The 72089-nt window shown below is 36.5% G+C and overlaps 2 protein-coding genes across 2 annotated transcripts; both read left to right on the top strand.

Moving 5' to 3' along the window:
* Positions 1-56958: 56958 nt before the first annotated feature.
* LOC101408420 (olfactory receptor 13H1-like) lies at positions 56959-57882 on the top strand. The gene has a single exon (XM_004437279.1). It carries the CDS (start codon positions 56959-56961, stop codon positions 57880-57882), a length of 924 nt encoding a protein of 307 aa, XP_004437336.1.
* Positions 57883-69277: 11395 nt separating this feature from the next.
* LOC101402550 (olfactory receptor 13H1-like) lies at positions 69278-70117 on the top strand. The gene has a single exon (XM_014792824.1). It carries the CDS (start codon positions 69278-69280, stop codon positions 70115-70117), a length of 840 nt encoding a protein of 279 aa, XP_014648310.1.
* The last annotated feature ends 1972 nt before the right edge of the window (positions 70118-72089 follow it).

The following is a 72089-nucleotide window of genomic DNA, read 5'->3' as shown; positions in this document are numbered from 1 at the left end:
TACATCTCTCTGATGATTTAGTTTTATTCCCAAAATACAAATCTGGAGAAGTGAATGTAATATATTTTATTTAAGCTATTATATATATCCTTTTCTTCCCCTCACAATTCAGCTTTAGATAAGATATAAGCAGCAAAAATTAAGACTGAACTTTTTTTTTTTTGTGAGGAAGATTGGCCCTGAGATAACATTTGTAGCCAATCTTCCTCTTTTTGCTTGAGGAAGATTGTCCCTGAGCTAGCATCTTGTGCGAATCTTACTCTATTTTGTATGTGGGATGCTGCCACAGCATGGCATGATAAGCGGTGTGCTGGCCTGTGCCCAGGATCCAAACCCACGAACACCAGACCACTGAAGCAGAGTGCACAAACCCAACCACTATGCCACCGGGCCGGCCCCAAGACTGTACTTTCTGATGACCAATTGAGGCAAAAATTTTTACTGAATATATTTACTAGATCTAATAATTTTTTGTGCATTCCTTAGTATTTGCTATATAAAAGATCATATCACCTGTGAATAGAGGTAATTTTACTTCTTTTCCAATCTGGATGCTGTTTTATTTTACTTTCTTCCTTAAATGCCCTGGCTAGAAGCTTCAATACAACATCAAATAGAAGCAGAGAGGACATATCCTTATCTTATTCCTGATCTTATAGGGAAAGCTTTCATTTTTTCACTATTAAGTATAATATTAGCTATGGGATTTTGTAATGCCCTTTATTGGGTTAAGAAAGTTCCCTTCTATTAATATTTTTTTTCCCAAATACTAATTACAACCCATCACCACACACATGTACCAAATTATCCCTTTCGCCCTCCTCCCTCCCCCTTTGCCCTCTGGTAACCACCAATCCAATCTCTGTCTCTATGTGTTTGTTTATTGTTGTTATTATCTACTACTTAATGAAGGAAATCATATGGTATTTGACCTTCTCTCTCTGACTTATTTCACTTTGCATAATACCCTCAATGTCCATCCATGTTGTCACAAATGGCTGGATTTCATGGTTTCTTATGGCTGAGTAGTATTCCATTGCATATATATACCACAGCTTCTTTATCCATTCGTCCCTTGATGGGCACTTAGGTTGCTTCCAAGTCTTGGCTATTGTGAATAACGCTGCAATGAACACAGGGGTGCATGTACCTTTACAAATTGGTGTTTTCAAGTTCTTTGGATAAATAGCCAGCAGTGGAATAGCTGGATCGTATGGTAGTTCTATCCTTGATTTTTTGAGGAATCTCCATACTGTTTTCCATAGTGGCTGCACCACTTTGCACTCCCACCAGCAGTGTATGAGATTTCCCTTCTCTCCACATCCTCTCCAACATATGTTGTTTCCTGTCTTGTTAATTATAGTCATTCTGACGGGCGTGAGGCGATATCTCATTGTAGTTTTGATTTGCATTTCCCTGATAGTTAATGATTTTGAACATCTTTTCATGTGTCTGTTGGCCATCTGTATATCTTCTTTGGAGAAATGTCTGTTCAGGTCTTTTGCCCATTTTTTAATTGGGTTGTTAGTTTTTTTGTTGTTGAGATGCATGAGTTCTTTATATATTTTTGAGATTAAGCCCTTATCAGATGTATGGTTGCACATATCTTCTCCCAATTGTTAGGTTGTCTTTTCCTTTTGTTGATGGTTTCCTTTGCTGTGCAGAAACTTCTATTAATATTTTGGTGATTGATTTTATCATGAAAGGATGTTGGATTTTGTCAAATACATTCTCTTTTTCTATCAAGATGATCTTGTGATTTTTGTCTTTTTTCTCTTAATATGGTGTGCTACTTTGATCTATTTTCATATGTTGAACCACTCTTGCATTCTTAGGATAAACTCCACTTAGCAATGTTGTATAATTCTTTTTATACATTGCCAAATTTGATTTGCTAGCATTATGTTGAAACTTTTTCTGTCTATATTCATAAGGGATATCGTTTGGTAGTTTTCTTTGTCTACTTTGACACCAGGGTAACACTGGCCTCAGAATGAGTTAGGTTGTGTTCCCTCCTCTTCTATTTCTTGCAGAATTTGTCAAGAATTGATGTTAATCCTACAAATGATTGGTAGAATTCACCTGTGAAGACTTTGGGCCTGGGATTTCTTTGTGGGAAGTTTATTAGTAACTAATTCAGTTTCTTTACTTGTGTTATAGGTTAGTTCAGGTTTTCTCTTTCTTCTTAAGTCAGTTTCAGTAGTCTATGCTTTTCTATGAATTTGTCCATTTCATCTATGTTATCTAATTTATTGGCTTACAATTTTTAATAGTATTCCCTTATAATCTTTTTCATTTTTGCAAGATTGATAGTAGTGCCAGCCCCTTCATTCATGATTTTAGAAATTTGAGTTTTCTCTCTTTTTTTCTTGGTCTGTAGATGACAAGTTTGTCAATTTTGTTGATATTTTCCGAGAATCAACTTTTGGTTTCATTGAACCTTCTCTCTTGTTTTTCTATTCTCTACTTCATTTATTTCTGTCTAATCTTTATTTCCTTCATCTACTTGTTGTGGGCTTAGTTTTCTCTTCTTTTTCTACTTTCTTAAGGTAGAAAGTTAGGCTGTTGATTTAAGATCTTTTTTTTCCCCAGCCTTACTAAGATATAATTGACATATAACATTGTGTAAATTTAAGGTGTACAATGTTATTATGTGATACTTGTATATATTGTGAAATGCATACCACAATAAGGTTAGTTAACACATCCTTCACCTCACATAATCACTATTTTGTTGTGGTCGTGGTGGTGGTGAGAACATTAAAGTCTACTCTCATAGCAACTTTCAAGTACAAAATATAATATTGTTAACTATAGTCACCATGCTGTACCTTATAACTTTAAAACTTATTTATCTTATAAGTGAAAGTTTGTACCTTTTGACCAGCATTTCCCCATTTCTGACACCCCTCACTCCTGAAACTACCATTCCACTCTCTGTTTCTATGAGTTCAATGTTTTTGGATTCCACATATAAGTGAGATCATACAGTATTTGTCTTTCTCTGTCTGACTTATTTTACTTAGCATAACACCCTTAAGGTCCATCCATGTTGTCGCAAATGGCAGCATCTTTCTTTCTATGGGTGAACAATGTTCCTTTATATATATAGCACGTTTACCATATCCATTCATCAAGGTTGATGGACCCTTAGGTTATTTCCATATCTTTGCTGTTGTGAATAATGCTGCAATGAACATGGGGGTGCATATATCTTTTTGAGTTAGTGTTTTCATTTTCTTCAGATAAATATTCAGAAATGGAATTGCTGGATCATACAGTAGTTCTATTTTTAATTTTTTGAGGAACTTTCATACTGGTTTCCATAATGGCTGTAGCAATTTATATTCCTACCAACAGAGTACCAGGGTTACCTTTTCTCCACATCCTCACCAACACTTATTATCTTTTGGTTTTTTGATAACAGCTATTCCAACAGGTGTGAGGTGATATCTCATTGTGGTTTTGATTTTCATTTCCCCGATAAATAGTGATGTTGAGCACTTTTTTATATATCAGTTGGCCATTTGTATGTCTTCTTTTTAGACATGTCTATTCAGGTCCTTTGCCCAGTTTTTAATAGTGTTATTATTATTAATTTTTTTGATATTGAGTTGTATGAGTTACTTACATAGTTTAGATATTAACCCTTTACTAGATATATGGTTTGCAAGTATTTTCTCCCATTCCCTATGTTTCCTTTTCACTCGGTTGTTTGTTTCCCTCACTGTGCAGAAGCTTTTTAGTTTGATGCAATCCCACTTGTCTATTTTGTTTTTGCTGCCTGTGCTTTTTGTGTCATATCCAAAAATACATTGCCCAGACCAATGTCAAAAAGCTTTTTCTGTATGTTTTCTTCTAATAGTGCTATGGTTTCAGGGTTTACATTTAAGTCTTTAATGCATTTTGAGTTGATTGTTGTATATGGTGTGAGTGAAGGATCCAATTTTATTCTTCTGCATGTAGATATCCAGTTTTCCCAACACCATTTATTGAAGAGAGTATTTTTTCCCCATTATGTGTTCTTGGCCCCCCTTGTTGAAGATCAGTTGACCATAGATGTGTGGATTTATTTCTGGGCTCTCTATTCTGTTCCATTGGTCTATATGTCTGTTTTAATGCCAGTGCCATACTCTTTTGGTTACTGTAGCTTTGTAATATATATTTTGAAATCAAGAAGTGTGATGCCTCTAGCTTTGTTCTTACTCAAGATTGCTTTGCCTCTTCAGGGTCTTTTACGGTTCCACATGAATTTTAGGATTTTTTTTCAATTTCTGTAAAGAATGCCATATGGATTTTTATAGGGATTGCATTGAATCAGTAGACCACTTTGGGTACTATGGACATTTTAATTACATTAATTCTTCCAATCCATGAACGTGGATGTCTTTTCATTTATCTGTAACTTTAATTTCTTTCATGTATGTTTTACAGTTTTTAGTGTATGAGCCTTTTACCTCTTTGGTCAAGTTTATTCCCAAGTATTTTACTATTTTTGTTACTAATGTGAATAAGATTGTTTTCTTAATTTCCTTTTTGGATAGATTGTTGTTCAAGTATAGAAATATGACTGATTTTTTGTATCTTAATTTTGTATCCTGCAACTTTAATGAATTTGTGTATTAGTTCTAACACATTTTTGTTGTTGAGTATTTACGATTTTCTACATATATGATTATGTCATCTGCAAATAGATATAATTTTACTTCTTCATTTCTTACCTGGATGCATTTTCTTCTTTTTGTCTTGTCTAATTGCTCTGGCTAGGACCTCCAATACTATATTGAATAGAAATGGAAAAAGTGAGTGTCCATGCCTTATACCAAATCTTAGAGGAAAAGTTTTCAGTTTTTCCCCATTGATTATGATGTTAGCTATGGATTTTCATATATGGCCTTTATTGTGTTGAGATAAGTCTTTTCTATATCTATTTTGTTGATAGTTTCACAGCACATATTTAGATCATTTTTTAATCTATTTTGCCAATTTCTGTCATTTTATTGTATAATTTAATCCATTTATGTTCAACATAATTACTGATAAAGTAGGAATTACATCTGTCATTTTACTTTTTGATTTTTCCATATCTTGTCTGTTTTGTTCCTCTGTTCTATCATTACTGTCTTCTTTTGTGCTAGTTATTATCTTAGGTACCATTTTAATTCCCTTATCATTTCTTTTAAGGTATATTTTTAGTTATTTTTTTAGTGGTTGCCCTGCAAATTACAATTAACACATTAACTTATAAAAATGTAGTTCACATTAATACCAACTTAAGTTTAATTGTATACAAAACCTTGCTTCTATAAATCTCTATTCTCTCCTACTGTCTCTGTATTATTGTCATAGGAATTACATCTTTATAGATTATAAGTCCATCAATACAGTTTTGTAATCCTTGCTTTATGCAATTGTCTTTTAAATCCAGTAGGAGAAGACAAGCACTATAAAATCACAATTATACTGTGTTTTGTATTTATCTATTTTTTCCTTTATTAGTGCTCTTTACTTTTTTGTGTATGGTTTTGAGTTGCTGTCTAGTGTCTTTCCCTTTCAGGCTGATGGACTCCCTTTAGCATTTCTAATACAGCAGGCTTGTGAGTGACACATTCTCTCAGTTTTCGTTTATGTGGAATATCTTAATTTCCCTTTCATTTTTTTTTTGTGTGTGTATGTGTGAGGAAGATCAGCCCAGTGCTAACATCTGCCAATCCTCCTCTTTTTTTGCTGAGGAAGACTGGCCCTGGGCTAACATCATTACCCATCTTCCTTCACTTTATATGGGACGCCGCCACAGCGTGGCTTGCCAAGCGGTGCGTCTATGCGCGCCCGGGATCCAAACCAGCGAACCCCAGGCCGCAGCAGTGGAGCGCACGCACTTAACCGCTTGCGCCACTGGGCCGGCCCCCTTAATTTCCCTTTCAGTCTTGAGCAATAATTTTGATGGATGTAGAATTCTTGGTTCACAATGAGTTTTCGTGTATGTATGTGTGTGTTCAGTACTTTGGACTTGTCATCCCACTCCTTTCTTGCCTTTACAGTTTCTGATGAGAAATCTGTTCTTACTCTTATTGAGGATTCCATGTACATGATGATCTGCTTCTCTCTTGCTGCTTTCATGATCCTCCCTTTGTCTTTGTGTTTTGACGTTTGGTTATGATGTGTCTAGACGTGGATCTCTTAATTTATCCTACTTGAAGTTCATTGAACTTGCTCAATGTGTAGATAATGTTTTCCTTTAAATGTGGAGATTTTTCAGCCATTAATTTTTCATATATTCTTTCTGCCCCTTTCTCTCTCTCTATTCTCCTTCTGGAACTCCCATTGTTTGTATATTGGTATGGTTGACGGTGTGCCACAAGTCTCTGTAGCTCTCTTCATTTTCCTTCTTTCTTCTTTCTGTTCTTCAGACTGTATAATTTCAATTGACCTATCTTCAGGTTCACTGATTCTTTCACCTGTTTGCTCAAATCTGCTGCTGAGTCTTTCTAGTTATTTTTTCATTTCAATTATTGTCCTTTTCAACTCTGCAATTTCAATCTGGTTCTTTTTAAAAAATAATTTCTCTCTCATCATTGATGTTCTCTACTTAGTGAGTCGTGATTCTCACACATTGCTTTAATTCTTTATACGTGGGTTCGTTAAATTCTTTGAACATACATGTAATAGCTGATTTAAAGCCTTTGTCTAGTATCCTATATCTAGGCTTCCTCAGGGATAATTTCTTATTGACTACCTTTTCTATTTCCTGTGCATGAGACACAATTTCCTGTTTCTGTGTGTCTCATAATTTTTGGCTGAAAACTGAATATTTAAAACAATATAATGTGGAAACTGGAAATCAGATTTCCCTTCTCCCCAGAGCCTGTTATTGTTGTTTGTTGTTGTTTTTGTTGTGTCTGCTGTTTATTTGTTAAAGTGACTTTTTTGAACTAATTCTATATATTTTCTATTCTTTTTCATGTGTGACCACCAAATTTTCTGGTCAGTTGACTTTGAATGGTCAGCTAGTGATTAGACAGAGATTTTCTTAAATGTTTGAGCCAATAAGTCTCTTGGACTTTGCAGGGAGGTGCAGTGTGTGTAGTGGGGTACTCGTTATATACTCTGTGAGACAGTTTACAACACTTCTTTGTCATTTACTTCCTGCTTGTGCAGAGCTTCAAGGTCAGCCAGAAGTCTGATATTAAGGCTTTCTCACGTCTTTCCTGTGCATAGACACAGTCCTGTGCACACATGTGAACTTCTGGAATTCCAGGAATATATTAGAGCTTTTAAAAGCCCTCTGTGGACACCTTGTTTCCTAGTTTTTTCTTTTGAGTTTTTTGGACAGCGTCTTTTTTGCCTACACTGATACAACCACCACAGGCAGCAGCACTGTTAAACAACTGGTAATGATTGTTTTCAACAAATGTCCTGGGTATAGGGACATTCACACAGAGGCTCTGAGTCAAGTCAAATAAAGAAAATCTTTGTGAGTGGGGCTTTTCAAGGATCTGCAAGACAATTCAAATTATGACATTTCCCCTAGGATGAGACTATTAGGGAGCCCCAAACCCTTTCTGTATCTCTGCAGTGACTTTTAGGCTGCTGATTTTCACAGCTACCATGATTGTGAGGCTATTGGTTTTCAAGGCCACTATGGAATTGGGGAAAAGGGAATGGGACTATGGTAATTTAAAATGCCACATACCTCACTGTTCTTACTGATATTCTGCCATTTTCTTCAATAAATGCTCCTCAGGTTGTTGTAAGCATTTGGTTAACTTCCGAGTTCTGAGAAAGTTGATTTTGATAATTTTTTGCCAGTATTCTTGTTTTTATGGAGAAGTGGATTTTCAGAGATCTGTAATCCACCATTTCAGAAGTGGCTCTGTCCAGTGGTTTTAAAATTTTGATTTTCTATTGAAATTTTCCTTTTAAAATGAAATTTCATACAGAAACATAGACACACACATACTGAGTTGCTCTGCTTGAAACAGAAAGGCTAACAGCTTATTCTTCTCTTTCATCATGTGGTAATTCCTTAGATGGACAATAATCCTCATTTCATGATGCAATTTGAGGACTTGAAGTTTGCAGTCCAGCGAGTAAGGAGCTTGGAAGTCAACACTCTCATCCTCCCAACAAGAAAAAAGATGAACAGACTAAAAATCAACAACTCTTCTTAGAGACATCATAAAATTGAGGTCACAGGGCAAACCAACGCCTTCAAACTTGGAGAATTAGACAGGCAAATACATGGAATCACAACTTAATGGAGCAGAAAACTGTGTGGGAACCAATATCAGGCAGGAAAATGTAAATTGTAATTGATGAATTGCTGGATGCTCAGTGTGGACAAATTTGGGATTTAAAATTCTAGCAGGGTCCAGTTTTAGATGGGTGGCCCACACTTTTGTGAGTTTTACTTCTAGAGGCCCTACTAAATACTCACAGTGAATATCTGAGAAAAATTCCCTTGTGCATCTGTCAGGGGGAGGGGAAAAGTAGCCATTTAAAAATACTTCCAGAGCATTCTGTACTTCTTAACAAGGCCAGTTCACAAAGAAAACTATTTTTTAATGTAATTTTTTTTGAGGAAGATTGGCCCTGAGCTAACATCTGTTGCCAATCTTCCTCCTTTTCCCCTTTTTCTCCCCAAAGCCCCAGTAGATAGTTGTATGTCATAGTTATACATTCTTCTAGTTGCTCTATGTGCAACGCTGCCCCAGCATGGCTTGATGAGTGATGCCTAAGTCTGCACCCAGGATCCGAACCGGCAAACCCCAGGCCACGAAAGTCGAGTATGTGAACTTAACCACTATGCCACCACACCAGTCCTTCAAAGAAAACTATTTTCCTAGATTGTAACCAACTGAAGTTTTACCAGAGGCTAACCAAACTTAGAGAAGGGAAATGTCCAACTCCAGCCCCATTTAGCCATTTTGTTTCACCTAAGAAAGGGGGAGAAAACTGAGAATCGATTTTGAAGGTCACATCCCAGAGGCATAGGCTCAGTAATAGACTGAGACCTAATCATAGAATTATACAAAGTCTTGCCTCCACCCACACCGCCTTACCACCACATCAATAGGGCTCCTGCATATTAACAGCGGAATACAACTAAAAGAATTGTACATCTCAGACCTTATGTAAGAAGTCTCTATGGAAACCCAAGAAGAGGAGGCAGAAAAATAGAGACATCAGAGAAAATTTTAGCCTCTGACACCTATAGCTCCAGCAAACAGTTAATCCAGCCTAACTTCTGGGGAGATAAACAGGAAAGCTCATACTAAAGGTGAATTTACCTCAGTTTCTTTACCCAGTACATCATATCCAGTTTTCAACAAAAACTTATTAGATATAGTAAGAGATAAAAAAAATATATAGGTTGAAGAAATGGAGCAGGCATCAGAACTAGATTCAGGTATGGCAGAGATGTTGGAATTATCAGACAGGGAATTTAAAACAACTACGATTAATAATCTAAGGACTATAATGAGAAAACCAGACAACATGCAAGAATTGATGGATAATGTAAGAAGAGAGATAGAAACTCTAAGAAAGAATCAAAAGGAAATACTAGAAATAAAAATACTATAACAGAAATAAAGAACATCTTTGATTGGTTCATCAATAGGATAGATATGGCCAAGGAAAGAATCAATGAGTTTGAAAAAATGATAATAGAAACTTCCAAAACTGCAATTCAAAGAGGATAAAAGAATGAAAAAGGCATAACAGATTATCCAAGAACTGTGGGATAATTACAAAACATGTGACACATGCATAATGGGAAAGAGCAGAAGGAGAATAGAGAGACAAAGGAGTAGAAGAATTATTTGGAGGAATAATAACTAAGAATTTCCCGAAATTAATGTTAGACACCAAATCACATCCATGAAGCTCAGAGAACACCAAGCATGATAAATACAAAAAAAACTGCATCTAGGCATATCATATTCAATCTTCAGAATATCAAAGGCAAAGAGAAAAACTTGAAAGAATCTAGAGAGAAATGGAAAACCGCCTTACCTATAGAGAAGCCAGGATAAAAATTACATTAGACTTCTTTTCAGAGACCATGCAAGCCAGAAGAGAGTGCAACAAAATATTTAAAGTTTTGAAATTAAAAAAAAAACCTAGAATTCTGTATACAGCAAAATTATCCTTCAAAAGTTAAAGAAAATAAATACTTTCTCAGACAAACAAAAACTGAGAGAATTTGTTGCCTGTATACTTGCTTTGCAAGAAATATTAAAGGAAATTCTTCAGAAATAAGGAAGATGATGTGCATCAGAAACGTGAATCTATGTAAAGAAAGAAAGAGTATTACGGAAGTAATAAGTGAATGTAAAATAATATTGATTATTTTTCTTCTTATTATTTGATCTAACAGTTTCTTCAAAATAATTATAGCAATAATGTATTCTGTGTTTATAGCTCACGGAAAGTGAAATAAATGACACCACTGTTATAAGGAATGGAAGGAACGAATCAAGACTATGTTATATGGTACTTACACTCTCTGTGAAGTGGTATAGTGTTATTGGAAAGAAGACATGGATTACTTGTAAAATGCATATTGCAAACTCAATAACAACTACTATATTTTTTTAAAAGAAGTACAATTGATGTCCTAGGAGATGAGAAAAAGTAGAATCATATAAAAAGCTCAATTAAAATCAGAGAAGGCTGAAAAAGAGAGGAAGACAAAAAAGAAGAAAAGAACAAGGGCAACCAACAGAAAACAGTAACAAATGTGATAGATGTTAATCCAACTATATCGATAATTACTTTAAACAACAACCATCTACATACACCATTTCAAAGACAGATATTGTCAGAGTGGATAAAACAAAAAGACCCAACTATATGTTGTCTACAGAAACCCATTTTACATTTTTTTCTCGGCTTTATTGCGATATTATTAACATACAAGATATATAAGTTTAAGGTGACCATGTGATGATTTAATACACATATATATTGCAAAATGATTACCACAATAAGGTAAGTTAACACTTTCATCCCCTCACATAATTACAATTTTTTTGTGTGTGGTAATAACATTTAAGTTTTACTCTTTTAACAACTTTCAAGCCTTGAATACAGTATAGTTAATTGTAGTCATCATGCTGTGCATTATCCCCAGAACTTATTTATCCTATATCTGAGAGTTTGTACTTTTTTGACCAACATCTTCCTATTTCCCCTACCCTCCAGCCCCTAGCAACCACCATTCTCCTCTCACTTTAAATATAAAGACACAAATGACTAAAAGTAAAGTGATAGAGAAACTTACCTTATGCTAACACTAATCAAAGAAAGCTAGAGTAGCTGTATTAATTTCAGACAAAGCAGACTTTAGAGCAAGAAAACTATCAGGGATAAAGAAGGTCATTACATAATGATAAAAGGTCAATTGTCCATGAAGACATAACAATCTTGAATGTGTATGAACCTAGCAACAGAGCATCAAAATACATGAGGCAAAAACTTATTGAGCTTCAAGGAGAAATAGATGAATCCACTATTATAGTTGGAGACCCCTGTATCAGTAATTGACAGATCCAGCAGGCAGAAAGTCAATAAGGACACAGTTGAACTCAACAACACCATCAATCAACTGGATATAATTGACACCAATAGAATATTTCACCCAGCAACACAGACTATACATACTTCTCAAGCTCAATGGGGACATTCACCAAGATAGAACACATTCTGGGACATAAAACACATCTCAACAAATTTAAAAGACTGGAAATCATGCAATGTATGGTATCAGACCACAATGGAATTAAAATAGAAATCAATAACAGAAAGATAGCTGGAAAACCCAATAATACGTGGAGGTGAAAAAAACACCCTTTTAAATAACACAAGTGTCAGAGAAGAAATCTCAAGAGAAATTTTTTAAATATTTTGAACTAGATGAAAATAAAAATATAACATCAAAATTTATGGGATGCAGCAAAAGCGGTGTTTAGAAATAAATTTATAGCATTAAATGCATATATTAGGAAAGAAGTAAGATCTAAAATCAATAATTTATGAAATTAAAGAAAGAAGAGCAAACTAAATCCAAAGTAAGCAGAATAAAATAAATAATAAAAATTAGAGCAGAAACCAATGAAACTGAAAAGAAGAAATAAACAGAGAAAATCAACAAAACCAAAAGCAGGTTATTTGAAAAAATCAATATTGATAAACTGCTATCCAGGTTAACTAAGAAAAAAGAGAGAAGGTACAAATCAGTAATATCAGAAATGAAAGAGGGACCATCACTACTAATCTCACAGACGTTAAAAAAAAATAAAGAAATATTATGAACAATTCTATGCCCACAAAGTTAATCACCTAGATAAAATGGACCAATTTCTTCAAAGCACAATCTACCAAAACTCACACAAAGAAAAATAGATAACATGAATAGATCTATATCCATTAAAGAAATTGAACCAATAATTAATAACCTTCCAAAACAGAAAGTACCAGTTACAGATGGGTTCACTAGTGAGTTCTAGCAAACCTTTAAGGAAGAAACTATACCAATTCTCTACAATCTCTTCCGGAAAATAAAAGCAGAAGGAATACTTCATAACTCATTCTATGAGGCTGGCATTACCCTAATATCAAGGTCAGACAAAGACATTACAGGAAAGGAAAACTACAGACCAATATCTCTCATGAACATAGATGCAAAAATCCTCAACAAAGTATTAACAAATTGAATACAATTATATATAAAATCTATTACACAACATGAGCAAGTGGAATTTATTCCACTCATGTAAGGTTGGTTCGACATTCAAAAATCAACTAATGTAATCCATCACAAAAACAGTAAAATCACATGATCATATCATATATATGAAATGATCATATCAACTGATGCAGAAAAAAGCTTTTCATAAAATCCAACACCAATTCATGAGAAAACTAGAAATAGAGGGGAACTTCCTCAACATGAAAAAACCCACAGCTAACATCAGACTTAGTGGTGAGAAACTAGATGCTTTGCCACTAATTATCAGGAACAAATCAAGGATGTTCCCTGTCACTACTCCTATTCATCATCATACTGGAATTCCTAGCTAATGTAATAAGACAAGAAAATGAAACAAAAGGTATACAGATTAGGAAACAAGAAATAAAACTCTCTTTGTTCACAGATGACATGATCATCTGTGCAGAAAATCCAAAAGAATTGACCAAAAAAACTCCTGGAACTAGTAAGTGATTATAGCAAAGTTGCAGGAGACAAGGTTAATATGCAAAAATCAATTGCTTTCCTATATACCAGCAATGAACAAGCGGAATTTGAAGTTAAAAACACAATACCATTTACATTAGTACCCCCAAAATTAAATAATTAGGTATAAATATAACATTATGTATAAGACCTATGTGAGGAAAATCACAAAACTCTGATGAAAGAAATCAAAGAAGAACTAAATTAATGGAAAGATATTCCATGTCCATGGATAGGAAGGCTCAATATTGTCAAGACATCAGTTACTCCCTACTTGATCTATAGATTCAGTGCAATCCCAATCAAAATCCCAGAAAGTTATTTTGTGGATATTGATTAACTCATTCTAAAGTTTATATGGAGAGGCAAAAAGCCCAGAATAGCCAGCACAATATTGAAAGAGAAGAACAAAGTTGGAGGACTGGCACTACCCAAGTTCAAGACTTAGTATAAAGCTACAGTAATTGAGAAAGTTTGATATTGGTGAAAGAATAAACAAATAGATCATGGAACAGAACATAGGGCCCATAAATAGACCCCCATAAGTATAGTCAACTGATCTTTGACAAAGGAACAAAGGCAATACAACAGAGCAAAGATAGTTTTTTCAACAAATGGAGCTTGAACAACTGGACGTCCACATGCAGAAAAAAATGCAACTCAACACAGACCTTAAACCTTTCACAAAATATTAACTCAAAATCTACCTAGATGTAAAACACAAAACTATAAAACTCCTAGAACATAGGGGTAAATCTAGGTGACCTTGGGTTTAGCAATGACTTTTCAGATACAACACCAAAAGCATGATCCGTGAAAGAAATAAATGATAAGCTGGACTTCATAAAAATTAAAAACTTCTGCTTTGTGAAAGGCAATGACAAGAGAATGAGAAGACAAGCCACGGAGAAAATATTTGCAAAAGACACTTCTGATAAATGCCTGCTTTCCAAAATATACAAAGAACTCTTAAAACCCAACAGTAAGAAAACAAACAACCTGATTAAAAACTGGGCCAAAGATCGTAACAGACATCTCACCAAAGAGGATATACAGATGGTAAATAAGCATTTGAAAAGATGCTCCACATCATATGTCATCAGGGAAATGCGAATTAAAACAACAATGACATACCACTACACTCCTATCAGAATGGCCAAAATCTGAACACCAAATGCTGGCGAGGATATGGAGCAACAAGAACACTTATTCATCACTGGCGGAAATGAAGCCACTTGGAAGACAGTTTGGCAGTTTCTTTCAAACTTAAATATACTCTTACTATACTATCCCGAAGTTGTACTCCTTAGTATTTATCCAAAGGAGACAAAAACTTATGTTCACACAAAAATCTGCACACAAACTTTTAAAACATCTTTATTAATAATCACCAAAACTGGAAGCAACCAAGATGCTTTTCAATAGGTAAATGGATAAAAAAATTGTAGTACATCAATACAATGGAATATTATTCAGCAATAGAAATTAATGAGCTATCAAGCCACTAAAGGACATGGAAGAACTTTAAATGCATATTGCTAAGTGAGAAACGTCAGTCTGAAAAGGCTATACACCATGATTCCAACTATATAACGTTCTGGTAATGGGAAAATGATGGAGACAGTAACGGGATCAGTGGTTGCCAAGGTTTGAGGTGAGGGAGGTAGAGAAGGATAAGTAGATGGAGTACGGGGGACTTCTAGTGCAATAAAACTATTCCGTATTATACTATAATTGTGGATACATGTCATTACACATTTGTCAAGACCTATAGAATGTACAACACTAAGAGTAAACCCTAATGTGAATTGTAGACTTTAGTTAATAATAATGTATTAATATTGGCTCATCAATTGGCTCATGAATGTACCATATGTTAATAATAGGGGAAATTGCGTCTAGGGGGATGATAGAGTATGTGGTAACTCTACTTTCTGCTCAATTTTTCTATAAACCTAAAACTTGTCTTTAAAATAGTGTATTAATTTAAAAACATTGCACAATTTGAAAACTACAGTTATAGAGTAGTTATTTTAGTGTGGAAAATTTATAAAGCAAGTGTTACTAATTACTACAGTCACAAAATTCTCAAAAAAGCAACTATTGAACATCCAGTTTAAAGCAAAAGCAAGGCAAGTAACTTCCTGGTGAATGTCTCGTTTTATATATCTATATCTATATCTATCTATCTATCTATCTATCTATCTATCTATCATCTATCTATCTATTATCTATCTATCTAGAAATATTTTTAAGTGCTCTCCAATGTAACTAAATACATGGTCGTGCTATATAAGGCTGTTATACATAAGACAATTAAATGCTGGAAGACTACTACTAAAAATAATGGTTTTGGTTTTGGGATAGATGATCTAAAGCCATTATCAGTGATTAGGTAGCAGGGCCAATGTCTATTGAAACTACTCTTAGTTTTCTGCAGCAAAACTAAATCATCTGTATATAGATGGGTGTTTATCCTTCTCTTTTTTACGATAGGGTCCATGAGTCCAAATTATCCAAAGTGATATCCTGTTATTAAGACATAATTTTAAAAAAGTGGATGGCCAAAACACACATCTCTTTATTCTGTTCAAAATCATTATGTGTCTGTCAAAAAACTGTTTTTGACTGATTTCTGACTTTCTCAATGGTACTACAGTAGAGATTCTATATGAGAATCACTAGACAGAGTTCTATACAGTGTTCATACACTTCAAGTCACATACAATTTCTTTCCATGTGTCAAATGGCAAATAATGATCAATAACAGATACAGATGACCTTATACTTTTCCCAGTTTATAATCCCACAAGGTGATTAGGAATATAAAATTTATCAACTGAGATCCTACCTACTCATCTTATAAAATATTTGCCTTAGAATCCCAAACTTGTATTTTGTCAAGAAGGAGACTGGCATTCATTGCTGATGGATTGTCAATAAGGTCTATTATTTGGGGGTGTAATGAAGCTGCTCTTTTAAAATAATTTAATAGTCTATATACTGAGTTCAAAAAATGAGACTCCAGTGGTACAATTATAAAAGTAAACAAATTTCAAGGATTTGAGACCATTATTCAGAGTAAAATTTAAATGGTTGGGAGTTAAGAATCTTCATTAGGTGCTTTATTTAATTAGAGCTATAAAATCATTTGTACAACATGATAGAGTATTATTGATACAGTGTAAATTAAGATGATTGGAGAATCTAAAATTAGGGGAAGGTTTGTGGCCATAGACCAGAGTGAATTAAATGGGCTGTGTGGAGTCTCTGTCCTCACTTTTCGAACCAACAGAGCTAAAAGTAGATGAGCAAACAACCAGCTGTATTTAATCATTCTTGAGGTGATGAGAACTTACATAGGACACTGTCCAGTGACCATTGTACCTCTTGGTTTCTTCAACTATAGATAGAGTTCATCATGGGTGTAAGTATGCTGTAAATGACAGATTCTACCTATTCCAAGATCACCTATAATAGGATCTGGGTCTTAAATATGTAAGTGCTCATTAAAAATAGTTGACAGGTGAAAATCATAATGGATAGGTAGAGAAGACTCTGTATTTCCCCTCTACTGAGTAAATCCTTAGGTTGACTACAATGATGAAAATTTTGGAGACCAGGACTGTGATCGGGAAGCTGAGCTGAAGATCAGAAACTCACAAATGTGCAGGGTAAAGCTAAAAGTAGGGGGATATCCCAGAAGATGCTGTTCACCACGCTGGACCTATAGAATAAGAGCCAAAATATGGCACTTGATGTTGGTATTAAAATAAACATTCCTTTATTGTAACAAGCAGTCAACAGTGATATTTTTTTAATTAATTAATGTGAATACTGGATAGAGAATGAGTTACAAATGACAGCAGAGCAATGGTAGTTCTAGGAGACCAAGAGCTAAAATTCTGCAGTCACAAAGACATTGAGAAACTGAGTTTTGATACATATCAAAGCAATGAGGTAACCTTAAGCTGAAACAGAATGTCCACTGTCCTCCCCAGGAAAGTTAGTGAGGAATAATAGGAGTCTAGCAAGAACAGGTAGGCAAGAAACAAGTACATGGTAGTATGGAGTTTATGGCTGATACTGATGAGAAAGACTAGGCTCAGAAAACACACATAGGAAGAGACAAACAGGAATTTCTACTGCTCAAATATGTCAGAAATTCCTGAAAGTATAAAAGCACCAAATTTCTGTTACTCTCTTCTATCAGATTAGGATTCACTGTCAAATAGAAAATAATCTGATTATCATCCTCACCAATAATAATGAAATGAGAATATAGGCACTTTTAAATCAGCCAAGAGAAGATCTAATTCCTAGCTTCTTGACATCCTAAGTGTGTCTGTGACTAAATTAAATAATCTCTCTAAGCCATAGCTGTCTCATTTAGAGAATGAGGTGGACAGGTTGAGATAGAATTTAATAAAATAATATATGTAATGTTCTTTGAATATTGTCTTGCACATAGTAGGTTCCCAATACGTGGTTGTTATAAAAAAGATCACATTAGCATTACTTTATTAGCACCATCCCCTTAATTAAAAAAAAAAGCACAGAAGCATTCTCTGAGCAAGGCTGGATCATGTAAAAAGGGTGCAAAACTGCTTTGCCTTCAAACAGATTCCAGGTTAAGATACTCGCACAATGATGCACAGAATCTAATACAGGACTGACATCAGAAATCACCATTAAGCAAAATTTTCCCGAGGATCCAGATTACAACACAGTGACCTCTGAAATGCCTTTAAACTGTGCCACTGGGTGGGGTTAACTACTTGGTGTTATCAGACCTTTAAGCCCTACTATAGCTATCTAAATGAGAGGCAAAAGTACACCTGCAACCAGGTACAAATGGAGGACTTAGGTAAATGCATTTAGAAACTAAGAGACAGTGAGAGAATACTTGATTGTAGGACTAACAAGAAACGGGACTAGTCCTAGCAGTTAACTCCTCCTTTGTGTCTATCCCATGCCACTGGCTGTTAATATCACTAGTCGATTTAATAAATACTTTCATAAAAGTTTGCTGATATCTGGAGTGTCTCTTTGTGGGAGTATAGCATCCCATCTCTCCTGCTTCTATTCATTTGCATTCATAATGCATTTATTGAATATCTATTTTTGTAAAGCACTTGCCTAGGCATTGTGGCAGATTATAGGAAGAACAAGGCACTGTTCCTGCCTTCAAGGACCTGAGACTTAATCAGAGGAAGTAAGACAGGAATGCAAAGCTCACTAAGGTAGAGTAGAGATGGGGGATATTCCAACAATGCTAAGGAAGTGCATGGTGAGTGGTGAGAAAAGACAAAAAATGCGTACAGAAGGCCTTGAAGGAAGTTAACGTTTGCATGTGTCATTGCTTGACAAGGGCATTTCAGACATAAACAAAAACGCAGAAGCAGCAAATTATGGGACATGCTTGAGGGAAAAAAAGGAAATAACTTGATAAGGCTAAAACTCAGTCTCCATTGTGTATATATACCACATCTTCTTTATCCATTCGTCCCTTGATGGGCACTTAGGTTGCTTCCAAGTCTTGGCTATTGTGAATAACGCTGCAATGAACACACGGGTGCATGTATCTTTTTGCATTGGTGTTTTCAAGTTCTTTGGATAAATACCCAACAATGGAATAGCTGGATCATATGGTAGTCCTAGCCTTGATTTTTTGAGGAATCTCCATACTGTTTTCCATAGTGGCTGCACCAGTTTGCACTCCCACGAGCAGTGTATGAGAGTTCCCTTCTCTCCACATCCTCTCCAACACATGTTGTCTCCTGTCTTGTTAATTATACACAATGGAATACTACTCAGCCATAAGAAACGATGAAATCCAGCCATTTGTGACAACATGGATGGACATTGAGTGTATTATGCAAAGTGAAATAAGTCAGAGGGAGAAGGTCAAATACCGTATGATTTCCTTCATTTAGTAGTAGATAATAACAGCAATAAACAAACACGTAGAGACAGAGATTGGATTGGTGGTCACCAGAGGGGAAGGGGGGAGGGAGGAGGATGAAAGGGATAATTTGGCACATGTGTGTGGTGATGGGTTGTAATTAGTATTCGGGTGGTGAACATGATGTAATCTATGCAGAAATAGAAGTATAATGATATACACCTGAAATTTATACAATGTTATAAAGCAATGTTACTGCAATAAACAAAAAAAATAATAAAACTCAGTCTCTGAGTGACAATATGTCAGAGGTTGTGTTTACAAACTTTGCAGAGAGTTTTAAATGTCCTGCTAAAGGATTTAAACAATTTTTCGTAGGTAATAAGCAGCTAGTGAAGATTTCTGAACAGGAAATATAGAGTCAGAATAATGCTTTAGGAAAGCTAAAATAGTAGCCACAAGTAGAATGGGTTAAGAATCAGAAAGTCTGAAGGCGAAGAAAACACACACACACACATGCGCAAATTACCTGGCTACTTGAAGAGCCTAGTGAAAGATTACTAGACCATGAACAAGGAGATTAGATGTAGGGAGAGAAAGGAGATGAAAAGTCAAGAGATGTTGAAGATGCATAATTGCCAGGCTTCAGCAATGGATGGGATCTGAGGAACATGAGAGACGGAGGTGACAAAAATGACTGATGCTTTCAGCCTGGCTGACTGGAAAGATTGCAATATCATTAATGGAGACAAGGAACACAAAAAGAAGAAAAAGTATGAAAGGTGTTGATGATGTTTTTGATTTTTTAAAACAGCCCTGGAGAGGAGCACTTCTCAAATTTTAAGGTACTTGTGAATTACCCAAGGATTTTGCTAAATGAAGATTGATTCATTAGGTGAGGAGTGGGGCCTGAGATGCTACATTCCTAACAAGCACATAAGAAATGTCAATGTCACTGGCCCACAGACCACAGTTTAAAGCAGTAAGGCCACAGAGGATGGCAAGCCGGGAAGTCATAGAGAATTTTGGTAGAATAAGGCAGGCTTGCCTAGGAGCTGTGCCATGAAACCAGTTTGAGGACAATATTAATAAAAATCCATATAAAAGGAAAAACAAAATAATTTAGGTGAAATATATTTTAAGGAAATGAATCACAATTATTTTTTAGAAGTGCCTTCAATTTTTCTTGCTACTTATTCAGAGTACCCATATACACATATGCATACTCACTACTCACATTCACAAACACACACATATACAAAAATAAATGCATGCAACTTTTTACCTCATTCAGTGCTTTTATTTTTTTCCTGAGAGAAAACCTTCATAAATACCTTAAGTGTCATGGTATACACCAGTATCTACACTGACAAATTAAGATGGAGAACTGAGAAATTAATGCTCCTTCAAAAACATCATATTTACACATAATTGACTCCAAGTTGCTCTTTCTCCTCCAACTCCCATCCTCAACTTCATGATAACTTTAATCATATGGACAAAACACTTAATCTTTGTAATTCTCAGAAATGAAGATTATCTCTACATGGCACCTCTTCACGAGTCAGTAAGCAAACATTTCTGTCGGATATACTATTTAGTATATAATACAAATTAAGTATTTCACTAACTTTATATCTTCTCTAAAGAATTTGGTTAGCCTGACCTAGGTAACATACAGATCCTACAAAATGAGCAGGGAAGGTACATTGATAGAAAACGAACGCTTGTCTGTACACAACTTCTCAGAGAAATCACAGATTTTCATTTAACCAAGAAGTTGGCTTCTCTGCTATACAAAAGAAAGGACATCAGAACAACCAAAACACCTGCTGTGGAAATGTCTCCTTTGCTGGTCTCTGAAATCTCTATTATACGCTGACTTTCGTGAGAAATATAAAACTTTCCATACTCAGTCACCTGGGAAGCGGTGATGTTAACTGCCAAGGACCTGCGTGACAAAAAAGCTGAAACCAAAGGGCAAGACGAGGCCCCATGTGGAGAAGCAAACATGGGCAGTGTGAACCCCAGCCCAGGCATATATTGTGAATTTGTGAGAGGAAATGCAGAGCATCACAGGTGGCATTTCTCATGGCCCTTAGTTTTCAGGATGCTCCCTGCAAATTCTCAGCAGAGGAAATGGCAGGAGTGATGAGCCTGTTTCCAAAGCCCTTGCCAACCACCTTCAGATTTCACCCATTCACACTGCACCTAAAAACATCAATCAACTCGTCAGTCTTTTTAGGAGCCTTCCAAATGAGTCAGCTTTCGAAGAAACAATTGGAGGCAAGCTGAGAAAACAGCAGGCACTCGATAACTGATTCTATCAATGAGTGAAATGAATGAATGCATGAGAGAGTGAATGAAAAGCCTACAAACTCCAGAATCTAAATCTGTAAATGATCAGAAAAGTACATTTCCTGAAGGAACTCTTTCATCTCAATTTGAAAATACTAATTTCTGGCCTCAGAGATGGCATATGATATATTTTTTCATCAGATTGATTCGCATTTATAAAACTAGCTTTTTCAAAGTCCATTACAGGAAAAAGAAAAAAAAACTGATAACTTTTTCATGTCCTCTTCCTGAGCCCTTGAATGTGATTGATTCGAATGAGAAACCTGGTCCTACTGGCTTTCAACTAGTGTTGCCACCATTCAATGAAGTTTTAGCTGCATTAGACTTGGTCTGTCCCCATCAGAAGTCATAAACCCCAAGTGGATTTGAAAGGTTCCCAAAATAGGAAAGAGAATAAATTATCTTCTGCTGCTACCCAAACCCATTTCCCCTGGTCAATATGATGTTATACAAGTCAGTTGCTTTTCTTCACTGAGCAATGGGCATGCTCCTCCAATAAATTGCTGTGAAGTGCAGAAATCCATAAATTATGAGCTTTCATTTCCACAAAAGTAAATAAAAAGTTGATGAGATGACCTTGCAAGTCCTTCCCAAAATTCATTTTAAATGAATTTGATAGATTATTTTAAGACTGAAAATAAAATAGTAGGTAAAAATTAATTTTCATTCATAACTTTGGAAGAAAATTGAAACTGTGCTCAAATATGTCTGTTGAAAAGTGGTTGACGTTAACTAATGAGGACACTAAATCATAAGTCATTATTGGGGAAAAAGAAAGGATGTATGATTCTACTAAAAACTGATGGAAAGATGGTTAATCAAGTGTTAAACATCTGAAATGCAGGACTTTCACAAACACTGTGAATACGACTTCCCAAGTAAAGAGACATCCGAAAACTCAGAATGCTCATTATAAACGTGGACACCTCCTCACATGTATAGAATGTAAACCGAAGTGAAGGTTAAGGGCACATTCCACTCACAAAAGGAAGAAGAATAAGGCAGGCATGTTACCTTAGAGGGCTCTCCAACTTGACCTTGACACACTGGGAAAAAGTATCATACCCACAAGGGGAAAACAAGGCCCCTAAGGGAACAGCAGTTAGAAGAAGGGGCCAAGGCAAGAGGATGCAGGGGTTCAGTACTGCTCCCAGGGGACATTATGACCCTGGGCAGACGGTCTGAGTACTCATTTACCTCTGCCATCTCTCTTTGCCCACTCACGCTCAGGCCCTCCCCCTAGTGAAACCCTGCTTTTGAGAGAAAACCCCTAGATCATGCTCACTATAGTACAAAGACCAATCAAAGCTCCCTAGCACTCCTGGGAGTTCCTGGGGTGGGGAAGGGAGAGGTGGGGGGGCAGAGGGAAGAGGAGGGAGGTGGATAGTGTGACAATAGAGGTGACAACAGTGGATTCAGTGAAGTGAGTCAGGTGCAACTGGGAGAAGTTGGGGCAGGATGTCTCCCCTCTCTTCCTGCATCTGGATGAGCCTGTGCCTGGTGAGCGCCACTCTCAAAATATGTCCTGTTGCAAACAGGTGCCAATGTTCTTGCTACACTAACAAGAGCTAAGTGACGCAGTGGACAAAGCAAAGATGCTGTTCCTGGCTCAGTCTCTCTTCGACAATGATAATTTGCCACATCAACTTACCTTGCCAGGCACGAAGCATCAGAGGATTAGCTATTAAAAGAAAGACATTTTCTCGCTCATTACAGCCTGCAATGTAAAACGTCCAGAGATGCAAAGAGTCCTGTTTTCACCATTAAAGTAGAAACTATTTCCGGCAGCTTTGGGAGAAAATGCAATTATTTTCCTTCCTGTCACAGAGTTTCCACGCTCACCTAGAGATGAGAGTACCCTATTAAGATGGCCTCATCTTTCCTTGAATGATGCCCATGAATGATCTTCCCTGACCTGGGGGTGGGGGGCTGGTCCCTGAGTCCTCACCCCTTGGGATGTGGGTTCACCAAGTGCAGAGGTAATTAGACAGCGCTGAATCATTGCCACTCACATGCTAGTCGCAGGAAGGGGATACTTTTCAGAGAGGAAAGTGAACAATTCAGGCAGAGCCCACCCATTCTGCCAATAATGGCCAGAACCCACTCAGGCCAGACTGCCACAGGCTTTATCATTGCTCTACTCCTGGAGAGGTCCAGTGGGCTGCCCTAGGAAATCTCAGTTTGGATCTGCTCAGCCACAACTGTCTCCCCATTTGCCTGCCACCACAGAGAAAGACACCTGTAGCTCTGCCTATACTAATCAGAGCTCATTGGCTGTGGGCAGATCTCTTAGCCAGCTTGGCTGTTGAATGAAAATTGGCCCAGGTGGCAATTTGTCTCCCTGCTTGATTCACTGGATTTTGTTCTGGCCACTGGGCTGGTCATAATCTCAGCCACTGATTCAGGCCCTCTTCCTCTCTGTTCCAGAGAAGAACCCAGTGAGATAGTGTAGATATCTTAGTGCAATCTTATCCTCAAAATTCAGGATCCACGTTCTGAAGATAACTAGTTGACACCATCTGGCATCATGAACAATCACATCACCACCCAAGAAAAATATCCAGAATAGATGAGTCAGGAGTCCTTTTCTCCTTACACACATGCCTTCTTACCATTTTTTCACTTCGATATTTTTTCCATAGTTCGTGAAATCCACTGTTATGAATATAACAGTGAAGTATTCTGATATATGTTTAAAATATCACTTTCTTTTGCATATAATGGAAGTTGCTTTTAATGCATGTATTGATATATTTTTTTTAAAAGAGTTCCCAGTAAAACAGCCCCAGAGAGCTTCTAAAGAATGTATTTCAGGAAGAAGAATTATTGTAGAAGGAACGGTGCAAGAAGTAATAGTGATGAAATTAAATGGTAAACATATGTGCAAATACATACAATCATTGTCTTTATAAATGATAATGAGTAGTAGTATTTTGTGAGGTTACAAAAAGGTCAGAAATAAAATACTGGTCAACGAGGGTTAGTAAGTTGGAAAATAGATAATCACAGCTAAAGCATATTGTTTGAGAGAAGAATTAAAATATTTTCATTTATTTAATATTTATTTTGTTTTGTTTTGTTTTTGGTGAGGAAGATTGGCCCTGAGTTAACACCTGTTGCCAATATTCCTCTTTTTGCTTGAGGAAGATTGTCCCTGAGCTAACATCTATGGCAATCTTCCACTATTTTGTATGCAGGTCACTGCCACAGCATGACTTGATGAGTGATGTAGGTCTGCGCCTGGGATCTGAACCCGTGAACCCCAGGCTGCTGAAGCGGAGTGTGCAAACTTAACCACTACACCACCAGGCCAGCCCCAAGAATTACAATACTTTTAATGTCATATTTTGTTAAAGCAAATAAGCATGGGAAATTTTTCAAGGTAACTAATAAAATGATGGGAATAAACTTACAACTTCAAAACAAATGGAGAGAATAAAAATGATATAAGGGTAAAAATGAGCACACAGAAACAATAAACACACATATAGCAGTAGAAAAAAGAAAATGTGAAAAGTAAGACAAATTTAACCAAAAAAATGAGATTGTCAGGGCCGGCCCAGTGGCACAAGTGGTTAAGTGCATGCACTACGCTTCAGCGGCCCGGGGTCCGCAGATTCGGATCCCGGACGCGCACTGATGCACCGCTTGGTAAGCCATCCTGTGGCACGTCCCATATAAAGTAGAGGAAGATGGGCACAGATGTTAGCTCAGAGCCAATCTTCCTCAAGAAAACAGGGGAGGATTGGTATTGGATGTTAGCTTAGGGCTAGTCCTCCTCACACAAAAAAAATAATAAGATTGTCTAAACAAGTTCACATATATCAATAATAACAAAAAACTCTAAATGGGCCAAATTATCAGCTAAATGACAAAGATTTTTCATATTAGATATAAAGAAAACAATAAAACCCCTATCTATGCTACTACAAGTCATACACCTAAAGCATGAGGGCATGGATACCTTGAAAGTAAAATGGTGGGAAGAGATATACCAAGCAAACTACAACCAAAAGAACTTATATATCTATATTATTATTAAAAAACTAAACTTTTAAGACAAGCAAATCATCACTAGAGAAAGAGAAAGTTGCCACATAATAAAATATTTAGTCTACCAGCACAATAAATAATGCTGAGCTTTTATAAAAGTAATGAATTAACTTCAAAGGTATAAGGCAAAATACTATGTATATAGGAGAAATGAACAATCCTGACATCATGCTGGTGAGAATTCAACATAAGCTTTCTTGATTACTGATAGGTCATTCAGATAAAAATTAATCATTAATAATTAGTCAAACGCAATTAACAAGCTTAATTTAATTCTTAGAATCATACAACCTTCCAAAACTGGAACAAGAAGAAGTAGAGAATCTGAATAGACCAATCACCAGTAAGGAGATCGAAACAGTAATCACAAACCTCCCCAAAAATAAAAGTCCAGGACCAGACGGCTTCCCTGGTGAATTCTACCAAACATTCAAAGAAGACTTAATACCTATCCTCCTCAAACTCTTCCAAAAAATTGAGGAGGGGGGGAAGCTCCCTAACTCATTCTACGATGCTGACATTACCCTGATACCAAAACCAGACAAGAACAACACAAAAAAGGAAAATTACAGGCCAATATCACTGATGAACATCGATGCAAAAATCCTCAACAAAATACTAGCAAATCGCATACAACAATACATTAAAAAGATTATACACCACGATCAAGTGGGATTTATTCCAGGTATGCAGGGATGGTTTAACATTAGCAAATCAATCAAGGTAATACACCACATTAATAAAATGAAGAATAAAAATCACATGATCATCTCAATAGATGCAGAAAAAGCATTTGACAAGATACGGCATCCATTTATGATAAAAACTCTGAATAAAATGGGTATAGAAGGAAAGTATCTCAACATAATAAAGGCCATATATGACAAACCCACAGCTAATATCATCTTCAATGGTGAAAAACTGAAAGCAATCCCTCTAAGAAGAGGAACCAGACAAAGATGCCCACTGTCACCACTCCTATTTAACATAGTACTGGAAGTCCTAGCCAGAGCAATCAGGCAAGAGAAAGAAATAAAAGAGATCCAAATTGGAAAGGAAGAAGTGAAACTGTAACTATTTGCAAATGACATGATTTTATACATAGAAAACCCTAAAGAATCCACCAGAAAACTTTTAGAAGTAATAAACGAATATGGTAAAGTTGCAGGATACAAAATCAACATACAAAATTCAGTTGCATTTCTGTACACTAACAACGAAGTAGCAGAAAGAGAAATTAAGAATACCATCTCATTTACAATTGCAACAAAAAGAATAAAATACCTAGGAATAAACTTAACCAAAGAGGTGAAAGTTCTGTACACCGAAAACTATAAAACATTTCTGAAAGAAATTGAAGAAGACACAAAGAAATGTAAAGATATTCCGTGTTCTTGGATTGGAAGAATTAACATAGTTAAGATGTCCATACTTCCTAAAGCCATCTATAGATTCAATGCAATCCCTAGCAAAGTTCCAACAACATTTTCCACAGAAATAGAACAAAGAATCCTAAAATTTATATGGAACAACAAAAGAGCCCGAATAGCTAAAGGAATCCTGAGAAAAAAGAACAAAGCTGGAGGTATCACACTCCCTGATTTCAAAATATACTACAAAGCTATAGTAACCAAAACAGCATGGTACTGGCACAAAAACAGACACACAGATCAATGGAATAGAATCAAAAGCCCAGAAATAAACCCACACATCTATGGACAGCTAATCTTTGACAAAGGAGCCAAGAACATACAACGGGGAAAAGAAAGTCTCTTCAACAAATGGTGTTGGGAAAACTGGATAGCCATATGCAAAAAAATGAAAGTAGACCCTTACCTTACACCATACACAAAAATTAACTCCAAATGGATTAAAGACTTGAATGTAAGACCTGAAACTGTGAAACTTCTAGAAGAAAACGTAGGCAGTACACTCTTTGACATCGGTATTAGCAACATCTTTTCAAACACCATGTCTGACCGGGCAAGAGAAACAATAGAAAAAATAAACAAATGGGACTACATCAAACTAAAAAGCTTCTGCACAGCAAAGGAAACCATCAACAAAACGAAAAGACAGCCCAACAATTGGGAGAAGATATTTGCAAACCATACTTCTGATAAGGGCTTAATCTCCAAAATATATAAAGAACTCATGCATCTCAACAACAAAAAACTAACAACCCAGTTAAAAAATGGGCAAAAGACCTGAACAGACATTTCTCCAAAGAAGATATACAGATGGCCAACAGACACATGAAAAGATGTTCAACATCATTAACTATCAGGGAAATGCAAATCAAAACTACAATGAGATATCACCTCACGCTTGTCAGAATGGCTATAATTAACAAGACAGGAAACAACATGTGTTGGAGAGGATGTGGAGAGAAAGGAACTCTCATACACTGCTGGTGGGAGTGCAAACTGGTGCAGCCACTACGGAAAACAGTATGGAGATTCCTCAAAAAATCAAGGATAGAACTACCATACGATCCAGCTATTCCACTGCTGAGTATTTATCCAAAGAACTTGAAAACACCAATTTGTAAAGGTACCTGCACCCGTGTTCATTGCAGCGTTATTCACAATAGCCAAGACTTGGAAGCAACCTAAGTGCCCATCAAGGGACGAATGGATAAAGAAGCTGTGGTATATATACACAATGGAATACTACTCAGCCATAAGAAACGATGAAATCCAGCCATATGTGACAACATGGATGGGCATTGAGGGTATAATGCAAAGTGAAATAAGTCAGAGGGAGAAGGTCAAACACCGTATGATTTCCTTCATTAAGTAGTAGATAATAACAACAATAAACAAACACATAGGGACAGAGATTGGATTGGTGGTTACCAGAGGGGAAGGGGGGAGGGAGGAGGGTGAAAGGGATAATTCGGTACATGTGTGTGGTGATGGGTTGTAATTCGTATTTTGGTGGTGAACATGATGTAATCTATGCAGAAATAGAAGTATAATGATGTACACCTGAAATTTATACAATGTTATAAACCAATGTTACTGCAATAAACAAAAAATTAAAAAAAAAAAGACATTATTGGGAAAACTTGTGTAAATAGGAATGGATAAATGAGTCAAGATCCATCTACACTAGGGAGTACTATTCAGGTCTTAGAATAAGGTGAATCAAAGTTTAGAGGAAAGACATTCAAGTTATAATATTATGGAAAAAATATTAAATTGTAAAACAATTTGTTTAGTATAACAATTTAAAAATAAGAGGACAACTGTATACATACACATATCTTTGTAAAGTAAAGAAAAAAGCGAACTGTGAAACAAAAAAACAAAACAAAAAATAATAATTAGTCAAATGCAATTAACAAGCTTAATTTAATTGACATATGTTGAAAGGGATAAAGAGGCACATATATATGGCGAGAGATAAAAATTAGACTATTGGTAGTGAGCACGACGCAGTCTATACAGAACCTGACAAATAATAATGTACACCTAAAGTTATACCTTATTATAAACCATTATGACCTCAGTAAAATAATTTAAAAAAAAAAGAATTCTGAACCCAACAATTAGAAAATACCAACTATTTTCATACATACATGGAACATTTACAAATATTGATACACTAAGGGGTAAAGAAAGTCAAGTTTCAGAGAATTGGCATCTGACTAAAACACAATTAAGTTAGATGTCAATAACAAAAAGAAAAAAAATTAAATTTCCTTACATTTGGAAATTTAAAAGTAAATATGTAAGACATAGGTTAAAAAAGTATAGCAAGGGAAGTTTTAATATACTTAGAACTAAATAATAATAAAATGCTTCGTATAATATCTGCTAGATGTAGATAAACCAGTACTTAGAAGGAAAGTTACTGCCTTACATATTTTCATTAGAAAATTAAATTAATTAATTTAATTTACTTAAATTATCTCAAAATTAACATGCTAAGCATCCAACTTAAGAAATTTTGATAAGGAAGAACAGAATAAATATAATAAAACGAAGGAGATAACAATGATAAGAACAACAATCAATGAAATAGGAAACAAAGAGATAAAAAGAGAGAATATACAAAATCAATGACTGCCTCTTTGGAAAGATTAATAAAATTGGCAAATCTTTGGTAAAATTCATCCAAACAAAAGATCGAAGGCAAAAACTAAATCCTAGAAATGAACAATGGTCATCTCTACAGATACAGCACAAAGTAAAAGTATAATAAGATAATACTATGAACAACTTTATGCCAGAAAATGGAAACTTAGGCCAATAGAGAAAGTTCTAGTCACATATAAATTACCAAAACTTGTTAGAAATATGCAGTCTTAATAATCCAATCACTATTAATAAAATTGAAGCAGTAATTAAGAACCATCCCACAAACAAAACAGTATATTCAAATGTTTTTGCTGGTGTTTTCTACTAAAATATCAAAGACCAGATTATTCCCATCTTAAATAATACTTTCTAGAAAATAAAATAGGGACTAATCCCTAACTCATTCTATGAAGTGATTATAATTTTGCTATCCAAACCAGAAAAAGACAATATGGGAAGGGAAAGTCATAGACCATTCTCACCCATGAATTAGATTTTTAAAAATCTTAAAGTTAAAAAAAAAAGAGTTAATTGAGTCAACCAGTACATAAACATACTAATACACAATGACCAAGGTGAATTTATCCCAGGAAATCAAGGTTGGTTGGCCTAAAAAATCAATAAATATTATTAATTATATTAACATATTAACCACCAGGTGGGAGATGAAAAAGTCATCCTGAACATGCATTTGGCCCCATGTGGAACAAATTTTCCTTCCACTGACACTCATTCATTCAACATTTAAATTTATTTAATGAATACAGATTCCATTCCAGGGATTGTGCTATGGATACATTGGTGAATACTGACTGCCTTTAAGGAGCACTCAGTTTCTTTGAGGAGACATTCACATAAATACATCATTACAATACCATGTGATTATATATATGTATGTATAATGTTAAAGATACGCATAGAATAGTCTAAGAAACAGAGCAAAAGAATGCCTAGTATAGAGTCAGGGAAACCATATTTGAGTTGGTGGTACCTCAATTGAAACGTACCTTAAAGAATACATGTGGCAATAGGCAAGATATGAAAACAAACTAAATGTCTACTGGCAGATGAATGGATAATGCTGAATATCCACACAGTGGAATATTATTCAGCCTTAAAAAAGAAGGAAATCCTGCCATTTGTGACAACATGGATGGATCTGGACGACATTAAGCTAAGTGAAATAAGCCAGATACAGGAAGACAAATATTGTATTATTTCACTTATATAAGAAATCTATAATGGTCAAACTCATAGAAGCAGAGGGTAGAATGGTGGTTGTCAGGGCTAGGTGGAGGGGGAAGCAGGGAGGTGATGACCAAATGGTACAAAGTTTCAGTTATGCAAGATACGTAAGTTCTGGAGATCTACTGTACACCGTAATGCCTATAGCTAACAATACTATATAGTATATTTAAAATTTGCTAAGAAAGTAGATCTTACATTAAATCATGTTAACACAAACACACACACAAATAATAATAATAACAATAATAAGAGTGAGAGAAAAATTTAGGAGGTGACGGATATGTCTATGGCCTAAATAGTGGTGATAGATTCATGGGTGTATACTTATCCCCAAACTCATCGAGTTGTATACGTTAAATACGTACAGCTTTTTACATGTCAATCATAAAAAAATAAATAACAATTTGGAAAAAGAAGAATGTGTGTATATGGGGGGAGGGAGAAACAGCATGAGAGAATACATTATAATGAGAAACCATATGGTGTGTGTGAAGGAGGAGTGATAAAGCCATTCATTATTGTTGGAGTTCAAAATGTGACACACTGGGTGGTAAAAGTTGTGTCTGCAGAAGTAGTCAAAAGCATCTGATGGAGGGTCTGATGGGTAATATTGAAGAATTTGGACTTCATTCTGCTAATATTATGAATCGTATTAATAGATTTCCTAATATTGAACCATCAGTGCTTTCTGGGAATGAGCTCCACTTGTGCTGCTTTATTCTTTTTGGTAATTTTATTTAGGATATTTGCATCAATATTCATAAATAAGATTTATATATAGGCTTTCTTTTTTCTTTTATAGTATCTTTGCCAGGTTTTGGTATTGGTGATATTCCAGCTTGGTAAGACATTGAAAACTTTCCTTTCCAGTCTATGCCAGTGGTTCTCAAACTTTTGTGTGCATAAGAATCACTTTGGAAGCTTGATAAGAATGCATATTCCCAGACGTCTCTTTTAGAGGCTGTAATTTAACCTGTCTGGGTTAGAAAAGTAACTTTGAACATCTCAGGTGCTCTTGAATCAGATACTTTAACTTTTTAAGAAGCAAGGTTAGGGCCGGCCCCGTGGCTTAGCAGTTAAGTGCGCGCGCTCCGCTGCTGGAGGCCCGGGTTCGGAGCCCGGGCTCACACTGACGCACCACTTCTCTGGCCATGCTGAGGCCGCGTCCCACATACAGCAACTAGAAGGATGTGCAGCTATGACATACAACTATCTGCTGGGGCTTTGGGGGAAAAAATAAAAAAAATAAAAAAATAAAAAAGCAATGTTGTATGCTCTGAACCAGTGTAAATAACTTCGGAGTTACCTCTTTCTTAAAGGTTTCATGGAATTCACTTGTGAAAGCATGTAGTCTTTTTAGGTGAGTTCTAGCTTAATTTTTTTTCTATGGTAGTTTTTCTGTTTATATTCCCTATGTCTTCTGGGCTTAATTTTATTAATGTATATTTTCCAAGAAAATTATCCATTGCATTTAGGTTTTCAAAAAGTTGACCAAAGTATTATCATCATTGTGATTTAACTGATATCTAGAGCTAGTTCATCATTCTAGTTCCTAATTTTATGAGTGATGTTATTATTGTTAGTTCCAGATGTTATAAGATGTTGGTTTTTCCTCTTTCATCCAAGATGTTTAAGTTGTTTTTTTAATTTCGATAAACCTTCGTAATGATATATAACAAACATACAGAAAAATTAAAGACTCATGAATATACATTTTGATGAATTTTCACAGAGTGAATACACTCATTAACAAATACCAGATCAAGAAATAGAACATTATGCATATCCTAGAAGTCCCTAGAAGTGTTCTTTCGCAATCACTATATCTCCTCCCCAAAGGTAACAACTATCCTGAGCCCTAACACCATATATGTGTCTAGTCTTCTGTATCTGGTTTCTTTTATTCAATATTATGCTTTTGAGGTTCATCCACATCCTTGTATACAGCAGTATTTCAATTTCCAATGCTGTATAATATTATGTTGTATGACATACATTTTATTTCTAATATACAATTGAATATGTTTTGAATTAATTTTAACTTTTATTTTTTTATTCTAATAAGAAAACTTAACATAAGATCTACCCTCTTAAAAAATGTTCAAGTATACAATATAGTATTGTTAACTACAGGCACTATGTTGTACAGCAGATCTCTAGAACTTATTCATCTTGCATAACTGAAACTTTATACCCATTAAACAACTCCCCATTTCCCCTCTTCCCAGCCCCTGGGAACCACCATTCTATTCTCTGCTTCTACGAATTTGACTATTTTAGATACCTTGTATAAGAGGAATCATGCGGTATCTGCCGTGTCTGCCTTATTTCACTTAGCATAATGTCCTCACCTCCATCCATGTTGTTACATATGGCAGGATTTTCTTCTTTTAAAAATGAATAATAATCCATTGTATGTATATATCACATTTTCTTTTTTTATTGAGATGTAATTGACATACAACATTGTGTAAGTTTAAGGTATACAATGTGTTCATTTGACACATTTATATATTGCAATATGATTACCACTGTAGCGTTAGCTAACACCTCTGTCACGTCACATAATTATCATTTCTTTTTTGTATACCGCATTTTCTTTACCCATTCATCTGTCAATGGACATTTAAGTTGTTTCCATTATCTTGACTATTGTGAATAATGCTGCAAATAACATCAGAGTGCAGTATCTCTTAAGATCCTGATTTCAATTCTTTTGGATATATATACCTAGAAGTGAGATTACTCTGTCTTATGGTAGCTCTATTTTTAATTTTTTGAGGAATTCCCATACTATTTTCAGTAACAGCTGTACCAGTTTATATTCCCACCCACAGTGTACAAGGGTTCCCTTTTCTCCACATCCTCGCCAACTCTTGTTATCTTTTTTTTTTTCGCTAATAGCCATCCTAACAGGTGTGAGGTCATATCTCATTGTGGTTTTGATTTGCATTAATGATGAGTGATGTTGAGCACCTTTTCGTTTACCTCTTGGCTATTTGTATGTCTTCTTTTGAGACGTGTCTATTCAAGTAAATGGTGTTGAGAAAACTGAATATCTATATGCAAAAGAATGAAATTGGACCCTTATCTTATTCCGTACATAAAAATCAACTCAAAATGGGTCAAAAACTTAAACTTAAGACCTGAAACTGTAAATCTCCAGGAAGAAAATACAGAGGGAAATCTTCTGGACATTGATCTTGGCAATGTTTCCTTGGATATGACACCAAAAGCACAGGCAACAAAAGTGAATATAGATAAATGGGACCACATCAAACAAAAAGTTTCTGTACAGTAAAGGAAACAATCAATAAAATGTAAAAGCAAACTACATAATGGGAGAAAATATTTGCAAATCCTATATCTGATAAGGGGTTATAATATATAAGGAACTCCTACAACTCAACAGCAAAAAATAATATTAATCCAATTTCAAAATGGGCAAAGGGAACATGAGGCCAGCCTGGTGGCACAGGGTTAAGTGCGCGCGCTCCGCTTGGGCGGCCTGGGGTTCACAGGTTCGGATCTGGGCGCACACGGACGCACCACTTGTCAAGCCATGCTGTGACAGCGTCCCATATAAAGTAGAGGAAGACGGGCACAGATATTAGCCCAGGGCCAATCTTCCTCACCAAAAAGAGGAGGATTGGCATCGGATGTTAGCTCAGGGCTGATCTTCCTCACAAAAAAAAAAAAATGGCAAAGGACTTAAGTAGACACTTCTGTGTTGTTAATGTTTAGTTTTATCATTCTCTAATCAGAGTCTATGATCTGTATTATATCTACTATTTTGAATTTGTTGAGTTTTTCTTTGAAGTTCAGTTATTGCAAATTTACCATAGCCACCTAAAGGAAGCTATATTATCTGTTTACAAGGTATATAGTTCAATTTTTATTTTTTTAATATACCTTTTAAAATTTGAGGTTATGTAGGTCTTCTGTAGTCTTACCTTTTTATCTATGTGATCCATCATAGGCTGAGAGATATGTTAAAGATTCCTAGTGCTTACTGCATTTCTATTTTACCCTATATACCCTATAACTTTTACTCTATACACTCTCATGATAGTTTATTTTGTGCACGAAGATTCATGAGAATTAAACACACCTTCTCTTGTTTACAGCTTTTTGTCTTGAATTCAAATTTCTATGATGTTTAAAATCCTCCTTTTTAATATGCATTTGACTTCTATGTCATTGTCCATCTTTTTTTTAGCTTCATTCTTTTTTTGCCATTTTTATGAGCTTTATTGAGATATAATTGATATACAATAAACTGAACATATTTAAAGTATGTAATTTGATAATTTTGAAATATGTACACACCTTGAAACCATCACAGGTATACATCCATCACTCCCAAAAGTTTTCTCATGCTCCTTTGTAATCTCTTCTTCCTGTCCCAATCTTCCCCATCTCAACACAAGCAATCACTGTTCTGTTTTATTTCACTAAAGACAAACTGGAATTTTCTAGAATTGTATACAAATGGATTCATACGGTGTGAACTTTTTTCATCTGGCTTATTTTATTCAGCATAATTATTTTGAGATTCATCCATATTGTTGCATGCATCAATACTTCATTCCTTTTGATTGTTGAGTAATATTCCATTCTATGGATATAGCACATTTCATTTATGCATTCACTTGTTGATGGACGTTTGGGTTGTTTTTACCTTTTGCCTGTTATGAATAAAGCTGCTATAAATATTAGCATACAAGTCTTCACATAGACATATTTTCATTTCTTTCAGCAGTGAAATGGCTGGATCATATGGAAGATGTATCTTAACCTTTTTAAGAGGCTTCCAAGCTGTCTTCCAAAGTTGTTAGGCCATTTTACATTCCCACCAGCAGTAAATTTTACCTGGTTTGAGTGCTGAATACTTTTGTATTACTTTAAATATTAACCTTTGTTCTGGGAAACAGTTAAGTTATTTGGAAAGAGTTTAGTCCTTTTGGATCTTGCTTATCAGTTGTTAGGCAAGACTAGAGCAGTATTTATTCTGGAGCTAATTTTGCCCCATGAATAAGACAAATTCATTCCAAGTACTCTACCAAATGCCCCATGAATTATGAGGTTTTCCAGTTTGGCTGATGGGAACAAGAACTATTCCTAGCTCTATGTGAACTCCAGAGATGATTTTCCCTCTGTTCTTTTCAGATGGTTCCTTCCCCCAGCCTCAGGTGGTTTTCTGTGCATTGCTGATCAGTTCTCTCTTGAATACTGAGAAGGACCTTCTGCAGTTCTCTGGAGTCCTCTCTGTGCGACTCTTCCTCAATACTCTGTCACACTAACTCTAGCTGTTTTGGTCTCACTGGACTCTCAACTCTGTCTCCACAATGCACATGTCTGCCATGTTCTCCCTGAGTTTCCTCTCAAATCAGTAAGCTGGACAATCTTAGAGTTCAACCCATTTCTTTCTCACCTTTCAGAGAACACTGCACTTTGTTGTCTAAGGTCCAGTGTCTTGTATATATATCTCCTTGATAGATAGATAGATAGATAGATAGATAGATAGATAGATAGATAGATAGATGATAGACAGATAGATAGATAGATAGATAGATAGATAGATAGATATAGATAGACAGACAGACAGACAGATAGATATCTATCCAGTCCCTGCTACTCCATCTTACTTTGAGCATGTCTCTGGCGTTGCATGCATATATTTGCATGTATATATTCCTATTCAGCTAAATATCTTTCTTTTAATGGGAAAATTATCTCATTTCTACTTACTGATATGTCAGGTTTTGCTTTTATTTCTGTTTCTTTCTGTTACGCTTTGTTTAGAACGTTTCCTCTGTGTTTTGGCTTTTCTTATATTATCTACATTTTTGTTGTTTTAATTCAGTTGTGCCTTCTGAAGTTCACACAATTTTTAGTTCCAAATGCTACTTTAATAACTATGATTTTATACAATAAACTTAAATCATGATTTCTTTAATTATCAACTGTAGAAAATACAGTGACTACTCACTATTGTAGATGAGAAAATAACTACATGATACTTCTTCCCACTCTGAATCTGCCTCCACCTCCTGATTTCAGTTGTTTATGTTCATATTTTTAGCTCTTCTGGTGATTATCTTTCTAAATGCAAATGTATACTAAAAAAATTTTATTTAATTAGAACTATATTCTAATAGTTTTTGCTTCTCTGGCTTTATTCCCTATTCCCCATTGTTACTGCAGGTTTATTCTCACGTTTACAGTTATTCTGACAGTATTTGGAAAATAGGATGAAGTGACATCAAGGATGCAACTGTCCATCTTGAATTAAAAGACTGTCCTATAGACTTAAGAATTTTCTTTAAAAATTTGATTAGCCTGACTTATATGTGGAAACGCAAATAGATCCTACTTAATGGGCAGGGAAAGTACATTGATATAACATGTACACTTGACTGTACACAACTTCTCAGAAAAATCACAGATTTTCGTTTAACCAAGAAATTGGCTTCTCTGCTATACAAAAGAAAGGACAACCAAAACACCTGCTGTGGAAATGTCTCCTTCGCTGGTCTCTGAAATCTCTATTATATGCTGACTCTTGTGAGAAATATAAAACTTTCCATACTCAGTCACCTGGGAAGCGGTGATGTTAACTGCCAAGGACCTGCGTGACAAAAAAGCTGAAACCAAAGGGCAAGACGAGGCCCCATGTGGAGAAGCAAACATGGGCAGTGTGAACCCCAGCCCAGGCATATATTGTGAATTTGTGAGAGGAAATGCAGAGCATCACAGGTGGCATTTCTCATGGCCCTTAGTTTTCAGGATGCTCCCTGCAAATTCTCAGCAGAGGAAATGGCAGGAGTGATGAGCCTGTTTCCAAAGCCCTTGCCAACAACCTTCAGATTTCACCCATTCACACTGCACCTAAAAACATCAATCAATTCGTCAGTCTTTTTAGGAGCCTTCCAAATAGGTCAACTTTCAAAGAAACAATTGGAGGCAAGCTGAGAAAACAGCAGGCACTCGATAACTGCTTCTATGAATGAGTGAAACAAACGAATGCATGAAAGAGTGAATGAGAAACCTACAAACTCCAGGATCTAAATCTGTAAATGATCAGAAAAGTACATTTCCTGAGGGAGCTCTTTCATCTCAATTTGAGAATACTAATTTGTGACCTCACAGAATCTATATAGTATAGTGTCCAATCTGGTTGACTTGTGTTCATAAAAATAGCTTTTCCAGACAAAACCCCTTATCAGAAAAAGTAAAAACTGATAACCTTTTCATACCTTCTGTCTGAGCCCTTGAATCTGTTTGGTTCAAGTGTGAAGCCTAGGTCCTGTTGGCTTATACCCAGTTTTGCAGCCATTCAAGGAAGTTTCAGTCACATAAGACTTGGTCTCTTTCCATTAAAAGGCATAAACCCCAGTTGGACTTGATGGAGACCCAAGATAGGAAGGTAAAATAGTCTTTCACCTTTCACCGAGATGCCTGGGAGAAGCCAAGATCCACATCCTCAGACAAAAGGTAAATCTATGGCTTCACTAAATGGCAGAGTTTGATTATTCTGCTGGGAGTTAGAAAAACATTTATATAGATATTAAAACAATAACAGTGAGAAGTGTCTGGACATTAAGTATGTTTCCTGACTAGAAGATCCTTAAAAACTATTGTGGATATCTAGGGATGCTGTGAGCAAACATCAAATTTTTTTATCTCAATCTCTAATATGGGAACTTCGGTGATTTTCTACAAGCCACACCCCAAGGTACCTTCCCACTGCGTTATGAAATGGATATTTCATGGCTTTGATATTGAGGGCATTTTGGTAAACATAAAAATGTTCTGTAAACTGCACAAGGTTACGCAAATATTAGTTGTCCTTGTTGCTAGTGTTCTTATGCTAAGAAGTCAATAGTGGAATTAAAGTTATCTAAAGGAGAATTGGAGTCCCTTTGCCCCAACCTTTCTGACAGATTAACCATGACATAACATCTTTGAGGGAAACAATGTGGTAATTACAGATCTCTTTCTTTTTAAATTTTCAGGTTGTTTGTGTACTTCCAAAATTCATATGTTGCAGCTCTAATCCCTAATTTGATGGTATCTGGAGGTGGAGAATTTCAGAGATAATTAGGTCCTGAGGACGGAGCCCTCATGAATTTGATTAGTGCCCTATAGGAGACATGAGAGAGATGATCTATCTCTCTCCAACATGTGAAGATACAGCAAGAAGGTGTCTGTATGCAAACTAGACAGAGGGTCCTCACCATGAGCCAATTCAGTTGGCACCTTAACCTTGGATTTCCCAGAATCTAGAACTGTGAGAAATAAGTATTGGTTTAATACTCTTTTTAAACCACCCAGCCTACGGTATTTGTTATGGCAACTCAAACTGAATAAGACACAGCTCAAACAATTTTTTGGAAACTTTAGCTTAAGTGCTTCCTTTCTTTACAACTGAAGTGATAAGAACTCAGTGATAAAATGGTGGACAGGGTGACTAAGTTTCTTGACTCATCTCTATCTGCGCCCTAGGAGTGATAATATTGACCCCTCACTTCTTTCCAGTAATCCTGTCAAGAAGGACTTTGTAAGAAATGGTCTCCAAGCTTCCTGGAACAGAAAGATTAAATCAATTTAAGTCCCTTAACACCTAACCCAATTTGTCCCTGTTCCCATTTCCCAGTAAGTATGGAGGATAAGGAATTGATGAGAACATTCACACAAATGTTTAATCATGCTAGAGCAGACTTTGCTGTGGTGTAGCATGGGCCAAAGTCCACCAAAGAAAATATTGTAATGAAAATTGTCTCACATAAAAATGTGTGTCAGTCTCCAACTAGGGGCCAAATGATTTCAGCAGCATTTGACACAATATCCTTAACAAAACTAGGATTTGGCACAATCCGTTAAAGTTCATTATTAGAAGATTAAGAATCATGTTATATTGGGGCCAGCCCCGTGGTGTAGCAGTTAAGTGCATGCGCTCCGCTGCTGGCGGCCCGGGGTTCTGATCCCGGATGCTGTGGCTGCATCCCATATAAAGTGGAGGAAGACAGGCACAGATGTTAGCCCAGGGCCAGTCTTCCTCAGCAAAAAGAGGAGGATTGGCATGGATGTTAGCTCAGGGCTGATCTTCCTCACACACACAAAAAAGAATCATGTTATCTAACATTACATAAAAAGAAATCTTTAAAAGCACTCATCCAGTCTATGTGCAAATGGCAGCAATGGCAGGGATTTCATTAAAAGCCCCTATTATTCCTTTATTGAAAGTTCAATGCTCTAGTCCACGATAAACACACTCAACATACTAGGAATAGAAGGGAACTTTCTCAGCCTAATAAAGGGAATCTACAAAAAAATCCACAGATGACATCATACTCAGTGGGGAAAGAGTGAATGCTTTCCCCTAAATCAGGAACAAGACAAGGATGTCCACTCTTGCCACTTCTATTCAACTTTGTACTAGAAGTTCTAGACAGGGCAAATAGGCTATTAAAAGAAATAAAAGACATAAGCAATGGAATAAAAGGAGTAAGTAAAATTATCTCTATTCTCAGATGGCACGATCTTGTATACAATATAAGATAAGATATATATATAAGATATATGTGTGTGTATATATATATATATATATAAGATATATATAAAATCCTAAGGAATCCGCTGGAAAAAATTATTGGAACAAATAAACAATTTCAGCAAGATTGCAGGATACAAGATCAGTATACAAAAATCACTTGTAATAAGCTGGAAATGAAACTAAGAAAACAATTCCATTGATAATAGTATCAAAAAGAATAATATACTTAGGAATATGGAACAAAAAACATGCAAAACATATACGAAAACTACAAAATATTGTTAAAATCAATTAAAGAAAATCTAAACAAGTGGAAAAATACCCAATGTTCATTGATCAGAAGACTTAACATTGTTAAGATGGCAATGCTCCCCAAACTTATCTACAGATTCAGTACAACCCTTATCAGAATCCCAGATTACTTCTTTGTATAAATGTACAAGCAGATCCTAAAATTCAAATGAAATTTCAAGGAACTCAGAATAGCCAAAACAATTCTAAAAGAAATAACAAAATAGCAGGACTCACATTTCCCAATTTCGAGACTCACTACAAAGCAATGGTAATCAAGATAGTGTGTTACTGACACAAAGATAGATATCACAGATAAATGGAATATAACTAAGAGTCCAAAAATAAACCCATGCATCTATGGTCAAATTATTTTTCACAAGGTTAATACTATTTAATGGGGAAAGAATAGTCTATTCAATACATGTTGCTAGAAAAACTGGATAGCCACATGAAAAAGAATGTAGTTGAACCCTCATCTCACACCATATACAAAAGGTAACTCAAAATGTATCAAAGACCTAAATGTTAGAGCTTTCTACAGCCTGAATATGTTCCCCCCAAATTCGTATGTTAAAATCTTAATCCCCAAAGATGATGATATTAGGAGGCCGGTATTTTGGAGGTGTTTACATTATGAGGGTGGAGCCCTCAGGAATGGGATTAGTACCTTATAAAAGAGGTTCCAAAGAGACCCTCAGCCCCTTTCACCATGTGAGGACACAGCGAGAAAAGGCAGGCTATGAACCAGGAAGAGGGATTTCACCTAACTATGCTGGCACCTTGATCTTGGACTTTCCAGCCTCTAGAAATGTGATAAATAAATTTCTGTTGTTTATAAGCTACCCAATCTATGGCATTTTGTTATACCAGCCTGAATGGACTAAGACAGAGATAAAACTATATACTCTTAGAAGAAAACATATGGGTACATCTTCATGATCTTGGATTTGGCAAAGTATTCTTTGATATAGTACTAAAAGCATGAGCTACAACAGCAAAAAATAGATAAATTGGGTTTTATCAAAATTTAAAACTTTTTTGCTTCAAAGCAGACTATCAAGAAAATACAAACACAACCTAGAAAATGGGAGAAAATATTTGCAAATCATATATCTGGTAAGAGGCTTGTATCTAGAATATATAAAGAACTCTTACAACTCAATAATGAAAAGACAAACGGCCCAATTAAAAAATGGACAAAAGATATGAATAGGCATTTCTCCAAGGAAGACGTACAAATGGCCAAAAAGCACATGAAAAGATGCTCTACATCATTAGTCATCAGGAAAATACAAAGAAAAACAACAATGAGATACCACTTCACACAGACTAGGAGGCTAGAATTAAAAAGTCACATAATGACAAATGTTGGTACAGATATGGAGGAATCAGAACTCTCATACACTGCTGGTGGGAATGTAAAATGATGCAGCCATTTTGGAAAACAGTCTGGTGGTTCCTCAAAAGATTATGCATAGAGTTACTATATGACCCAGCAATTCTACTTCTAGGTATGTACCCAAGAGAAATCAAGACATATGTCACACAAAAACTTGTACATAATTGCTTATAGCAGCATTATTCATAATATCCAAAAGGTGTAAATAACCCAAATGTCCATTAATGAACAAATGGATAAACAAAATATGTTATATCCATATATTATTTGACCATATAAAGGAATGAAGTACTGATACTTGCTGCAACTTGGATGAACCTCAAAAACATTATGCTATGTGAAAAAAGACGGTGACAGAAGCCCACATAGTATATAATTCCATTTATATGCAAGTCCAGAATGGGTAAATCTATAGAAACAGGAAGTAGATTGGTGGTTGCTTAGGACAGGGCTGGGAGGTAGGTGAAGGGATAGGTAAAGTGTATGGGGATTCTTTTTGAGGTGATGCAAATGTTCTAAAATTGAATGTGGTGATGGTTGCACAAATATATGAATATGATAAAAACCATTAAATTGTACATTTTAAACGGTTTAATGGTGTGGTAGTGAGTTATATCTCGATAAAGCTGTTAAGAAAAACAAAAAGAAAACTCTGTCTTGTAACTTTGTTGAATTAAATGGTAAAATTCTACACAAAGTCTCCAAGAATAGCCCTTTCTTCGGAGTAAAAAAATAGAAGTTCAAGACAGGCAGAAGGAACAAAGTAACATTTATTCATTCATTTAGCAAAAATATATAGAGGGATGTATGCCAGATAGAAAATTAGTAAACAAGACAGTCAAAATCCTGCTTTCAAAGAGCTTACATTCTTTTTATGTTGTTGTTTAGCAGAAATTTATATACGGCTTCCTAAGTGCCAGGCATTGTTCTAAGAACAAATATTAACTCCATTAATCCTCACAAAACCCTATGAATTATTATTATTCCCATTTTATACATGAAGATACAACTGAGGCCTTGATTCAAGCCTCATCTGGACTATTTCAGCAATCTTTCAAGGAAACTTGCTGTCTCCAGATTTGGCCCCCATGCCATCTTCCAAAATGCTGCCAGGGCTATCTTTCTAAAACCAAGACAAACCATATACTCTTTAAACTCTTCGGTGGCTTTCCATTACCTTCAGAACAAAGTCCAAGTCCTTAGCATGGTTAACAAGGCCCTTCGTTACCTGATCTCCGCCTAGCTCTACAACCTAATTGCTTGCCCCATTTTCTCTTACATGGTCTACTCCAGCCATGCTGAGTTGCTTTTGGTTTCCCAAACTAGGAAGGAGGTTTCACATCTCTGGGCCTTGGTCCATGCTTCTTCTCTCTGATTTTCCTTTCCACCTCCCAACATGCTTCCAGACAAGCACCTACTTATCTTAAAGACTCAGCTCAAGTTTTACTTTCTCAATTAAACTTTCTTGATAACCTATCACCCCCAGTAGAATTGACCAGCCCCTCTTCTCTTTCCAATTGTAGGTAGTATTCCTATTAAAGCACCTGTAATACTTTTTTTACATGAACTATTTTATATATCTGTATCTCCTTGCTATATGATAAGATCATTGAAGTTAGGGACCTAGACAATTTATTTCTGTACGTTGAGCATCTGACATATTGTCTGAAACTGTAGTATATAGTCAATATATGTTTATTTAATAAGTGATACATGAATGAATGAATCAATCAATCAATAGAGCAAGCAACTCTAATTTTCATGAATAAATCAATCAATGAATCAATGAATAGATCAAGTACTCTGAATTTTCTGGAACCTTGACTTCTGCGTAGATTTTACTGCCCCATCCCTCTACCAGTTATGTTGAGTCAATACACTTTCATTGTCATGTTCCTCCTCGGGAGCCTTTAATGTTTTTGACCTGAATATATCAAATGACTACATGGCAAAGAGTGTCCATAATACTAATTGCCATTTATCAAGTGTTTATTATGTTTTAGGCACATTGCTTATCACTTTCCATTATAAGTTATTTCATCTCCTTAAGCCTATTTCTTAATCTATAAAATTAAGGTGTTATGAATTTCATAGGTTTATTGTGAAATTAAATGAGCTAATCTATATATCTATGGATATGTATTCCCTCCCCCAAAATCAAATAAGGCATTGTGTGTTCTACCTGAAATTTAGACCTGATCCTGTGATTTATAGGCTTGCTCTGATTTCACTCAGTCCCTGGGTTTAAAATAATTCTATAAACTTGTATATTACTCTAAGTTTCTTTTGCACTCAGTATGCAAGTCTGTTCTTACATCCCCATGTGCAGTACCTAGGGCAGGGATTACTGTTTACTATTTCACAAACAGGAAGAGGTTAATAGACTTACTACAACAATAAGGCAAGTTTGTGACAGAGTCATGACTAGAACCCAGATCTCCCCACAGGCCATTTGCCTTTTTATATTGGGGTCATTTATGATAAAGTTTCATATTCTAAAATGAGTCTCATTTAGATGAGCACATTTGGTACAACTCTCTTGTGTCAAACTCATAAGAAGTTTTCAAAATGAAATCCCACTGCTTGGCTTCTGTTTGCACAGAAATTTTTTTTTCATTGTTTTTCAGTCTTCAAAGTTTCCTCACTCTCATTTTGAGGAAGCATTCTACATTTATCCCATTGTTTACAATTAGTATGCCATTATGGGGCTGGAAGTTTCAGGTGAACTTAACTGCCAAGTCTGCCAACTTCTTAACAATGCCCAGTGTGGCATTCAGAGGGTTTTCAAGAAATAGTTTTTAATTGCTCAACTTTGAGCAGTGCACTGAGGCTAATCATGACCCCAGAGCCTAGAGGAATCTCTGAGATACAAAGTTATTAGAAGTGTTCTATTTGTCTAGGACCAACCCAAAGCATCACAGATGGAAAGAACATTTTTCCAATTTAAGATGGGTACATCATTATTCAACGTTGAGACAAATTTTCTTATAAATTTGTTTAAAGATTATTATGAGATGTTTGGCTGTTCAGTCCTCTCCAGAACCTCATCTTCCTTTTTTCCTGCTAATCCATGGCTCCTAATCCATGACCCAAGCCTACCTTATAACATAAGGGAAAGAGAGAAAGCAGAGTTGTCACTTTGCTAAATTAAGATTATGGATTTGTGCGTAACTCCAGACAGGCACCCAAAAACTGTGATGAGGAATTGCCTATACTACAGTTAGCCCTTTAGAATCCACTACATACTCTCTCTTTTGCTTATCCTCTGATTAAGGATTTTCCAAGAGTGCACCAGAAGCAGAATTACTGAAGAGGTCTTCTACTAGTTACAATCTTTCCAAAGCAGAAAAATTTATTCCCACCAGCTCAGTCCCCAACCCTTGCCTCTTTCCCTTTGCCCACAGTAACTCCTGTTTTTCAATGTTCTAAGACCTTCATTTGATGGCTAAGGTATATCTCTATACTAAGCTACAGAATCCACAAATATTTCTCTTTTTACCTTAACCCAGATCATTCCTGCCACCCTTTTACTAGGCCTTAAGATAACTTCTTTAGTTGTCTTCCATATACAAGAAAGATATTTATGACTCACTTTCAGAAAAGAATGCTTTGGATAGGAATAGTTTCTCTAGAATCAAGGGTGTCAAAATTGGAATGGACCTCAGAAATGGTCTGTACTGCAAAGGAAACTGAACCTCAGAAAGCTGAAGTGACTTGCCCAAAGTCAGACAGGTAAGGTAAGGTGTCCACTCCCTCCTTAGGTCCTCCCTTTTGACCAATTTGAGAAATGACACATTAGGGATGCATTCAGTGGTCATGAAGGTGACTGAAGTTAAGTACTCTCATAGGAACAGATTCCATATCCTAAATATTACTGTTTTCTAATTGGCAGTGAAACAAGCCTTGGCTAAAGACAGGTGTCTTAATGTGGTACCGATATCATGTCATAGTGGGTTACTCAAAGATCTGGGCAAAATTTTGCTGAGTACCAGATCTCAGACCTTTGCCCTGAAAGCAAGCATCAAGCTAAAGACAATATTGATATTTCTCAAAAGTCAGTGATCTGGAAGTAATAAACCCTGAGTTTTCTATCCATTCCTGTCTCCAATTAATTGTGTGACATTTAGTCAGTTCATTTCATTGCTTTAGGCCACAGTTTTCTCATCTATAAAATATAAGTACCAATTTATGTGAATGCATTTTGGAAAAGTAAAAAATATAATTCACCAAAGAAGCCATCTGGTCATGGACTTTAGTTTTCTGGGAAGTTTTTGATTACTGTTTCAATCTCTTTACTTGTGATCGGTCTATTCAGATTCTCTATTTCTTCTTGATTCAGTTTTGGAAGGTTGTATGAGTCTAAGGATTTATCCATTTCTTCTAGGTTACCCAATTTGTTGACATATAACTTCTCATAGTATTCTCTTATAATGCTTTGCATATCTGTGGTAACTGTTGTAATTCTCCTCTTTCATGTCTAATGTTATTTATTTGAGTCTTCTCTTTTTGTTAGTGAGTCTGACTAAGGGTTTGTCATTTTTGTTTATCTTCTTAAAGAACCAGCTCTTAGTTTCATTAATCATTTCTACTATTTTTTCAGTCTCTATTTCATTTATTTCTGCTCTGATTTTTATTATTTCCCTCTTTCTACTGAACTTGGGCTTTGTTTGTTCTTCTTTTTCTAGTTCTTTTTGATGTAGTTTAAGGTTACTTATTAGAGATTTTTCTTGTTTGTTGAGGTAGGCCTGTACTGCTATAAATTTTGCTATTAGTACCGCTTTTGCTGTATCCCATAAGAGTTGATGTGTTGTGTTTTCATTTTCCTTTGTCTCCAGGTATTTTTTTGATTTCTCCTTGGTTGATTCATTGATCCAATGGTTGTTCAGTAGCATGTTGTTTAGTGTCTACATTTTTGTGACTTTTCAAGCTTTTTTCTTTTAGTTGATTTCTAGTTTCACAGCATTGTGGTCAGAAAAGATGCTTGATATGATTTCAATCTTCTTAAATTTATTGAGGCTTGCCTTGTTTCCCATATGGTCTATCTTTGAGAATATTCCATGTGCACTTGAGAAGAATGTGTATTCTGCTGGTTTTGGATGGAATGTCCTATATATCTATTAAGGCCATCTGGTCTAGTGTTTCATTTAAGGCCACTGTTTCCTTGTTGACTTTCAGTCTGGATGATCTATCCAGCAACACAAGTTGGGTGTTGAGGTCTCCTACTATTATTGTGTTGTTGTCAATTTCTCCCTTTTGGTCTGTTAATAGCTGCTTTATACACCTTGGTGCTCCTGTGTTAGGTGCATATATATTAATAAATATTATGTCTTCTTGGTGGAATGAACCTTTTATCATTATATAATGTCCCTCTTTGTCTCTCACTATCTTTTTTATCTTGAAGTCTCTTTGTCTGATATAAGTATGGCTCAACCTGCTTTCCTTTGCATGAATTCTATCAAACATTCAGAGAGATTTAATACCTATTCTTCTCAAACTATTCTGAAATATTGAAGAAGAGTGGATACTTCTTGACTCATTCTACAAGGCCAACATTACTCTGATACCTAAACCAGACAAGGACACACAAAAAAGGAAAATTACAGGCCAATAGTGCTGATGAACATAGATGTAAAAAGCCTCAACAAAACATTAACAGATCGAATACACCAATACATTGAAATGATTATAGAACATGATCGAGTGGGATTTATTCCAGGGATGCAGGGATGGTTCAACATCCACAAATCAATCAATGTGACACATCACATTAACAAAATGAAGAATAAAAATCACATGATTATCTCAATAGATGCAGAGAAAGCATTTGACAAGATCCAACATCCATTTATGATAAAAACTCCCAATAAAATGAGTATAGAAGGAAAGTACCTCAACATAATAAAGGCCATATATGACAAATCCACAGCCAACATCATACGTAATGGTGAAAAACTGAAAGCCAACCCTCTGAGAACAGGAACAAGACAAGGGTGCCCACTCTTGACACTCTTATTTAACATAGTAATAGAAGTTTGGACCAGAGCTATTAGGCAAGAAAAAGAAACAAAAGGGATCCAAATTGGAAAGAAAGAAGTAAAACTCTCCCTGTTTGTGTCTCACATGATTCTATATTTAGAAAACCCTTTAAAAATCCACCAAAAAACTATTAGAAATAATCACAAACTACAGCAAATTTGCAGAGTATAAAATCAACATACAAAAATCAGTTGCGTTTCTATGCACCAATAACAAACTAGCAGAAAGAAAAGTCAAGAATACAAAACCATTTTCAATCACAGCAAAAAGAATAAAATATCTGGGAAAAAATTTAATGAAGGAGGTGGAAGACCTAAACACAGAAAACTATAAGACATTATTGAGAAAAATCAGAGAAGAAAGAAAGAAATGGAAAAATCAAAGAGGAAATAAAGAAATGGGAAGATATTCCATGCTCATGGATTGGAAGAATAAACATAGTTAAAAAGTCCATATTACCTAAAGAAATCTACAGATTCAATCAATCCCAATCAGAATCCCAATGACATTCTTCACAGAAATAGAACAAAGATTCCTAAAATTTATATGGAACGACAAAAGACTGAATAACCAAAGCAATCCTGAGAAAAAAGAACAAAGCTGGAGGTATCACAATTCCTGACTTCAAAATATAATACAAAGCTATAGTAAATAAAACAGCATGGTACTGGCACAAAAACAGACACACAGATCAATGGAACAGAACTGAAAGCCCAGAAATAAAACCACACATCTATGGACAGGGAATCTCGGACAAAGTAGCCAAGAATATACAATGGAGAAAGGAAAGTCTCTTCAATAAATGGTGTTGGGAAAACTGGACAGTCACATGCAAAAGAATGAAAGTAGACCGTTATCTTACACCATACACAAAACTAACTCAAAATGGATTAAAGACTTGAATGTAAGACCTGAAACCAGAAAACTCCTAGAGGAAAATATAGGCGGTACACTCCTCCACATCGTCTTAGCAGTATCTTTTTGAATACCATGTCTACTCAGGCATGGGAAACAAAAGAAAAAATAAACAAACGGAACTACATCAGATTAAAAAGCTTCTGTAAAGCAAAGGAAACCATGAAGATAATGAAAAGACAAATATTTTCTCACCAAGTAGGAGAAAATATTTGCAAATCGTATGTCCAACAATGGGTTAATTTCCAAAATATATAAATAACTCAACAACAAAAAAGTGAACAATCTGATCAAAAAATAGGCAGAGGATATGAACAGAGATTTGTCCAAAGAAGATATACAGATGGCCAACAGGAACATGAAAAGATATTCCTTAATTATTAGGGAAATGCAAATCAAAACCACAATGAGATATCTCCTTATACCCATCAGAATGACTATAACTAGCAAGACGAGAAATAACAAATGGAGAAAAGGGAACCCTCATACACTGCTGGTGGGAATGCAAACTGGTACAGCCACTATGAAAAACAGTATGGAGATTTCTCAAAAAATTAAAAATAGAAATACCATATGATCCAGCTATCCCATTGCTGGGGATTTATCCAAAGAATATGAAATCAACAATTCAAAAAGATTTATGCATCCCTATGTTCATCACAGCATTGTTCATAAGAGCCAAGATGTGGAAGCAACCCAAGTGCCCATCAATGGATGAATGGATAAAGAAGATGTGGTATATGTATACAATGGAATACTACTTAGCCATAAAAAAGAGAAAATTGTGCCATTTGTGACAATATGGATGGACCTTGAGGGTATTACACTAAGCGAAATAAGCCAGACAGAGAAAGACAAAAACTGTATTATTTCACTCATATGTGGAAGATAAACAAACACATGCATAAGGAGAACAGATTAGTGGTTACCAGAGGGGAAGGGGAAGGGGTTAGGGTGAAAGGGGTAAAGGGGCACATATGCATGGTGATGGATAAAAACTAGACTATTGGTGGTGAACATGCAGTCTGTACAGAAACTGATATATAATAATATACACCTGAAATTTACACAATGTTATAAGCCAATATGACCTCAATAAAATATTTTTTTTAAAAAAGTAGAAATAGCTAACATGCTAATATTTATTGAGAGTTAACACATGCCAAGCACTATTCCAAGCGTTTTACATGTATTTACTCATTTCCTAAACAAGAAAAATTATTCCCAGATTGAATTACTTGAACAATTTCCTAAAGGTAGTAAGCCCCTGAGCACACAGCCTTAACAGCTACCTCAGACTGCTTCCCACTACCCTATATTGTATCTATTGCCGCTGTCATAAAAAGTGTTACAGAAGTAGAAAAACAATGATCTGTCTTCAGATTGACTATGATAAAGTTGAATAGTCAGATAACATAGAGAACCAGCTACAAAATAGATAACAAAAGAATCAAAGAACTAAGCTGAGTGTTGAAAGATGGATTGGGTAGGACTTTGCTTTCCAAGTTGGTAGAACATAAGGACCATTGATGTAGGAGTGGGAGTTATCATGAAGATATTTTTAGAGCAGTGAAGAGGCTAACCTGACTCAAGTGGAGGGAACCTGTTGAGGAGTCATGGGAGACAGAGGTGGATGTGGGAATCAATAACATATATCACCATGTAGTCTGTCTGCACAGCACTTACCACAGGTGCATATTTATATTCTTGATGGTTTGGTTAATGTCAGTTTCTGCCACCAGACAGTAAGCCCCACGAAAGCATCTGGATTTTTTTTGCTCTATTGTATCCTCAATGCCAAGCACATTGCCTGACACATGCTGGGTGTTCATTAAATATTTGTTGAAAAACACCAATTTGCAAAGGTACATCTACCCCTGTGTTCATTGCAGCCTTATTCACGATAGCCAAGACTTGGAAGCAACCTAAATGCCCATCAAGGGACGAATGGATAAAAAAGCTGTGGTATATATACACAATGGAATACTACTCAGCCATAAGAAACGATGAAATCCAGCCATTTGTGACAACATGGATGGACATTGAGGGCATGATGCAAAGTGAAATAAGTCAGAGGGAGAAGGTCAAATACCGTATGATTTCCTTCATTAAGTAGTAGATAATAACAACAATAAACAAACACATAGGGACAGAGATTGGATTGGTGGTTACCAGAGGGGAAGGGGGGAGGGAGGAGGGTGAAAGGGATAATTGGGTACATGTGTGTGGTGATGGGTTGTAATTAGTATTTTGGTGGTGAACATGATGTAATCTATGCAGAAATAGAAGTACAATGATGTACACCTGAAATTTTTACAATGTTATAAACCAATGTTACTGCAATAAACAAAAATTTAAAAAAAAAAAAAAAAAAAAATATTTGTTGAATAAATGTATTAATTTGTAAATGAATGAATGAATGTTAAATGATAGATGAGGGACTGCCATAGTTGACTTCGCATGTTAGATGAAGGAATACAGACTGGATGCAGTTGCAAAAAAAGCCCATGGAGGCTGTTTGAGCAGGTTGAGGTGGTGGAAGTGAGAATGGAAAGGCAAACATAAGGGCTATTTCTACGTGGGAATCAATAATACATGCACTCTTTGTTGTGCACGCTCTATGTCCCCTGATAGACATTTCTCTACCAGCTGCAGGCTCTGTCATGACACCAATTTAATACAGAAAGAATGTGAAGAGACTATGGACACAAAATAAAAAAGAATGATTTCTTAGTTCTCTAGAAAGCCCAGCAGTGGTATATAAAATTCCCACTGTCTCAAAACTCTACTTTCTCTTTTCTTTATTTGTTTTCTCTACACAAAATGCCACTTTTTTTTTCAAACAGCTCTGGTTTGGCAAAATTTAATTGCCCATTTGGGATGCGGTCCCTGAAGCTCTCAGAAGTTAATTATCTCTTTCTGGTGAAGATCAGAAACTTTGAACTCTACTCATGAAATAAATGATCTGGTAGCACTTTGAAACTTCAACTTAAAGTTACAGCAGCTCACCAACTTACTCCCTGCATTTGGAATTGAATCTAGAAGATAATTGGACTCCAGACATCATCAGTAGGCTGAGGATTCAGGATTTTAGATTTAGTTCAGAGCAAAGTATGCTTCCAGAGATAGAGCTCTGGTGACAGCTTCCAAATAAACATATAAATGGACGGATTTTGAACCTAGATGGAGACAAAAGGAGAAACAGTAAAATTTCTATAAACCAAATTGCTCAACAAAAGGCAAGTAGTGGTAGTTATATTTTCTGGATAAGTGAGGGGTAACTGAAAAGCTTTTGGGCTTCAAGTTCAGTATAATGATTTTGAAATGCCTGGGTCTATTTTCTAGCCTTAGTAGGTAGAGCTCCCGTCATTAGATCTTTTTGCTGACAGAGAGATGCACAGGACCTTGGAGTCTACATGTTGGATATTTTCACTCTTCAGCACTGAAAATAGGTGGTGGAGAAAGAGTAGGAAACTGGGTAGGGTATGTATAGAGTAGAGCACATCTCCTGGAAGTCATACAGTTTAGTTTAAAGCCTTGGGTGCAGCATGTTTTGTTATCATTTCCCTCTTTCTAAAGAAAGCAACAGCTTGGTTTAATTGTGTTCCAGTTTATCAAGACAAGATAATAGATAGACAAATATTGCCAGGAAGCAAAAGATGTCTAACCTAGCAGGTTGAAAACTGAAATAACCTAAGGGTCTTGACACAAAGCATTCAAATGGCCTCAATCCTCCTTATGTTATAACTTTTCTAGGGGAGACTGAACAAGGACATACGTGGGTCAAATGCCAATGAAAGAAATTGTTTGCCTAAGAAATTAAATAATTTAATTAGACACCATCACCAAGGGCTGCACATCAAAGGGTTTGGCAATTGCGATTTGACCTAATCCAAAAGAATCTTTTTTCATTAGAGGTTTCCAGGCATTTGGGAGTTTGAAAAGCTGGGAAGGCTTTTGAAATCTCACCAGAAGCGTTTGCAGGGAGATCATCACTGTTCCAAACCTGACAACTCTTGGAAAATTGGTCTTTTGGGCAGTCTCATTCTGCTCCATCTACTGGTACTTGAGAGGGACCTCCAACGGTGAGTCTGTAACAGGAAAAGGTTCCAATTTCTTTCCTTCACCACTCTTTTTTTTTTATCTTTAACCGTTTATCAGACATGGGTAACCTCCAGGAAGGCAAAGGGCACACATTAATTGAAAGGAAAGGTGGGCTGTGTAAATAATTGCAAGTGACAAGATTAAGATGGGAAACATGCTGGGACCAGTTTACCAGGAATCTCTGAATGATAATTCTAAAACGAGACAATCAGTAGGGTCTTTGGAGGGCAGGACCCAGACTAAATGAAAAATAGGTCTCTCAATTTCGATGCTGAGTAGCCTTTAAGTATGAGAGGGAAATTGTCATCAATTTTAGTTCCGTAGGTCCAAACACAGTACTAATGGAGGCAAGGTCATAGATTCAATCCCAGTCTCTATCAGTAAGCTTAATACCACTTAAAAACAAGTCTTCCCACGACCATAGACTGATGACCAATTTTTAGTCAAATGGCTCATCAATTTATTCTACTGGGCTCATAGGAGACTGAGGGATAGACTCTTTATAAACCCTGCCTCAATATTGGAGAAACAAAATACATCCTATAGCTCATTAGGAATGATAGATTAATATAAGGAGGAAAAACATGTATTTATCAATATTTAATATTTAACAGCAAAAGCAGTGTGTTTTACAGAGTTCTAGGAGCAACAGAGACCTTTAAATGGCATAATAATCAGCTGTCTACTTCTATGCAAAACTAGTTCATTCTCCCATCTGCAGCCTGCTCATCGTCTTTCCAGATATTTCACTATGAATGGCCCATGTATAGATAATTGGAAGTTAAATATATAGACCATTCAAAGAAATTTAAGGTATGCCTGTACTAACAAAATATAACAGACTTCAGGAAATTGTTTCATATAGCCATGTGACTCATCTTTCTGTATTTTCCCTCTATGGAGATGATTATCTCAATTTTCACTTGGAAAGGTGAAGGCTACCCAAGGGAAAACTCCTTTCTCAGGGGCCTGTGATAAATGAAGACAGAACCAGCATTAGGTCTCTTAGGCTGTGAGGACACTGCTGTGAATACAGGTCATCCTCCTCTGCAGCCCTTACATGTGTTTGCCACTTGACAAGTGGCATACACTTTCACATCTATGGATTTACTGTTCTTGCATACTTAGCCTATTTGAGAGGCTGAACAAGGTAGAGAATGAGACACGGGGATAGGTTACTTGGAGGCCAGGACAGGGATGTGGGGGAGTTATGGAATTTTCTTTGCTAAAGACTTTTAAGGACAAGTGAGTCTCCCATTTCAGAGATGGTTAGAGAAATTCCATCCCTTAGCAAACCCCTTCTCTAGCTCACATGCTTCTCCAACAATGGAGGAAAATGTATTAGATTCATCAGATTCTGAGGAGTCAAAGATTTGTTTTGTTTTGTTTTCATTTTAGTTGAGGTAAATCAGAGAATCTGAGCATGTTAGAGCTGGAAGGGCTCTTAGAGATCACTTAGTTTTAACTATATTGCAAATGAAAATTTGGGCCAGTGAGGGGAAGAAATTTATCCAGAGACATAGCCAGTGAGTAGCAGAAGCTTCAAGGAAGGGATCAGAAAGAGAAGGGAGAGTTAATCTCATGAAGGAACACATATACGTTAAGGGGTGCTTGGCATATAAGCAGCAGTGTCAAGGGAAGAGGTAGATGGAAAAAGAGAGTTTGTCTTTCAGTATGGAACAGCTAAAGAGCTCCATTCAGGTATTCAGCAAATAATTCTTGAGCACTTTCCATGTACCAGGCACTATTCCAGGTTTGGGGCATATAGCAGTAATATAAATAGACAAAACTCCCTGACTTCATTGAGCATACACTCTAGTTGAGAGAGACAATCAATAAATACAATAATAGATAAAATATATAATGTACTAGAAGTAATAATTCTAAGGAGAAAAAATAATGTAGGAAAGGGGGATATAAAATGTCAGGGGCTAGCGATGAACTTTTAAACAGGGTGGCCAAAGAAGGACTCACTGAAAAGATGCCTTGTGAGTCAAGACCTGATGGAAGTGAAAAGGCAAGCCAGGGCCGGCCCTGTGGCTTGGTGGTTAAGTGCGCGCGCTGCGATGCTGGCGGCCCGGGTTCGGATCCCGGGTGCGCATCGAGGCACCACTTCTCCGTTCATCCTGAGGCCGAGTCCCACATACAGCAACTAGAAGGATGTGCAGCTACGACACACAACTATCCACTGGGGCTTTGGGGGGAAAAATAAAATAAATAAAATCTTTAAAAAAAAAAAAAAAAAAAAAAAGGCAAGCCATGCGAGGATCTGGGTTTCATAAACATGGAGCAGCAAGCTCAAAGAGATCTGAGAAATGGATGTGCTATGAGTGTTTAAGGAACAGTGAGGAGGCCAGTGTCACTAGAGCAAAGCGAGCAAGGAAAAGAGTAGTAGGAACCGGGGTCAGAGAGGTAATGGGGAGGCAAACCAAGCAGGGACTGATAGGTCATAAGATTGGTGTTAAATTAGGTTGAAATGGGAAGCTATTGAAATTTTTTTAATGGAAGAGTGACCTGATCTGACTTACAATTTAACTGAATCATTTGAACTGAATGGGGGCAAGGCCAGAAACAGGTTAACCAATGAAGAAGTTACTGACAAAATCCAGGTGAGTAATGACAATGGCTTGGAATAAAGGATGGCACTGTAGGTGGCAAGAGGAGTAGTTAGATTTTCGATAATATATGTGACTGCCTAGGACTTTATGTATTAATTTATTCATTCAATATCTATCAGGTCCTTATGATGCCCCAGGCACTGTTATAGGTACTAGGGATATGCCAGTAAGCAAAGCAGACAAGGCCCCTGTCTTCGATAAACTTACATTTGAGTGGGGGACAAATAATAAACAAGTAATCAAATCATTAATGTAATTTCAGATATCGGAATGTGCTCTAAGAAAAAACAAAGCAGAGTGAGGGGAAAGAGAGTGGTGAGGGTGGGAAGAGAGAGCTTTTTTCAGGCAGGCTGGTCACTTCAGCCCTCGCCTTAGCACCCACACTTTTAGAAACATCACATTAGATTTTCACACTCCTAACTAGGGCTCAACAACCACAGCACAGAAAACGCAGGAGAAGCTGGAAAGGTAACTTCAACCAGCAGAGGGTTTTCACAGACCTCAAAGGTTCCATGAAATACTCCATTTACATAATATTGGTTCAGATCAAAGTAATACTTTGCAGCATTCTATGTCAAGCATCGTGGTAGATACTTGCACAATGGGAACATGGAAGCATGAACAATCTACGAGTCACAGACAGACACAAGAAGAGGCAATACTTTAGCTTAGACTGTCAGAAGGTACCCTCTTGGTGTGGATTAGTAACTCATGCCAACTGAGGTTCAACCATCTCTATGAATCAGATTTGTCTTGGAAAATGGAGGACAAGTGAGAGAAACAGGAAGGTGGCCTCCTTTTCCTCTTTTCTTGGGGAAAAAAAGTGATCCAAGAAGGCATCTGATGGAAGAACTTTTCATATTGGAAAAGTTGGGTTGGAGAATTTTCATATAACCGTTTTCAAAAGGATGGGGCGATTTGCTATCTTCCAGGGCAGGGGGAAAGTTCTGGCTTTGCCTCTGTTCCCATTATAGATATCTCATTTGTATTCCATATCTTTTGAAAAGGACAAAGAGAATGATCCTGTACACCCTTATTATTTGCACCTTTCTCACGCTATCCCTTCATCTTTATTCTCATTCTTTCAGGTAAAATTAGGCAACTGCATTGGCACTCATCCAATGAATAGTGGCAAGTGGGAAGAATGGCCATGGACAATGTTACAGCAGTGTTTGAGTTTCTCCTTATTGGAATCTCTAACTATGCTGAATGGAGAGTCACATTTTTTACATTGCTGCTGATAACTTACCTCAGCACGTTGTTGGGGAATGGACTTATCATTTTTCTTATCTACGTTGACCCACACCTCCACACTCCAATGTACTTTTTCCTTAGTAACTTGTCTTTCTTAGACCTCTGCTATGGAACAGTCTCCATGCCCCAGGCCTTGGTGCATTGTTTCTCTACCTATCCCTACTTCTCTTACCCAAGATGTTTGACCCAAATGAGTGTCTCCTTGGTCTTGGCCAAAGCAGAGTGCTTCCTACTGGCTGTCATGGCCTATGACCGTGTGGTTGCTATTAGCAATCCCTTGCGCTATTCTGTGGTTATGAATGGTCCAGTGTGTTTCCGGCTGGCTGTTACCTCATGGGGGGCATCACTTATGCTCACTGCCTTGCTCATCTTATCCCTGCAGCTTCGCTTCTGTGAGGCTGTCATCAACCATTTTGTCTGTGAGATTCGCTCCCTCCTTAAACTGGCCTGTTCTGATACCAGCCTCAATGAGCTTATGATCTTCATGACGGGTATCTTTTCCCTACTCTTACCCTTTGGGTTTGTTTTCCTCTCCTATGTCCGAATTACCACTGCTGTCCTAAGGATTCGCTCAGCCCAGGGCAGGCTCAAGTCCTTTTCCACCTGTGGTTCTCATTTGACTGTGGTGACAATCTTCTATGGAAGAGCCATCTCCATGTATATGAAACCTCAGTCCAAATTATCCCCTGACCATGACAAGTTTATCTCACTGTTTTATGGGGCTTTGACACCCATGCTGAACCCCCTAATATATAGCCTGAGGAACGAGGACGTTAAAGGGGCAATAAGAAAAGTTATGGCGAAAAGGGTATGAGCCTTATTTGCTTCTAAATTTTTAAACTAACACTCAGCTACATCTTCACTGACGGCAAAAATTGTTTGAAGGGTCTGACTTTACCCTTGGTAGAGTAGGTGATTGTTATATGAAAAGCTTCAGGAATTACTCCCACGCCAAAATATTATCCCCATTGAGACTTGAATTTTCATTAGAGGCATTATTTTTACTCTTTCTTTACATAGAACCATACATAGAACTTTCTTTACATAGACCATAGTGTTACTGGTCACCCATTAAGTTACTCAACTTCAGGGAAATAAGCTTATCAGAATCATTTCTTCACTGACAGAAGAGACCTAAGCAGCAAGAGAATCTCCTAAGACTGTTAGCAGGAAGCAAGGCATAACTAAAACTGGAAAGTAGAACAAAGAATGGTGTAATAGAAGGCCAGAAGACGAATGTCGGAAATTTTACAATTTTACTGAGGGCAAGCCCTGCTGGGAAAGCACAATTTCCTTGCTCCACTTAACCTCAGAATCATGAGAAAATTGTATCATAGTCATTTCCTACATTCGTGTGGAGTGTTTTATTTCTTCTTTTTCTTTTTTTTGAAACTTCTTTCAAATTTATTATTTTCTTTTATTTTATATTCCTAATATCTCTATGAAATTGGTAAGAAAGACATTATAATTCCCCCCATGTTAACGATGAGAAAACTGAGACCTAGAGAAGGAGTTGAGACTTGACTAAAGTCACACATAATTGGTAGTAGAATCAAAATTAGAATTCAGGTCACACATATGCTACCTCTGAACTTTTCCAATATTGTCTAGGAAATTATTTGGAATCACAGAATTATAAATGCAGCTAACACTTATTGAGCACTTACTATATCCCAGGCACCGAGCTAAGCTCTCTACATCTATTATTACATATAATTATCACAACAATTCAGTGAAGTAATGTTATTATCAACCCATATTAGAGATGAGAAAATTGAGACTCCTAGAGGTTAAGTGATTTACCCATGGCCACAGAGCCAGTCAAGAGCAGAGCCAGTATTTAAATCTAGGTTTGGTTGATTCCAGATCCCATTCACTGCATCCAAATATACAGACCTTAGATATTTAATATAGTGATTTTTAATCCACTTTTGTGGTATAATTTGTGTACAATAACCTTTATGCAATTATAGTGTGCAATTTTGTGAGTTTTGACAGATGCCCACAGAATCACCACCACAATCAAGCTACCTAACAATTCCATCAACTCCAAAAGTTGCCTTGTATCATTTTGTTGTCCATCCTTCCCTCCACCCCCAGCCCCAGGCAACGACTGATCTGATTTCTCTCATTATATGTTAGTTTTGATTTTCTAGAACTGGCTATAAATGGAATCATACAGTATGTACTCTTTTTGTGTACAGTTTCTCTTATTCAGTATGCTTTTGATATCCATCCATGTTGTTGCATGTATCAGTACTTTGTTCCTTTTTATTGCTGAATAATATTCCATTGTACAAATTTACCACATTTTTAAAAACCTATTCCTTATTGATGGACATAATGCAGTGGTTTTTAAACTTTTGTTCACATCATCCTATGGATTCAGTTGTGGTGCCTGGAGCCTGTCAATGGAGGTGAAGTTTTCTGTGAACGATTTCATTTGAAAATGGAGTTCTAAAAATAACAGAAAAAGTTTTGGCAAGCAACAATCTACTACAGATCTCTCATTTAGATGAGGAATCAGAGGCACAGTGAACAGGGTATACATTCCCCAGGATCATGAAACTGTTTGGAAACAGAGCACGGGTAAGACCCAGAATATCCTGTCTCCAGGTCTCACTTTACTTTGGATAATTCCACCAAAGATGATGAAGTTATCTCTCAAGCAGCCTGATAGAGAACCGGAGACAAATGAGTAGGAAAAAAAATACTATGCACAGCACCTAGATGTGAAGCAAGGCATTACTGAGCAAACAGATATTCAGTGCATTCCTCATACCCTGACTGCTGGGAGTTGATGTGACATTATGTGGTGCTGCAAAGAGAGCACCAGACATACAAGGGACCTGTTTCACATGTTTACTCATTAAATGAAAAAAAAATGAGAAAGAATAAACCATCTATCAAAATAACCTAATTTTCAAATAAATGCAACATTTATTCAAATTCTATCTAATACATTTTTAAAGGTTTATGGTATTTTCAGCCACCGAAATCATGTTTTAATATCAATAAACAAAATAATATTTAGGAGAAAACCAAGCTATTTCAATCTTCAATTTATTCACTCAACAAATATTAACTTTCTACTTTCAGCCAGGCACTGTGTTAGATGCTAGGGTAAGTTTCACACTTTAAGCAAAATGTTCCTTACTATAAACATGGAAATAAAGACTTCAACTTAACATTGTGAAAATAAGTTAAATTGGTGAAATCAATAACATTTTAGAGGAAAAAATAATAGAGCACTCAGGTAGAGAAAAATTCAGAAATTAAGAGGGATGTCAAGAGTATTCATTTTAATGACCCTGTCTTTTGGGAGAGAAATAGTCCACTTTCTATTACAGGTAGGTTTACAGCTTAAAATGAGAATCATATTTTTACTAATGTGCCCCTACCACAAAATGGTAGCTCTGTCACTAGATGCTTTGTCTCTCTATTGACTTGTTGGTACAGGCACAGCCTACAGACAGAGTGACATAGTGGAGTCTGGAGATGGGGGCTGTGGAATTGTTTTTGCTACTAACTAGCTGTGTGACCTCAGTCATATCATTCTCTGGCCCTCAAATTTGCTCATCAATATAATAAGAAGGTTGTGGTTTGTTACGCAAGGACCTTTCTAGTTCTAACATTCTGCATCTAGGTGTTATTTTATATAGATTTTCTTTCTTTTCTTAAAAAAAATGGAATCATATCATCCATTTACCCTGCGAGTTGCTTTTTCCACTTGACAATATATTATGGACATTCCTCCAGATCAATATATATAGATCTATCTTCCTGACTTTAAATGTTAGCTTTGACTGAAAAAGTAGGCACACACACCAGCTAGTTAACACAGCTATGGCCCTTCCAGCACTGACATTCTGTTTCTAGGTATCTAATCCCCAAAGGCCATCTAACTCCACATTGATATTAATTCATTTTAAATATAAAAAATGAACTCTATGAGGGTGTTGTGAAATGAAATCAATTCTAGATTGTTGAAAACTCCTACTGTTGAATATTGCTTCTCCACTTGATCAATCACAGGCGTGGAGAGAAGTATTCCACTGTGCACCCCACATCCCAGGTAGCTGGGTAGTGAAGCTTACCTTGCTTCACTCTGGAAAGAAAATAAAGATTGGTTTGAAACTAAGATAGTTCTGTCAGAAATAGAGAAAGTTTGAAAACTGAAAAATAGGTTTCAAATGATGTTTTTCAGTGGGGATTTAAGAAAAAGACATCATGCCCCGTTCATAGAATTTGGGATATCAGTTGAGAGGAGACAGTGGAGTATAACTAGACCACAGGCCCTGGAGCCGAGCTCATTGGATTCAGACCTTCATTCTGCCACTTCTTCATTCAAGTCACTCTCTGTGCTTTCAGCTCTTCACCTAAGTTGGCTAATAATAGAACCTACCTGTAGTGTTCAGAGTTGGACCATGTGGACAGAAACCACTCAAGTTATTCCAGGCAGGAGAGGATTTAATAAAGAGAATTAGAGGTCTGCAAAGCCTTTGGAATGGCTGTGAGAGGGAGGGTAAAGGAACATTGCCAACAACCACAGATAGCTGCAGGAAGGGCAGGAATCTTGGGAAGTTTGAGGGATATTAGGAAACTACTACCAATGACATCACTGAAGCAGATGTTTCACAGAAGCATGATCAGAAGCCACTTAAATCTCTGTTTGACAAAGTCTACATACCTAAATGTGATGTCAGAAGGAACAATGGTGGTGTCTATTTCTCTTATGTTTGCTAAGTTTCCTGTGTATATCTCTTATGGGTGAAATCCACAACTGAACTTTACTGGCAAGGGAGTGTGAGAAATGTAATTTCTAAGTTTTACAATACAAGTGAGAGCTGAAAAGGGTAGGGACAGTGTCGAATATGTCTTCATAGCTTGGTTATGAGAATTGTATGACTCAATTCTGGTAAAGCCCCTGGAAAAGTGCCTGGCCTATAGTTAGAAAACAATAAACATTAGCTGTCATAATGTCTGGATCACATGAGCCTAACGTTCCATGGATTGAAGTGCCTACTTGCTTCCTAAATAGTGCGTTCCAAGGCTGCTCCTTCACCAGTGCATTCAAGCATCCATACATATATCATTCATTCAATACATATTTATTAATCATCTACTATAAACAGGTACTGTGCTATTGCCAGGAATGCGGTGGTGAAGAAAGCATATTTGTTCCCTTCCCTCAAAGAATTCACTGTCTAGGTGGGGAGAAAGACATGTACACAAGGAACATTACTGTGTGAATTTATATTTTCCTAGTTCTTAAGTTTACAAGCTCTTTACACACATCACAGTTTATCTTATTCTTGAACATATACTACCTCATATGATTTTCTAAATAATTTAATGAGATAAGCAAACAGGTATTATTATTAATATTATGAAACTGATATTTACAAATGATAAAAAGATTTAGAGAGGCTGTGATATTATCAAGGTCAACAGTTAGTGATGGGACTGGGATTAGAATACAATTCTCCTAGACTTATTGTGGTGATCATTTCACTGTATATACAAATATTGAATCATTATGTTGTACACCTGAAACTAATATAGCGTTATATGTAAATTATACCTCAATAAAAAAATTAAATTATATTAAACTTTTAAAAAGAGAATACAATTGTCCTGACGCCTAGATGCTCTTTCTGATAGGAGCCTGATAGGTTCAGGGAGTCTTCAGAAAAGAGGAGTAGGAAGAAAGCAAGAATATTGCTGAGCAGAGAAAGGAAAAAATACTGTTTTCAGATAGTCCAGGTTAAAAATCTGACCCTTACACTTTCGTTATATGACCTTGGGCAAGTTCCTGCCTCAATTTCCTCATCAATAACAGGAAGACAATCATAGGACTGACCTCATAGGGTCATTAACAGGGTTAAATCAGTTGATTTATATAAAATGCTGAGAACTATGGCTGGGACATAGTTAAGTCCTCAATAAAAGTTACCGATTTTTATTATTGTTATTGTAGAGTTATTATTATTGTTATTTAATTTTCAATTGACTCAAAAGGAGTTAGTGCTCATCTCACTAGGTGCCTTCTCTCTCTCCTCTTTTTTCCCCACTAGTAAAATGGCTAGTAACTGTTTCTGGTTAGGTGTGATCAGCAGGTCAAGCACTTTTGCAGTACAACTTCATGATGGAGTGAGAAAAGCACATGGTTAGGCGTCAGGAAGTCTGGATTCCAGTCTGGGTTCTGCCATTAATGAGCTATGAAACTCTGGGCGAATCACTTAACCACTCTGGACTGCACCTGTCAAACAGGGGAAAATATATTCCTTAACCTACCTATTTCAACCTATCTTAACCCCAGAATGGTTGAAAGATCAAATGAGATCATAGATGTTAAATGTTAAAAAGTTAAAAGCATATTACAAATACTACATGATAGTATTTTCTTTATTCTCCGAGTTAGCCTCTATATCTTCTTCTCACCTACACTTGACAACCACTCACTCACTGAATCTTATTGATTCTTGCTCTGAAATGTCTTCCAAATCCATCTCCTCTTCTCGTTCCTCAATGCATCTGTCCTAGTTCACAGCCTCATCAACCTTTACCAGGATGACTGTAACAATCTTCTAACTATTTTTCTCTAGTCCAGTCTATCTCCCTCTAAACTAGCTATCCAATCAATGTCTCCAGAGTGATTTTTCTAAAGGGAAAATCTCATCACATTAATCCCCTCTCTACAACCCTACTCCAAGATTAGAAACATTCAGTGGCTCCCTATTGTCTATTGCAACATTAATTGAGGCTCCTGCTAACCTCTCTACACTCATTGTTGACCTCATCTCCACAGACCCCATGCTCCAGGAAAACAATCCTTTCTTTCTCGAGCCTTTTACGCATCTGTGCCACTGTATACACTGTTCTTTTTGCCTGCAGTGTCCTTTCCATCTTCTATGCCTGGCAAAATCTCAGCCATCCTTCAAGGGCCAGATCTAATGTCATTTCTTCAGTGAAGCCCTCCCCATAGCTCATCCATTCTGTTTAACCCTGGGTGAGTGATTTTATTCCATTTCTTTTGTTTAATAACATTTTGTTCAACCCTAAATTTAATATCTTGCATGTTATTTTATAGTTAGTTGTTTTGGAGTGTTTACCCCCAATTAAATCATAAGCCTATTGAAAGCAGGAAGTTTGTTTTATTCATCTCTGGCTCCCTAGCATAGTTCCTAGCACAGAGTACACACACAATAATAATTGGTTATATGAATAAGTGCTAAACCAATACTTTTCAGACTATCTGTGGTACAGATAGAACAGCTTTTTTTTAAATTTCCAAGCTGTTACAGACAGATATTTTATAAAATACAATAAAAATGTCATGGCAAAGTCAAATCACTTTAAAAGTTACTAAATGTTTACTCTCAATTCTGTCCTTATTTCATTGCAAACATTTTGAGTAGCACTCAACTAGACTATTTGCAAAGTTTCCTCATTCCTAGACCCTAAAATTTTGATATCTAAGTTGGAAATTTTAACAAGGATACACATAAAAATAATAAAAAAGTACATCATATATTCAGAGCACAATTTGGCAAGAAATCAATAAAATAAAACTATTGTAATCAGGTGCATGCACAGATGAAGTAAATCAATGGAGCAGTGAATGAGCAGATGTAGGATTATATTCAGACAGTGACAGTTTGTATGGCACTTCAAAACTAATCTAGGAAAGTTTTAGGAAAAAGTGGGATTTCCAGAAACGATTCAAATCAAAGATGGCTGGGAAGGTTTGGGGGACGTCAGGGAAAAGTGAAGAGGAAGAGGAGACCTCTAGTAAACACTGTTTACAGAATTTCCTTTACCTGAATGCTTAATTAAAAGCTTTCATAGAGTCCCAATAGATTGTGACCACTCCTCCTTCCCCATTCATTATGACCTGCTTTTGTCAGTGTATTGGGAACACTCCCAAGAAACACAGGACTCTGTGTAATCACGTTAGCGATGGCTCCACTCCCTAGTAACGTAAGAGCAGACATGGACTTGACAATGCTAGTCAATACTTTTCTCATATTGTCACTAATGAAGTATTGGAATTAGTGGACAAAAGCTACTTGTATTTTAATGACTTAGATTTAGAAATAACACTCCCAAATGATTATACAGCTTCAATTCAGTAGCGGGATTTAATTGCCTTTTAGGGACCTAGTCCCTGAAGTCTCTTCAGAGAAATCACTTCTTTGGAACCAGAATGAATAAACTCAGAATGTAGCAGCAGAGAACATTTAAGATCCTTCTCTCTTTCTTTTCTTGTTCATATTTTGGACCATTTGGAATTCTGGTTTCTAAAATGCTGAGCAGAATCAAGACACAACCCATTGTAAGAGCAAGTGGAGAACATATATCCCAGCAAGAAGGAAAGAAGCCATATTTGTCTCTTGAAACAAATCAACATATACATATGGAATGATTATTCTTGACATGGATCTCCCAGGATGCAACTGCAACTCACTCCACTTGAAAGACTCCAACACTTCGGTGAGCTCATGATCCTGCAACACACAAGGGGCTGTATCAACACATCTCTTAGAGACCTTATCGTTTCTGCTGTTTGGTTTTTTAGCTATTCAGGTGAGTAAAATCAATTTGATTCCAAAAATACTAATTGAGTTCCTGCCATGTGTCAGGAACTGAGGCAAGTACTAGAGTTACAGACATAGAAAAAATACAAAATTATGCTTTCAGAGGGCTCACAGCATAATCTGACCATATTGCCTTATTTCTGTCCTCATTTATTGAATTCTTTTCTACCCTCCAGAGAAGAAAGACAACCAATGTGGATACATTGTCATGGGTGCTACTTCCCAAGTGAGGCCTCACTTAAAAATAATAATAGTTAATATGTATATAGCACAAAAACCCTATGAGATAGATACTATAATTATCCCAATTTTGCAATTGAGGAAACTAGGGTATAAACAAGTTAAGCATATTACCAATGTCACACAGTGAATCAGTGATGGATCCAGGATTAAAACTTTGATCCAGAATCCGTGCCCTTCACCACCACTCTGCACTGCCTGATATGGATAATAGAAATTCCTGTATATAAGCACTACCCATTCCATTATGTGTATTTTGAGCTCCTGGGAGCTTTCTGAAGAGCTCAGACAACAGGGAAGATACTCCAAGTGTCCCTTAATTTTAGTATTAAAAATGAAATGAGTGCTCCTGGGAAGCATGCTCTTGCATGCTAAATGGAAACAGGAAGCCCCTCTTTGGGAAAGCCTTGTGTGTGTGAAGAAAAGCCTTGAAGGGTGCCCCAAAATATTTCTGAAAGATCAAAAACCCGTGAATATATGTGTGAGTCTCCCCACACATGTCTAGTTAATTTAGGAAGATTCTGTCCTTTACAGTGCTAAAACACTGAATTATTCAATAAACATATAGATATAGTTAGTCTGATGAGATTCACTCAAATCATGTAAACACAAAAATATGTTGTTTTCCAGCTATTTATACTGACATTTGTTTTGAGGTCTTTAGGACTATAAGATGGTGAGGATTGTAAGTCAAAATAAAGCTTTATGATTAAAAATGTTCCCATTCTAGTGTGAAACTTTAGTATCCCTTGAAAGGTTTGTGCCCTGAAAATTCCGTTCTTGTAATGCTATTAGGAAACTATGGTTGTGGTGTTACCATTGCATAAAGACAAGATCACCTGATTTCTGCCTCAGTCTCAGTCTCATAACTCTACTCCAAAAAGACTTTTTCCTTTCAGGTTGATTCTGTTTTCTTATTCCAATTCTGGGAGTATACAAAACAAAATGAAGCCTTCTAATTCTCATTAGAGATAGTCAAGGGCCTCCTTGCAGGATAACTGTCTGTAATAAGTAAAAACAACTGTAGCTAGAAGCTTAGCAGAAGCTAAGTATTTTTTCAGTTTGTCTGCCTTTGGTTCTGATTTCTATTCAGAGCCCCCTTATCCTGTATTAGGTTTTATTGACAATCCTGTTACAAACTCTTACTCTACTTCCTGAATTACTTGTCTATAAAGGTCTTTTATCTTCTGAGATCTAGAGTCTGTCCTAAGTAGAGAATCCAAAGGGATTACCTACATCCATAGCCTGGATGGTCCTTCCTGCTGCTCAGCTCGCAAAACAAACCTTCCCATCCACAGCTTGCCCTCACCAAGGCCTGACTCCTGCCTCATGAGTCTCAAACTATATACTATAAATGCCCACAATTCTGATTTGTGACTAGAACTTGATGTGAATCTTACATCCATGCCAGAAAAAGATCTTGACCCTAATAATGAGCTGGTCTGTGATAGCATTCATACTTGATAGAACTAGACTAAACAAAGTAAATAAAAATTTGAATGGACAGAAAAGGGTTAAAATATTTTTTTCACATTCTAGAATATACCCATTTTCTCTCTTCACTATAGCAACTTCCCTCCCAGCAAAGAGCAAATTGTAGGGCTAAAAAAATGTAAGACATTAAAGTTCATTTCTGAGCTACATGGCACTAATAAGACTGAATACTATGAGATATTGACTCCTTCTCATCATAGGCTTCTTACCCTCAAACATTTATTTCCTTCAGCCAATTCAATGTAGTTTCAGTCAAATCAGTTTCATGACACTGGGTAAGAGAGAGGAGCCAAATAACTGGCCTTGATTCATTTAACAAACATGTATTGAACCCATATTTTGTGAGTTCACACCAGGCACTGTGTGAAATGGTGAAAATAAGGCAGTGCATGGGACTGTCAGGCCCCTTCCCTCCTAGAGCTTACAATTTAGTAAGGGAGCATAAATTAAATAACCACACAAATATATAAATACAAACTGTGATACGAGCCATGCAGGAAAAGTTCAGAGTGCTATGAACAATTGTAACAGAGATCTGATTTAGATGAGTGGGGTTAGGGAAGGCTTTTCTAATGAAGTTCCTTTGAGGCTGAGATATTGAGGCTGACTAGGAGTTCACCAAGAAAAGAGGGTAGGAAGAATATTTCCAGCAGAGAGAACACAATGTGCAAAACCCCTAAGGTGGGAATGAACTTAGAGCACTTCATAAAGACAGTATGGCTGGAACACGGTGAGCACAAGAGACAGTGTAAGATAAGGTTACAGTCAGATCATTTAGAGTCTTGTAGGTCACGGTAAATAGGTTAGATTTCATTCCAAGCGTAATTAGAAGCCCTAGAGTGGTTTTAAGTAAGAGAAAGATATGGTCATAACTATGTAGATTTGTAAAAGGTCCCTCTGGTTGCATGGAGAGCAGACTATAGAGAGGCAAGAATGGAAGTACGGAGACCTATCAGGCAGCTCATGTATTAGTGCAGATGAGAAATGATGGTGGCTCTGACTAGATAAATGTTGGCTGTGGATATGGAGATTTGTAGGTAGAAAGTGGTTACCAGAGGGGAAGGGGGGAGGGAGGAGGGCGAAAGGGATATTTTGGCACATGTGTGTGGTGATGGGTTGTAATTAGTATTTGGGTGGTGAACATGATGTAATCTATGCAGAAATAGAAGTATAATGATGTACACCTGAAATTTATACAATGTTATAAACCAATGTTACTGCAATAAACAAAAAATTTTAAAAAAATTAAATTAAATTAAATTAAAAAAAATAAAGTATATTTAGGAGAAAGAGCCAATAGGACTTGATGACTGGTTGGGTGTGCAGGGTAAGGCAGAAATGAGAGCGAACTGGGTAAACATTTTATGTCATGGATATGAACCAGCTAAAGACAAATTTCTGGCTAAAATCCATAGTGGGAAAGAACAATCACAATTTCATGATTCAGGGATGTGATTACTCTTGAGCAGTAAATTAGCACATTTTCTTTAAGAGGAGTGTTCAAAGCACGTTTCAGGTGGAGTCAAAACCCCCTCATTTTATAGATGAAGGAATTAAGACGCACAATGGATTGTGCTACTTTGCAAATTAATCTTGTGCTGGGTATGAATGCTTTATCTCCCAAATTAGAACATAAACTTACAAACAGCATCACTTGTTTTGTAGATATCTTTTCCTAACAGCACCTGATATAGGACTGAAGACACAGCAGACGCTGAGTAAATGTTTCCCAAATTAAAATGAGTTGAATTTCTTCTTTCTCAGCAGATAGAACAAAATGGATATTCTGTTACTGATAATAACAGTGAAGTGACAGATTTCATCCTAGTGGGTTTGTCCAATCATCCAAAATCCCAGATTGCCTTTTATTGCACCATGGTAGTGGTCTACTTAATCACATTGGTAGGTAACAGTCTCATCATTGTCATGGTTAGAGTTGATAGGCGGCTTCAAACTCCTATGTATTTTTTCCTAAGCAACCTGTCCTCCCTCGATATCTGCTACTCTAGCAATTCAGTGCCTTTTTTGTTGTTCAATGGTTTAAGAGACTACCCCACCATTTCCTATACTAGCTGTTATGCTCAGATGACCATTGCTCTTTTTCTGGGGATGACAGAGTGTATCCTCCTTGCTGTCATGGCTTATGATAGATTTATTGCAATCGCCAATCTCCTGAATTACACCATCATTATGAACAACTGGGTCTGTATACGGTTGGCCATGGTGACCTGGGCCAGTGCCTTCCTTTTAGCAATAATACCGATTATTGCAATCCCTGCCCATTTTTGTGCACACAATGTCATCAACCATTTTACCTGTGAGGTCCAGGCCCTACTAAAGCTCATCTGCTCAGACACTCCAGTCAGACTTATTTTAGGTCTGGTCATCGGCATATTCACACTGCCCTTGCCGTTCACCTTCATTGTCATCTCCTATACTCACATTGTGGTTGCCGTGCTGAGGATCCGCTCTGCAGAGGCCAGGCTCAAAGCTTTCTCCACCTGTGGATCCAGTCTGACTGTAGTCACCATATTTTATGGAACAGCCATCTTCACGTACCTGACACCTCAGTCGAGGGAGTCCCAGGACCAGGATAAAGTCATCTCTGCATTTTATGGCATTGTAACCCCTATGTTGAACCCCCTCATTTATACCTTGAGAAAAAAGGATGTGAAAGATACCCTAAGAAAAATAATTAGGAAGAAAGAATTCTAAAAAGGACATGAATTTCCCGTGGAGGCTCATCTAACCAACAGCTTGACATTGACTTGTAAAAATAACAAGGTAAAAATACTAAACAATATTTTAGTGAGGTAATTAGTTATAAATGCATTTTTTCTATTTCCAACAGGCATGTGATAAAGAACATCCTCCCACTGAGAAAAACACATTAAACATTTACAATGCCATCCATTTAAGTACTAAATTATACAGGACAATCTTGTGTGCTAGTTTATAAAGCAAAAGAACAGTTAGTACATTTTAATCCTGAGAAGTTTGATTTTGTTTTACTAAATGAGAAATATTTAAATATTCTAAGATTCTCTTTTATAGCTGATAAAGAGCAAAGTTTCAAAATGGGCAATTTTTATCTCATTGCTTTTTGTATGAGGTATATGATGACCCAGACTTCGGAGTGATGGAGGTGAGTGGGTAGAGAGGAAAATTACTCAACTGCTATATAAGACTTCCGCATAGAAGATCCTCTACCGAAGCAAGGAGCCCCTCAAGACTGTGTAGATACTGAGGGCCAGAACTGATGACCCTATGGAATCTACAAGTGCATGTCTTGATCAGTAGATAAGGTCACATTTTCTCTGTCAATGTACGCTACTCCTGGATAATTGCACGCAACCTCCAAATTTGTTGACCTCACGAACATAGAGCAAATATAACTCAGGAGAAATTCCTTTAAAAACAAGCAAATTTGTACAGTATTTTTGGATTATGAACATTATAATGTTCACTATTTTAAGACACCTGGTGGGTATAGAAGAAGTGAAAAATCACCTGTAATCCCAACACTCGATGAGGCTTGCATAGGTTTTAGCATCCAGTAGACTTATATTTAAGTGTGCCACTCACAGTTGTGCGGGATTTAGTTAGTTACTTTCCATCCTTCAGCTTCAATTTTCACATCAGTGAAGTGTGGATTATGAGTACCTACCTCACAAAGTTTTTTTGAGAATTAAATGAGATAATACGTGTTAAGCTTCTATCACAAGGTCTGACACATGGTAGACACTGAATACATGCCAGCCAAAAAAGAAAAGAACTGTCAATTCGCTCTCTAACATCCATACCCATTGTATGAGTGTTCATTTGCTTATGTCTGTGCCAATAATGACCATATCATTTAAAAATAATCCATAACAATATGATAGACTGAAAAAATATGTTCTCACTGTTGTCATAATGGGAATTTATCTTATTAGAAGTGAGGTTGAATATGTTCCCCCATTTTCATTGGTTATTTGTATTTCAAGAGTCAAGGTCTTTGTTGTTGGACCAAAAAGATGAGGAACCAGCCCAATTTTTGAAACAGAAAATGCTGCACTCGGTGACATATGACTAATAAGAAGCCCCCAGATTTGTTTAAACATTGATTGACTCCATCATTGTTTCCAGATACATCCTAACAAGCAGATCCTTAGTTTGATTCATTCTATTTCACTCCGGTAAGCACTCCTGCAATTAATACCTAATCGGTCAACAACAGAAGCTGACGGGAGACTATTGTAAATGAAAACGAAAATAATAAAACTGTGGGAACCCCAAGAGAGAACACTTTAGAAGAGGAATCTACAGTGTTATGCAAATTTTGTTGTAACATTACCAATTTAACCTTGAACAAATTCTTTTTTTAAAGATTTTTTTAAAGATTTTATTTATTTTATTTTTTCCCCCCAAAGCCCCAGTGGATAGCCGTGTGTCGTAGCTGCACATCCTTCTAGTTGCTGCATGTGGGACTCGGCCTCAGGATGAATGGAGAAGTGGTGCCTCGATGCGCACCCGGGATCCGATCCCGGGCCGCCAGCATCGCAGCACGCGCACTTAACCACCAAGCCACAGGGCCGGCCCGAACAAATTCTTGTGTAAGTTTTATTTCTGGTGTTTCTAATACTTCTCATTTAACCGAAAGCATTCCTGAAGCTAAAGGGAAGATACTATTAACTAACTAACAAGA

Source organism: Ceratotherium simum, chromosome X, assembly GCF_057802395.1.
Source record: "Ceratotherium simum simum isolate JZ-2026a chromosome X, ASM5780239v1, whole genome shotgun sequence".
NCBI lineage: Eukaryota > Metazoa > Chordata > Mammalia > Perissodactyla > Rhinocerotidae > Ceratotherium > Ceratotherium simum.
Note: the sequence above shows the minus strand (reverse complement) of the source record. Positions and strands in the feature narration are given on the sequence as shown.

Bases quoted from the DNA above. Each gene is read 5' to 3' on its own strand.
- LOC101408420 (XM_004437279.1), top strand. From the start codon at position 56,959: ATGGCCATGGACAATGTTACAGCAGTGTTTGAGTTTCTCCTTATTGGA.
- LOC101402550 (XM_014792824.1), top strand. From the start codon at position 69,278: ATGGTAGTGGTCTACTTAATCACATTGGTAGGTAACAGTCTCATCATT.